The sequence below is a fragment of the Cavia porcellus genome, unplaced genomic scaffold (assembly GCF_034190915.1).
Source record: "Cavia porcellus strain 051 isolate PalLab524CR breed Dunkin Hartley unplaced genomic scaffold, mCavPor4.1 scaffold_12, whole genome shotgun sequence".
Taxonomy (NCBI): Eukaryota; Metazoa; Chordata; class Mammalia; order Rodentia; family Caviidae; genus Cavia; species Cavia porcellus.
The window spans coordinates 29773762-29845850 of record NW_026947495.1 but is presented as its reverse complement, the minus strand read 5'-3'; positions in this window follow the sequence as shown (position 1 = coordinate 29845850).

Sequence of the window (72089 nt, the reverse complement as noted above, 5' to 3'; positions counted from 1 at the left end):
GCTAAGAGAGTTTAAACATTTCAGGTTACATTGTAAGACCATCAGCTATACAAAGCATGAGTTATACAAAGGAAGAAATGTTATTACATTTTAAGTCAAACTTTAAGGTCATCTGTTAGACAAGCTTACACAAAGGAAGGAATGTTCTATTATCAGGTTTGTCTGGACATAGACATGTTCACATAGTCTTAGCCTTGGTAGGCTCTTTTGACAGGGTTTTATGTAAGATTTTAATATCCTTTTCATGATGACATAAATAAATGAAATAGGAGACAATTAACACTACATTTTCTATCTTCAGGTTAAAATCAGTAGGGGATCAAAATTTTTCAGACAAAAGTCTAAAAATTTTAGAAACTATTAAATGTCAAAGAGCAGATATAAAGGCTTCAGAATGTGCAACTTGATGATGAACAAATAATAGGCATTATCTAAATATATCAAAGAACACAAAACAACACAAAAATAAAAACATCATTCATAAATAAATGAAAATATAAGAAATTTTTATTAAAGCAAGAATTCAAGTACAAGAACTAAAATTAATTTAAATTGCATAGAGATGATACAATAGCGAATCAAAGATACCCAAAGCATTATAAAAACCTAATAAATATTTGTGTTTAACGAAGAGACAAAGCTGAAATTCTTACATTGCTGAAAAGACATTTATGTTAACAAGACAATAACTGAATATAACTGACATATAACAAGATACAATTTATGTTAATAAGACAATAACTGAAAAATAATTACTAATAATAATTACTAATAAATAATTACTAATTACTAATAAATAATTACTAAGGAAGTCAAAAAGACCAGTATAAGGACAATTTGTGTTTTTGTGATTTAAACTGAACAAATGGAAAGAAATCAGTTCAAAGATTTGTTAGAAGAAAATTCGTATGACATGAAGACAAAGCTAATCTTCAGAATTAAAGGTTTCCTGTTTTTAGGAAAATGCATTGATATAGATTCTTCAATAAGTAAATTAAATGAAGAAACTTCAGATTAGAAGGCAAACAAACCAACAAAAATCAGTCATCCAGGCACTAAAAGCAAATCATCATAAAGAAAGAAAAATCTCTTTCAAGACGGCTATCAAAACTTAATGGCATCACTATGTAAAAATTTTTAAAGATTATAAAGTTTGAATAACATATAAAAACTAAGAATGAAAATCAAAATAAAAAGATAAGGGATGAAACTCATGCATAAAATATGTGGGTAATAAACAGCTTTGATTGATCCAACAAAATAATAAATTCAAGAAATATTTTTCAGTTTCCTATAATATGTAAGGTAATGCTTCAGTTACAATATGATTATTGGAAGAATTACTGGGTGTAGAAATCCAACCACAGAAGAGTCAAATTAAAGATATTTAAGAGGAAAAATATGGGCACAAAAAAGCTGCTAGTATGAATTGGTTCTTCTGTACAGAGTAATCACTTGTTAGAACTGAAACAGATATGTATGTGTGTATAAGCACTTTTATTTATCCACCTCGATACATATATCATTTGGTAGAAATCTATAAATATATAAATGTAGGTAGTTGGCAAGCGATAGAAGAGAGATTTAATTCACAACTATTCTCTTTTCTTTTTAAAAAAATCTTAAAACAGAAAGAGAACAAAAGTGATAATACAGAATTTCAAAACAAAACAAAGAAAAGCCCAGACCCTGACCAATTCACCACTGAATTCTACAAGAAATTTAGAGAAAATTTAATGCCAGTGCTCCTTAAATTCTTTAATGAAATTGAAAGGGATGAAATTCTCCCTAACTCATGCCTGGAGGCAAGCTTTACTCTCATATCCAAACCAGAGAGATATCCAGCCAAAAAAGAGAACTACAGGTCAATCTCCCTGATGAACACAGACGCAAAAAATCCTCAATAAAATATTAGTAAACACAAAGTAGCAAATCATCAGGAAGATGATGTACAATGAACAAGTGGGATTCATTCCAGGAATGCAGGAATGCTTCAACATATACAAATAAATAAATGTTATATAGCATATCACCAGGGCCAAAAACAAAAATTGCCTGATCATTTCAATAGATGCAAAAAAGCTTTTGATAAAGTCCAATTCTCATTTATGATTAAAAACCCTACAGAAAAATGGAACAGTGGGTCTCTATCTCAATCTGATAAAAGCCACCTATGACAAGCCAGTAGCCAGCGCTGGACTAAACAGACAAAAACTGAAAACTTTCACTCCAAAATCAAGAACAAGACAAGGATGTCTATTATCTCACTCCTACTCAACATAGTTCTGGAAACATTATCCAGAACAATTAGAAAAGAGAGAAAAAAAGAATAAGGATAGGAATGGAAGAAGTTAAATTATCATTATTTGAAGTTGACATGATACTGCACATAGAAGACTCCAAATATTCCACCAAAAACACACTACAGTTAAGCAAATTCAGTAGCTTAGCTGGATACAAAGTAAGCATTCAAAAATCAATAACATTCCTGTACATAAAGAACAAACTCACTGAGAGAGAAATTAGGGAAATAATACCTTGTATAATACCTCCAAAAAAGAAATACTTAGGAATCCATTCAACAAAAGATATATATATATATATATATATATATATATATATATATATATATTGAAATTTAATGTACTCTGAAAAAAGAGACTGAAGATGATACCAGAAAATAGAAAGTTAGGCCTGGCTTTGCTCATGGATAGGAAGAACCAATGCATTGAAAAATGGCCATACTCCCCAAACTGTTTTACACATTTGCAATCACCATCATAATTATTCTGACTGCAGAGTCTCTGCTTTTACTTCTTTGCTAAAATGCCTGATTTAAAAGTAAACAAAGTTATGAACTCTGAGAATATAATGTAAACAGCATAAATTTTACACAGAATTATATAACAAAAGTTATGCAACCAACAATCAGGATATAGAAAGAGATTTAGTAGAAGTGCTTATAAAATGATTGCTTTTCTCAACTTTCACAGCAGGGATGAATGAATATTACTTCAAACTGAAACAAATAGCTAGGAAAATTTGACTCTGCCTTGTTAAAGTACTTTATAATTTGTTTTCTAAATTTTGAGTAATCTCTTAAATAATGATACTGCTTCAGATTTCCTTGACCAAAATCAGGAGAAGCTCTCTTAGCGTTAATGAACTATTTAAATTTTTTAAGCAGCAGCAAAACACATTTAAGAAATCAAGAAGGCAAAGATTAATCAGAAGTTGATTTTTCTTCATATGTTACTTTTATTTTATTTCCTAAACTCTAAAGGATTATAATCAAATGATACAATACTTTACTAGTAAAAATCTCCATATGTCTAAAATCTAAGAATTTATGAGTTCATTCAGCACAGAATGTAAGAAACTCTGCTCACAGTACATACAAGGATGGTCTCTTCTAAGTGAAGGGATTAGCAAAACACCCTCTTGGGTAACTCATGTGATTAATAGAAGGCTACTTTTTAAAGGAACATTGATCAAGAACTTGTCAGTCTAAGAAAAAGTATTTTACTAATGAATATGCACAATTCATTTACATTAAAAGTATGATTAGAAGGAACATCTACTATTTTTCAAGAAGGACAATAAATTATATGGTCCATAGTCACAGATAAGTCTCTGGTCTAGTAGGTCTCCTATGCCCTTATATAGTTTCTTTCCTATATTGATTTTTGGCGTAGTTGTGTGGTAGTTTTGATCTCTGCAACATTAGCAGACATAGATATAGAGAAGTAGATGTTCGATAAACATTTGGACCTTGGAAAGCAAACACGAAAGCTTAGAAATTGCTATCTGGACAAAAAACCTTGAGGAAGCATGATCACATTAAGAGAAAAGTCAGTAGGTTTTACAGCTCAATATTAACGCCAGTCAAGAGGAACTAGTAGAGGAGCCAGTGAGCTCAGTACTAGAATTGTGGAAAATAATACTTCGCTGATTTTTGTTGCAAGGTGTTCTTATTAACTTAAAAACAGCTGAATGGTAAAGTAAAATAGTTAAAAATTTGTGGTACTCAAGGAACACAGAAAGTTATCAAGCTCTTTCTTTTTGCAAGGAGAAAAAATAATTGTGGAATAATGTAGTTCCCAGATAGTTATGATCCTAAGTTTGTCAGAGATCTACTGGAAGTTTTGTTAATGTTGTTTGTCTAGAATGAAATTTTTATTATTGAAATGTTACCAATGTTTTTATATTTATACCAATTCTTTATTCTTGGTGATGCAGGGAAGATTTAAAATTAATGCATATTATTTTATAGCATAATCTGGTATTAAAACTATAACTACAAAACTCTTGTTCTTATTCTCTCAATTAATATATAATAGATCTGAGACAACTCTGACTATGAGGAACACTATTTTTTAAACTTTCCTCTCCTTTTGCGTCTTCTTTAATTATTTACAATAGTTTATTTATTTTTGCTTAAACAGTGAAATCTGCCCAATGTACAAACCTACTATAGAAAAAATTGTTCGCCTAAGATTTAATTGTCTAAATATTTTTAGCAAAATATCCCACACAAATAGCATTGAACATAAATATAGAAAACATAAAATATTCATAGTTAATCAAAGTCATCCTGACACAAAAACTACAGGTAAAGTTTCAGTTATATATCCAATTTGCAACTATGAGATTTATTTCTCATTATCACGTCTGTCTTAAAAGCAATTATTTAATTTATATTAACCATTTTATTATGAAAATTTCTGTGATAAATGTAGCATATTGTTTCCTAACACTAGACACCAAGAACCTGGGTTAAACTTGATCAGTAGTAGTAATTATATTATTTAGAACTGAATTCTATTAACTGGGATCTATTGAATATATTATGGTAACTATCTCAGTTTCAGTTCGTATACTTTAAGAAACACCATTATATGAACCATGCTACTCAGCCATTGCAATAACCTCCCAACCAGCCTGAGACCATTATTCCATTTTGTATTTCAAGATTCAGGGTTTATTCACATCACTTCACCATGCATCTTTCCTCAGACTGCTTCACTAAACTAAAATCAAGTGTGTCAACTCTTTTCTGGAGTTCTATATTGTTATCTAACAAGTTCCCATGAACATATTCTTTGTAAGCACTATGAGCACTTTGAATGACAAGATGTCCTCAAGTCTTTCTTAAATGACATCTCTAAGGATGACTACGTCATGGAGGATTAAATGCACATGTCATCCACCTGTAATTTATAAAAATCTAGTTATTGTCCTTAGCACAGTTACTAGATCAGTATCTTGAATAATATCCATAAAACATGTACATGTGAAATAAGCAAAGAAACTCTTATCAAAGATTATGATAATATTTTGTCCCAAATTTGAGATATTTAGAAAACTTCTTTAGAGGTTTTAAATATGATATTGAAGAGTTAGTATATTACTTGGACTAGAAAGAGTAAAATGACTATGAAAGTCAGTTGCTCTCTGTGTTTCAGATAATTTTAGCAATGATTAGACAATGTAAGAAAATGACAGCATAGTAAACAGACGTACTATATGATAATTGAATGTTTATAACTTTTTAACAAGACAGTAAGTAAAATTTAAAATATTATATCTGTGATGTAAAAAATTAATAGATACACTATTTAATCTTGTAAGGATGCTCAGGTCAGTATAAAGTCAAATTTAGCATTTTATGTACAGGTATCTAAATTTTATTTTAACATAAATATATGAATGAATTTACAAAGCTCTGGCTGTTAATTCTCTTCTTTAATAGGATTCACCTCACCTTACATTTATGGTGTCTTGATGCTCTTTGGGACACAAGTTGATCTGAAGGACTCAGCGACTGATACTTGATTCTATTTGTTATTGGACAGATTTTCTAGTACTGAGGTCTGTGTAATACTCCTCCCAACAAGCCACTCAACCCTTAGAATAGACATAGTGGGTCAAACTGACTTAGATGACACCCTGGCATGTGTTCAATAGTTTGAATTTTAAAACATTTCTACTTAGAGAATAAATTAACTCTCAAAAGCTTATCACTGCTGGCACTCCCAAAGATCTGAGAAAAGTGAAGCGCCAGGTCAGCTTTGAGAGGGCAATCTTCATGAAGGTGGTCTTCCTACAAATGTAAAATAGTTGAAAGCAACTGTAGTGCCCTCAAACCTGTCTGTTTATTTCTGGAGTGCCCTTCACATCTTTCATCTATTTCCCCTCTGTAAATCATCCTTTCCTGGAAAACAAACACTTGAGAATGGATCTTATAGTACTCATTGGTTTCACATTTATTGAAGTTAATATGTATGTTCTTTCAGAATGTTACCCACCAAATCTCATTATGAAAAATACACAATTTGATCCTATTAATGGTATTTCAAGGAGGTATTTCATACATAGGACCTGCAATGGTGGGGTCAACATTTCTATTCTAGTACAGTATTGCTTGGACTAATTTTATAGAATAAAATTTTTAGACATGATACACAGATAAGGAAAATAATGTGTTTCATTGAAAAATATTGCAAGTTTGCTTTTCATTTTAAAAATTTTTTTCTGGCCAACTCCAGGGATTTGGGCCTGCCTGCCTGCACCTTCAACTCTAGAGACTGCACAGCCTGGGGTGAGTGTCCCTGCACCATCCAGAGCCGCAGGAGGGAGTTTAAGATCCTTGCTCTCACTGGCAAGGGATCTTTACAGTTTCCTGCTGCACTGAACCAGCTCAGCAGGACTTGGGCCTACCTACACCAACTTTTGACTTCTTGCCGGGCTTGGCCAGCTCTGGAGATAGGGGCTTGCCTGCTGGACCCTCAACTCTGAAGACTGGGCAGCCTGGATGAGTGTCCTCATACCATTGCGAGCCCCAGGAGGGAGTTTAAAATCCTTGCTCCCACCAACCAGGGAACTTTGTGGCTTCCTGCTGCACTGGACCAGTTCAGCAGGGCTTGGGCCTGCCTACCTCACCCCCAGTTTCCCTCTCTCAATCTGGGGAACCAGGCAGTCAGAGTCCCAGAAGCTGACAGGATAAAAGAGGATTTTCAACAGGCCCAAAGGAAGCTTTGAAATAACACTTTTAACACAGAAATATAGGAAAACACACAATGAAAGACTAAAATACAATTGCAAGCCTCCAGCCCATCCCAAGAAACCTTAGGAACTATGAACATATGCCATACACCTGAAATACCTGAAATAATAGAAACTGAAATAAAGAAGCAACTCCAGGAAGCTTTATAGGAATTCAAACTAGAAATAATCTCCCAGGTAAAAGAAGAAATGATGAAAGAAATGAAAGAGATGCTGAACATACTTAAAGAAGACACAGTTGAAAAGATGGAGGAACTAAACAAAAAGATAGAATCCGTGAATGAACAATATAAGAAACAAACAGAATACATGAAGCAGATGCAAAGAGATATACAGGAAATCAAAAATTTCACTGAAAGTTGTAAAACCACCTCAATGAAAGTGAAGATAGAATTTCAGACCTCAAACATAGGATTGCAGCTAGTGAACAGAAAAGGAAAGATCTTTTAAAAATAACAAGGAATCAGGAAATAACAATTCAACAGCTGCAGGATGATGCAAAGAAAAACGTAACATTGATAGGGATAAATGAAAAGCAAGTAGACAACATAAAGAATGTCAAGAGGATATTAGAGAAGTAATAGCTGAAAATTTCCCAAACATGAGAATGGAAACTGACATCAGAATCAGTGTAGCATATAGAATGCCAAATAGCCATAACCAAAATAAAACTATACCTAGACATACAATGATCACCAGTCCAGAAATCCAACATAAGGATAGAATATTAAAACCTATCAGAGAGAAAAGACAGATCACCTATAAACTATCAGAATCACAACAGACTTCTCAGCACAAACAATAAAGTCAAGAAGAGCATAGAGTGAAGTATTTCAGATCCTAAAGGAAAATGATTTCTAACCTACAATGATGTACCCTGAAAAACTGTCCATCAAAAAGGATGGAGAAATAAGATACTTCCATGACAAAGACCAGCTGAATAACTTCATGATCACCATGCCCACCTTGCAAAGAATACTGAAAGACAGTTTAGATGCACTTAGGAAAAAAACACTAAGCAAAGCAGACAATTAAACAGATCAGAAAGACAAAGATGCAACAGCAAAATGAGAAAATGTCAACAATAAACCAATATATAACAGTTATAACCATTAACGTAAATGATCTCAATGCACCAATTAAAAGAAACAGACTGGCAGAAATGGATCAAGAAACAGCATCCAACCATATGCTGTTCACAAGAAACCAATGTAATCCAAAAGGGTACTCACAGACTGAAAGTCAAAGGATGGAAAACAATTCCTCATGCAACAAGAACCCCAAAAAAGTGGGAGTAGCTATTCTGTTTGCAGACAATGGGAACTTCAAACCAAGAATAATCAGAAGAGATAAAGAAGGTCATTACATATTAGTTAGGGGAAAACTTCAAGAGGAAGAGATAACAATCTTAAATATACATGCACCAAATTCCAGAGCACCCAATAATATAAAGCAAATATTAATAGAAATGAAAAACCAAATTAGCAATAACATAATTATAACAGGAGATCTTAACACACCATTGACACCAAGGGACAGATCAACCAGATAGAAAATCAGCAAAGAAATAACAGAACTGAATCACACCTGTGAACAAATAGACTTTATAGAAATATAGAGTGTTTCATCCAACAATATCAGAATGCATATACTTCTCAGCAGTACATGGGACATTCTCTAAAATAGACCATATACTAGCACCCAGAACATATTTAAATAAATGCAGAAGAGTTGAAATTACTCCAAGCACATTATCTGATCATAGCGGCATGAAACTAAAATTTAATGACAAAAGGTATTGCAAAAATCCCACAAACACATTGAAACTCAATAACACACTCTTGAGTAATCAGTAGGTCACAGGGGATACTAAAGAAGAAATTAAACAATACCTATAAGCAAATGAAAATACAAATGCAACTTACCAGAATCTGTGGGATGCAATGAAAGCAGTCCTCAGAGGAAAATTTATTGCACGGAGTTCCCACATCAGGAAAACAGAATGAATACAAATAAATAACCTGTTGCTACACCTCAACCATCTAGAAAAAGAAGAGCAAGTCAAGCCCTAAGCCAAAAGAAGGGAGGAAATTTTAAAAATCAGAGCAGAAATTAATGCAATAGAGACTAAGAAAACAATCCAAAGAATCAATGAATCAAAGAGTTTGTTCTTTGAAAGAATAAATGAAATTGATGAGCACCTAGCCAACCTTATTAAAAACAGGGAAGAAAAGCTCAAATTCATGGAATAAGGAATGAAAAAAGCAAAATCACTACAGACTCTATAGAAATACAGAAGATCATCAACACCTATTTTGAAAACCTCTATTCTCAAAGGTTTGATAGAACCTTGGTAGAAGAGATAAACAGATTCCTAGAAACATATGAAGTATGAATGCTAGGTCAAGAAGATGTAAAACTACTGAATAACCCAATCTCTATCAATGAAATTGAAAATGTAATTAAGTCCTTATCTACAAAGAAGGGCCCGGGTCCAGATGGATTCACTGCAGAATTCTACAAGAAATACAAAGAAGACTTAATGCCAACACTCCTCAAACTCTTCAGTGAAATTCAAATGGAAGCAATCCTTCCTAAGTCATTCCTGGAAGCAAATATTACTCTAGTACCAAAAACTGAGAAGGATCCAACTAAAAAAAATAGAACTACAGACCAATCTCCCTAATGAGCACAGATGCAAAAATCCTCAATAAAATGTTGGCAAATAAGATGCAGCAAATCAACAAAAAGATTATACACATGACCAAGTGGGATTCATCCCAGGCATGCAAGGATGGTTCAACATACATAAATCAATAAATGTAATCCACCATATCAATAAAGCCAAAAGTAAGAACCATATGATCATTTCTATAGATGCAGAAAATGCTTTTGATAAAGTCCAACACTCATTCATGATAAGAACCTTACAGAAAACTGGAATAGATGGTATTTACTTCAATGTGATAAAGGCCATCTGTGACAAACCAACAGCCAGTATCATACTAAATGGCCCAAAACTGAAAGTCTTCACCTTAAAATCAGGCACAAAACAAGGATGTCCCTTATCACCACTACTATATAATATAGTACTGGAAATACTAGCCAGGGCAATTAGACAAGAGAGAGAAATAAAAGGGGTAAAGAAAGGAAAAGAAGAAGTTAAATTATCATTATTTGTGGATGACATGATACTCTGCATACAAGACCCCCAAAACTTCATTGAAAGACTCCTAGATATAATAAATAAATTCAGCAATGTAGCTGGATACAAAATCAATACTCAAAAATCAATAGCATTTCTGTACACTAACAACAAAATCACAGAGAGAGAGAAATAAGAGAAGCCACACCCTTTGCACTAGCAACCAAAAATGAAATATTTAGGAATTAGCCTCACAAAAGAAGTGAAAGATCTATACAGGGAAAATTATAACACACTGACAAAAGAAATTGAAGAGGATCTCACAAAATGGAAAGGCATTCCTTGTTCAAGGATAGGAAGAATAAATATTGTGAAAGTGGCCATTCTCCCAAAACCGTTATACAGATTTAATGCAATCCCAATAAAAATACCATCAACATACCTCATAGATCTAAATAAATCACTCCTAAAATTCATCTGGAACCAGAAGAGACCTAGAATAGCAAAGACAGTTCTAAGCAGCAAAGGCAAGGCAGGAAGCATCACAATCCCTGACTTGAAATTGCACTACAAAGCAACTGTAGTAAAATCAGAATGCTACTGGGATCTAAAGAGAACCGAAGATCAATGGAGTAGATTAGAAGATACAACCACAGCTACAAACACACTCAACCACCTTATCTTTGATAAAGGAGCCAAGCAGGTTCACTGAAGGAACGACAGTCTCTTTAATAAATGGTGTTGGAAAAACTGGCTCTCCATATGCTGAAAATTAAAACTAGACCCATGCCTATCACCATGTACTAAATTAAAATCTAAATGGATCAAAGATCTGAAAATTAAAACAGAAACAGTAAATCTATTGGAAGACAAGTTGAGTAAAAACCTTGAAGGCATAGGAGTTGGTAGAGAATCCATGAACAGGAATCAAACTGCACAGGAAATACTCCCCACAATCAACAACTGGAACCATGTCGTATTAAATGTTTCTGGACATCAAAAGAAATCTCTAGCATAGTGAAAAGAAAACCTACATACTGGGAAACAGTCTTGGTGAACTGTCCCTCAGACAAAATACTTCTGTCTAAAATATATAAAGAATTAAAAAGAAAGTCAGACTCCCAAAATTCAAAGATTTTGTCCAAAAATGGGCATGTGAGATGAATACAAAATTCTCAGATGAAGAAATACAAATGGCAAATAAATACATGAAAAAATGTTCATCATCATTAGTAATTAGACAACTGCAATTTAAAACCACAGTGAGAATCCATCTCACTCCAGAAAGAATGGCCAGGATCAAGAAAAGTACATACAACAAATGCTAGAGAGGCTGTGGGGAAGAAGGAACTCTCCTTCATTGTTGGTGCGAGTATAGCCTGGTGCAACCGTTTTGGAGGTCAGTCTGGAGATTTGTCATAAAACTGGGATTGGAAGTACCATTTGTTCCAGCCATTCCACTTCTAGACATATTCTCAGAAGATCTGAAAACATCATACCACAGTGATATATGTGCACTCATTTTTATAGCAGCACAATTTGTAATAGCCAGATCTTGGAAACAGCCTAAGTGTCCATCAGCTGAGGAATGGATAAAAAAGTTGTGGTATTTTTATACAATGGAGTACTACTCAGCTATTAAGAATGATCACATTGAGATATTTATAAATAAATGAGTGCGGCTGGAGACCATACTCGTAAGTGAAATAAATCAAACTCACATGTGTAAATACAGAATAGTTTCCCTAGTGTAAGAAATGGTAAGAATACAAAAAAAGTATGTGGTAATCATGAATCCCCATTATATTGCTTTGAAGACTTATAATGTTTTCATTCATTAATTGGAATAGTTTTATTTTGGGTTGTTTGATTTTATTATGTGTGATGGTATGAACAGCTATTTTGAAGAAAACAAGACATTATAATAGCTAGTGATGATTTCATATTATCTTATTTTGAAGTCCCACCAAGCTTTTGTTCTTCTGTCTCCATCAGTTTTACTATGTTGTATCTTATTGGATTTTATTATCCGTAAGGGTGTATACAAAATTTTTTATAGACAAGGAGATAATATAGAAACCATTGTTAATTTTCTGTTAGTTGGTTCTGAATACCCTGTAATACTTTATTCCCTTGAATGGTTTTTACACTGTCTTTTTATGTTTGATACTATAGTATTTAAAGGTATACTCAAATATTTCAAGGAGACACTATGGTAGCTACTGTTATGTCAGATTGTCTTGTGATGAAACACTATGTTGCTTAAATTGTTCTGTTCTGAAAAAATAAAAATAAAAAATATTTTCTATTCCCTATCATTGAAATAAGTTAATAAAGCTCACTGTGAAGTTTTATTGTCACCAAGTTGAAGGGAAAACATGGAGTACTACACATCAAGTTATATAAATTCACAGGTTTTCAGTTCTCTGCTCTTTTGAAGGAGTGAAGCAGTGAGAAAATAGTGTTTACCTATTCTATGTCATTGTATTGAAATTATTTTTTGCTAACATTTCTTAAAAGCAACATAGAATTATAATCAAAATCAATTATTTGGTTTGTCACTAGCACACTATTAGAAAAAATAAAAAGCAACATTCAAATTTTTAAGAACTTTTAAAATCTCTAGTGGAGAAAGTGATTGATGAAAAAATCAACTCTGAGAGATTCAAAAGCTTTAAAAGCACTGGCTCAGAGCTGGGTGTGGTGTTGCACATCTGTAATCCCAGCAAGAGGATCCCTTGTGAGTTCTGGGCCACCCTGGATTACAAAATAAATTCAAAGCCAGGTTGAACTACATTGTAAGACACTGTTTCTGAACAAAAATAAACAAACAACCAAATCCAAACAACCAAGCAAACAAAAATTCCACTAGCTTTGTTGTATTAAATTGATATTAAACAAATACAACTAACATAATATTTGGAAATGGAAATATTTACAACTTCTATAAAAATAAACATCAAAAGGAGTTAAATATATAGATAACTTTTCCACAGTAGATAATTTAATTTTAAATACTCCAATCTAAACTCACCACGAAGTACCTGAATGCCTTCAAAATCTGTTCAGTTTTATAGGGCTATTTTGAAAAGGCTTGGCTTTGGGGTTACCTTTTACTGATGTGAGTTAAAGTCTTTTTTTTTTTTTTTTAAGAAAGACCCCATTCCTTCTCCTGTTTATATTATGCATTTTAGATCCCATGTAATATACTTTTCACCAGTGGGATAAGAAAAACAATTTTTAAAACTAGGCACTTAAATTCACTATTCAACACCAAAGCCTTCTAGTGATGTTTTTAGAAAGCTCTTGGCTTAACTTTGCTGTTGCCCTGCACAACATGAATTCAGCTGCTGGTTTGGTCATCAGGCTTGTTGCTTTTTTCTGTATACTGAGTTTGATAATAGACAAACAAGAAAGATGAAGTGGAAAGACAAAGCTAAAAAGATTTATCTGTGCTTTCTTTTCTACTTGCCCTTTTGATTTTCTTTATGGGTTCTCTTCAAAAAAAATCAGATGGGAAGCTTTGAAGCAAACCACAAGACTGTAGAGAATTTACAAAATATGATCTGGATGGGAAAGTTGTAAGAGCTGTATGTGCTCAGTTGGGAGGATATAGGAAGACAGAGTGGAAACATCAAAGCTGTCAACATGTATCTAAAAGGGTATCAGATCAATGCATTGCTTTCATTGACTAGAAACAGGAGAAATTTAGATAAATGACACCAAGAAAAATTCCAAACAAAGGCCAGCCTTGCTCCCACCCCTACCATGACCAGTATCAAAACCATGCTGCTGTATTCTCATGTAAAACATGAGGAAAATCTTATTCACATTGAATAAACTCTGAAATTGTTCCAATCCTACCATGATAAGCAAATGAAAATAGATTAGATAAATTCAAGACTATGTTCTAAGTGTCTGGCCTCTCGATGTGTGCTTAGCCTCTCAGTACTCAGGCATGTTTGAAGAATGATTTGGAGGTGTAGCTCTTAGGGACCAGGGCTTCCTTAAGTCTGTCATCACATATTCTGGTTTGGAAACACTGAGAACACAGCCTTCTGCACAGAGACTCCTGAAAAAGACAAAGGACCCAGTCAGGGGTGATAAGCTTGGTTCTGATGAGAAATTAAACCACAAACCCAATAAAAAAAAGTTACTTGACTTGCTCAGCATCCTTCCAACTGTTTTGTCCACTGGAGAAAGTAGTTATTTAACCAAAAGCCTCTATTCTCTGTTTTGTTTTCTTCTTAAGAAGTTGTGAAGTGCATTTAAATATCAAACATGTATTTTACAGCACTTTAATTTCTATGAATTGTTTTTTCCTTATATGTTATTTCAGCAAATCTTCACAACTTCCTATCAAAGACATTTTGTTTTTTCAAATGAAGAGAGATTCACATTAGCTTACTTTCAGTAAGAACAGATCTAAGTAGGATCATAGAGCAGAAGCCTTGAGCAGCCATGTTTAGCATGAGGTTATAGAAATTTAGAGAAAGTGAAGAAAGAAGCATTGGATTACAGAGAAACAAAGAAAAAAGTAGCCAAGCTGCGAAGGAATGTACTACATCAACTAACTAATATGGGCTTCATGCAATCATATCAGAAAACTGACAGTAGCAATGACATCTAATTACTGGAAATCTCAGCAAAATTATCTTTCAAAATTTATTTTACTCACATACCAAATCCAGTGTTCTCTCTAAGATTTCTGCTAATTGTTGCAGTTTGGAATCCCTGAGGGCACTTCACTAGGACTCATTTTTTCCTTCTTGATCTCCCATTCACATTCCCCAAACCAACTGCCATTCACAACTGGACCTAGAATTTGCAATTGGTTTTTACCCAAAAGAGATGAGGAAGTAATAGCAACAAGCATTGTAGCAGATTATCTAAAATAGAATATTTCTGCTACAAAAATAAAATTCCATCCCAAATTTTATCAGCTTATCACAGTTGAAGAGATTGCACTTTCCTCCCACACTGCAAATTCTCCTACGAAAGGTTCACCATCTCTACCCAAGTTAGAAATTAAAGGAAATCCTGGTGTCCATTAGGAAAGTAACTTTAATCTTATTTCGTGGGTGATACATTTCAAAATAAGGTTGGTTTCTCCAAGTATCTGAGTGCTTACAAATTATATCACCAAATGAACTCAGATCATTCCAAAGATTTGTTTTTCAAAGGAAAACAGATTTCACTCCATCCATAACTTTTCCTAAGTAAGTCTAACTCATATTGAAGGAATATATCCCAGAAAAGCCTGTTATATTTTTTTTCTATCAAATACACTAGGTATAAAATAAACTTCCAGTTTTTCTTCCATCTGTCCAGAATGCAGCCTAATAAGGCTGAATTCCAAAACTTGACCAAAGATTTATAGGCACCACAGTAATCTAACATCCTGCAAATATCTTCCACAATAAGGCAATGGTACCTGGGTTTCCAGTCCATTATGTCATCAAAGACTTGTCTAAGTTTTATTAGAGCCATCTTACTGTCATTCTAGTGTTATGTCAGTCTAACAATCTGTGCCTTCACGATGAAGCAAATGACTTTGCAACACTCACGCAACACCCTGAGTTCTGGCACAATTTCCTGAAACATCTTGTTTCTACACACTCACAAACTTTTTCTGGAACCATTTTTTCCTCTCCTCAGAGATGTTCATGGAATGCATGGGAGAGAAGAGACCTGAAGTCTTATATATCTGGGTCATTATCATCATGCTTTCAAATATTTTAGTGCCCCTTTAACTCTGAAGTTCTGGATCAGCAAGTAAATGGCCTTTAAGAATCTTGACCACATTTTATTTTCTCCTGACTTAACTAACAGCTGCAAGTAGGTTATCCAATCAGAAGGAGTATGTGTTAAACATCCTTTTAAAAATCAAGGACAGAAACAGGGCTCAGTGGAGAAGGGCTTATTATCAGAAATGAGGGCGAATTAAGTAGACTTTAAATTATTTCCCTTTTCTAATTTCTCTTTAAATTATAATGAAAATTATTCATTAGTTTTCCAATGGAAAATGCCTATTTTAAGACATTTTCTAGGTACCCTATCTATCGTTACACAGTGGAGAGAATCTTGATATATTCTATGCACAGTCACTAAAATCTTCTTGGAATATTTTAATAGCATTTCTCTAGAGTCTTTTCAGGATAATGACAGTCTGCAGAATGAGTATGAACTTGGATAACAATCCTAAAAACAATTCTGGTAGTAAAGTATCTTAAAGCCTGATTTCCTATTTAATATTTTCTTCCACTTAGTTAAGGTCAAATAGGACTCTATAAATGATACCAATAAAATTATTGCTTCTCTTGTGTTGCCCTTTCCATTTTGTAGAAATGACAGCCTGCATCCATTCCCTATGTGACATACCCTTGTCCACTGGGAAAAAGTGCTTAAAGAAGTCACAGCTTTCCACGGAGAAAAACTTTACCATGCCTATTTTTTTTTACATGAAAACACTGTAGTTGGGAAATGCTCTACAGGAAATACTACCTATGTCTTATTCTTAGAAAAAAATGTTTGTAACATACAGTAGTGAGATCAAAATGCCTACATTGATTTGTAGAATTGCGAGTTTAAATCAGAATCTTAAAACGTGGTATGCTCAAGAACATAGACTGCATTTGAATACATTCTTATATTGCTAGAGTTTTTCTACATAACAGCCTTTTGTAGCATGATTAGAAAGTAGAACCTTAGCTCTTACAGCCCATCAGTCTGATGACAGGGCCTACTTCAGATATTTCCTCTGTGGCACATTTCCTGAATTGAGATCAGTTAGATTCGGATTATGTTGTGTTTAGCACATTTGATACAATTATATTACTGTGGGAATGGGGAGATGAAATGGGTCAAAAGGGAAAGAACAGTATGATAAGGTTTTTCTCCCCAGACAATTTAAACCAAAAAGACTTAAATTACAACTGGGACATCCACAATGTCACAAATTATTTACATAAACAATTCCTAGGTCCTCTTCCTCCATTAATTTTTGTCTCCCTTCCCAGATATTCTAGAAATGTGAGAATGGCTCATTTACACTCATATTAAGTTATCACTAGCAAACCAAAACTTTGTAAGAATTTAATTAGCACATTTTCACCATCCCCAAACTATCAGTAATATAAAATTCCCATATTTTAAAACAGTATCTTTAGGAATTCTGGCATAGGTTACCACTTATATCAAAGAATATGCAAAGTCATTCATGGGTTATACAGCATTTAACTGAAGATAGAAGAGCTTTCACTTTTCCTAACTCAAATACTAGAAATAAAGATACTGCCAAGTAACCTGCTGGAAATTATCAATTATAAATTATGCTGCTGAGCTGACAGCCCTGGAGAGGAGGGATTAATGACTCTTTGGTGAACTTTGTATGATCATTTCCTTCCAAGATGGGGAAAGGCTCTAGGCTACCTCCAGCAATTGTAATCACACTTCAGTGACCTTACTATAATGACAAAAATTTTTTTTGTAGAAATGTTGTAGCTGTATACTGCCTGCAATTTATAAAAATTGCATACATGGATGATGTTATCCAACAAAAATATATTGGAAAAATTAAATATAATCATTCAAATATTGCAACAAGCAATAATCATTCAAAGTCTCATTGCAATCAGTTAACATATACTATTTCCATTTCACTCAGTTATCTAATGAAACATAAGAAAAAGATGATTACATTGACACTTTCATTAACTGTGCTTCCCAGTGGCTTGCTTTGTGATTCAGAGCATAGAATGACATGTGCACACCATACTGTAATACACGGCATCGCCTCTATTCTTGGTTTGTCCCACTAAGTACTGAGAAATTATGTGAGAAGTTCCAGGGTAGAAAACTCTGCATTATAGCACTTAACTGAAGTAATGCTTTAGAGCTAGTAAATAATTTGGTTTACATACTGAAAGGGCTACATATGGTAATTCCAGATTCTACTAATTGAGTGTTTGTAGCCCTATTTCTGGTGCTGGCACACAGCCCCCAAAATCCAGAAAATCTTGTGAATGTTGGGAGTGCCTTATCATTTGTAGCAAGCCCTTTGGGCCATACTTGAGCTTTGACTGATGAAGTGAATGGTTGTGATGTCCTGAAATAACTTCCATATAGAGGCTGATAACCAGCAAGAAAAAAAAAATGATTAGACCTGTGACAGCTTCTAACTCTTAACTTTAAGGCAGGATTGAGTCACTGAATTTAATCATTAATAACTAATGATTCAATCATTAGTGAGGGCTATATGATGAAACTTCCATTAAAAAGACTCTCAATATCTTCTACGTCCCTGGTGCACCTTACCCAGCTGAAAACTGAGCCTCACAGTTTTCAGCTGGGTAAGGTGCACCAGGGACGTAGAAGTTCTAGGCAGATTTGGATGCTCTACAACCCAGCTCCCCATCCTTGCCCTATGCATCTGTCATTTTGCCATTCCAGAGACAGAGCCTTTGCTTCAAAATAAAGTATCATCAAATGCAAAACATCTTACTGATTTGTGTGAGTCATTCTCAGAAATTGAGAAAAAAGTTGTGGGGATCCTTGCACCATGGCCAGCTGGGCTGAAATGCTGGTGGCGCAGGCACACTACTCCTATTTCACATGGAAGTGGGCAGTCATGTGGGCCTGAGCCCTCTATTTTTGAAGTCTGCACTACCTCTGAGTAGTTGGTGTCAGAAGTAAATTAAAATGTTTGACGGCTAACTGATGTTGCCAAATTGAAGGATTTCTTGATGTAGAAAACCACATTTCATGTCAGAAAACACTACTACAATAACAATTATTTTTATAAATAAACACTTTGTAAAATAAGTTAATATCTTTGTAGAAAAATATTCTGAATATAAACACTTGTATAATAAAACTTGCTGGAAGAAAACCTGTATTGCATCTTTAAATTTTCAGGGCTTCATAAATAGTAGATTCTCAATAAAATTCTATAGCACAAAGATAAAACAATTTCTGAAATATTCTCTATTATAGCAATATATCCAAAATAGACATATTTACAGTCATTTTTTTTTCCATTTGTGGGTACCGCTTCTTCAAGCTCTCTTTTAACCTGATTCTTGCTGACGCAACATCACCTCTTTTGTTTTTTTTTGCCTTATTTTCTAATTTCTTTTCTTCTCTATTTATCTTTAGCTTCAATTTCTTAATTTTTAATTTTAAGTAATTTTGTGATATATATATATATATATATATATATATAAATTATGGATAGATACATAGATGACATGTAGGTATCCTCCAGGAATTGTGAATGTTTTGTTAATCTGAGTTATAAAAATACCTGCTTACTTGATTTTGTGAGCAAGAAACAAAATCATACTCTACATTTTTAAATATTTGCTGTATACAAAGTGTCCTTATAAGGTTTTTAGTCACACCAAGAAATTAACTTGCAATATTATAAATATAGAATACATATAACATATATATAATATACAATATATATAACATATTTCATATATATATATATATATATATATATACACATATTAGGCAAATCAAGCTCAGAAAATTCATAAAATTTTCTTAAGGTTGTAATGTTACTAAGGCACACAGGATGTGAAAAAAAATCAGAACTGGCTCAGTGTAACAGCAAATGCCTGTATTTTAAGTTACTCAGGAAGCTGATGCAGGATGATTTCATGTTTAACGTTCACATGGGAGGTTTAGTAGGACTCTGTAATAAATAAAGGCCTGTAGATATGGCTCAGTTCTGTAGGAGTTCAAGCCCAATACCTCAAAAGAAAGTAGATGTGAAAACTGTGATTAATCAAGAAGTTTACTTTGTTGAACTCCTGAGTACTGAAATGCTTCTCCTCATTTTAAGGCTTTTTATGAGAAGATTTAAAAGATGACCCTGTAGTTCTGGATGACATTCACCAAGGAGTCTTCTCTATACCCTCAAGGTTTGCTGAAGCTTGTAAACACTGAGAAATGAGATGTCTCTGTGAGGAACAGCAGGCACAGGTTGTCCCTACGTTCTCGGCACCATGTGCCTGGGATTTCAAGGACACATTATTTATGTGCTAAATCTACACCTATTGACAAAACTTCATCCAAAGTATTTTCACAACTGTCAACCAACAGTTCTGAAAATGATGAGAATTTGTGGTCTGGTCTACCTTTAAAACATTTTTTCCATTACCACAATTTGATCTTTTAGATTAATTTATCATGTACTACATTTAGAGGATTTAAATCTATGAGTTGTATTTACTTATTTTTATTTTATTATATTTTTGGTACAGGGAATCAAGCTCAGAACCTTGTGCTTGACAGGCAGGTACTTAATGCCACTGAGCTACATCCCCAGCCCTGACTTATGAATTTTAAAAGGACTTTTTGGGTTTTCCAGTTGTACAACAGTCACAGGCACATGGACTTTATTTTGTACATCTACATAAAAAATCTGTACATCTATATAGAAAATTGGCTAAGGGCACAGTAACAATTAATATCTGTAATACTGTCTAAGGTAAGAAAAATGCTAGTAGTTAAATGAACCTGATCATTTTCACAGTTCAAAAATCAGATCAAATATTTATTTGGAGAGGTACCTTCCATTTTGATTCAAATCATTTTAGACTATCTTAATTACATAGCAAAAATCCTGTCTGTGCAAGATGTGAAGTATTAGAATTAGATTTGTAAACTAATGTACAATTCAAAGAATTAATCATTTTTCTTTCTACAGACATTCTTGACAGGCCTTTAACTGTGATGTAAATTTACTATTATGTCTCTAATTTTGGTTCTTTGCTGCCCTGATCAAGAAGCATTGCTTTGTGCAGCAATCTTTTTTCCAGGATCCATACTATTCTATTTAATGTGTTTCCTTCACTGTTTCAATGATCTTCTATAGTTACTGTTTTTGTATTGTCAGAGTTGTCTTCCCTATTTTAAATCTGATTTTCTGGCCCTTTTGCCTAAAATTCTTCAGTGACTCCTTCTTCTTGCACTGAATATAACCTGTTTCCCTCTGATCCTTGATTTACCCTTCATTACTGTGCCCCGTGCTCTGAGTCTAATCTTAATTACATCATCAGTGGTTTCTAGCCATCTGCCTTCTGGTTGAATTTATCAATGAAACCTAATGGCAGGAGAATGAAGGTGATAAAAGAGTGAATTTATAATGCATCTTAATTCTTCCACAGAGCAAGTTAGTTGTAGTTCTCTATTGAAAACAAGTCCTCTTTTGGTGCTATAATTATACTTAGCAGTTACTCTTCTTGTAATCACTTCTTCCCCTCCGACTTTCAGCTATAAAAGTGAAAACTCCCTAGTGTTATAGGTGAGAAGTGCTTCACCATATCTTGTTAGTTCCTATTAATCTAGCTTCCACCTTTGTGAAGAGGTCCTTCATTAATGTATCCTCCTGCTTCCCATGCATGTGTATCTTAGTTACTTTTATCATTGCTGAGACAAAATACTCACCATCCAAAGCTAAAGGAGGGAAGGTTTATTTTAGCTTACAATTTATAGAGGTTTCAGTCCATAATTCGTTGACTGTAAGGCAGGGTGGCATGAAAGAGGAGTGTCACAGAGGAAATGGTCATGGCAAGCAGCCAAGCAGCAGCTTGGCAAGCCTTAGCTACAAGCAATGAAACAAATGAAGTCACAAGTGGTGACCACCCTTTTTTCAGTATTTTATCTTCTATCCAGGCTACACTTCCTCAGGGCAGGTATCACTCACACCAGGGTTGGCCTTCCAATGTACATCCAAAACTATGCCAAATCAGTCACTGGACACTCTCATCCCAGCCTCCCATACTCTAGATCCAGCCACTTCCGAAAAGTCCTACCAGTGGGTGCCTGAGTCTTAGGGAGATATTTAAACACAAGTAATAAAACATATGAAACCCTCTGCACTCTGCAGAGACCTTAGATGATGCATATGAGTCACAAAAGGAATCACAAAATCTCAACCCCTTGTAGTGTTCCAGTTTCCTTCTTTAAATCTTGTACTTAGTTAAGATTAAATTTTTGCTTGCAATTCTTCAAATAAACCATAAGTCACTCTATAGAACTGCTTTTTTTCTGCTTTTTCCCAAAGATCTCTTTATTTTTGTTTTCACCAAGATAGGCAAGATTCATCTTTCATGCTTGAAGTCAAGCCTTACAAGGATTTTATATTTAAATCTCGGAAGCCCTTAACTGTTTTGACATACCTATGTTTTATTGCCCACACACTTTATTTATTCTAAGTTATTCATTTGTTTATCTTCATTCTGCACATATTAATAAGTGTTTTTTATGTGTAAACCACTCTCTGAGGATTGAGATTTGATACTAAGAATAGTGCATGAAAACCTGGGGTAATCATGGAAAGGGTAAGAGATAGACAAGAATCATAAGTAGATCTTTCACCATAGACTAGGCAATGCAAGTCCAAAAGCCAGAGTTTATCACAGTGGCTCTGTAAACTGTGAATAATGTGAGAGAGAGGAGGGATTGAGAGCAGAAAGGGGAGAAGAGACACAGAGACAGAGAGGTTACTGGAAGTATATCGACTTAAACTTCAGTGTGAATGAGCCGATGCGTCATAAGATCTAATGCGTTCTTAACAGTTCTAATGCGTTCTACCAGCTGTTCTGTTAAAAATGGGCCTGGAAATATTCGAAGGTACAATGGAAGAGACAGAATTTTGCTTAAAGAATATCATTGCTCTATAGCTTTGTTTAACATTCTTTTCCTAGTTGGTACCTTAGAATCTGTTTTAAAATTTTATTTATTTGCTTACTTATGTATTTATTTTGGTACAGCAAATCAAGGGCCTTTGCCTCCTAGTTAAGCAGCTCTACTGCTGAGTTAATTTACAAATTCCCAGTGAGATTTCTAAACCTATGGTGAAAGCAATCAATTTATATCTCTGGTAAAGTTTACATGTACAAAAATCATAAATTTCTTAATCACAGTTTCAGTTAAAATATCATATTTGATGCCTACTATGGTATGACTTTGACTATGTTTCTCATTTTTCTCATTGTTTGAAAAATGTTTGTAATTCCTACCTCATAGTATTGTTTTGAATAATTGAAAAAGTATATAAATAGTTTGACATAGAATAACTGCACAGTGGCTATAGCTTTTGATATAAAATCCTCCAGTCATACAATGAAACATATTACACAGAGAAATTGGTCAATAAATGTTTGGTAAATGTTTACTTAATATTTCAATGTTTACATCAAGTAATTTTTTAAGTCACATTTTGAACTACACAGAATAAGTAATATGGCTGGCGAGAAACTGGAAGCCAAGCCTACTTATATGTGTTATATTTTTAAGACTGCACTTATTTAACCTTATATTCTCCTTGTCTTTTCAGGACTTAGAATCACACACACACACACACACACACACACACACACACACACACACACAAGTGCACATGCACGCACACATGAGCACATATTTACACATACAAGTAGACCTTGGTCAGATACAGACCCCAAAATTCTAATGAATTACTTTTTCTATGTTAGGATGTCAGCTGATTTCCAATGTTTTTGCTCTGTTATTATTATTATTATTGTGCATCAGAATCTTCTTTTTGTGGTGCTGGAGACTAAACTGTGGCTCTTGCGTATGATATGCAAGAGCTGTACCACTGAGTTTACCTAGGCCATTAAATCAAATTTGTGTTTTACAAAGCATTCTCTTCACGTGGGTAATTTCCTATCCAATTTTTCTGCAGGTCCTTGGACAAAGATGCTTGATTCACTTAGCAGAGACTCTGGATGCAGTCTTGGCCTGCTCTATAGATGCCTCTGGATCTTGTTTGTTGCATCTCTTTTAGTAACTGAAACTCTGTAATAGGGATCAGAAAAAATAATGTATAATACTCACATAAAAATTTTACTAATAAATTACACTCTGATTTTTTCTTTTATTAAAGAGAGTTTGGTAAAATTTTGACATAATGCTTTTGTAAGATTAATACTGTTACAGAAACACCCATCGAATGAGGGGAAATACACTGTTCCATCTTATCCCAAAGATCAACATCAATGTCTTCCCTTTATAGAGCTGCAAAATCAGAATGATTTTTCTCCAATTATGGTTTTTCTATCTCTTTATCATCCCAAAGAATTTCCTTATTTTTCTGAGACCTCTCCTAACCAACCTTCTATTTTCAACTAGGTGCAGTCAGGCCAAACACTAGCTGACACACAATGACACACAGCTGACACATCATCAGAGGCCAGTTAAACCTGAAGTCTAGCTTATGCTTCCAACAATTTTTATTTGTGTTTCAAAACTCTTACTGAGAAAAAAGAAGCCATAAGTAAATATGTCATTGAAGCATTTCTTGTTAAAACTCAAAACAAAAACCACAAAATGTTCATCAGCAGTGAAATGTGAGATACATGATGCATATATACTACACTATCAGTAACAGTGTAAACTGGGTCTGTATATATCAACAGTAATGAATTATGAAAGTGTCATGTTAAGTGAGAAATGCAAATTACAAAATAGTACAAACAAGATGCTATTATTAAGGGAGAGTATTAAGCCAATTTTATAATCTATTAATACTGCAGTGAAGGAATTCAAATTACATGAATTCAAACCAACATGAACACAATATTTTCCTCAGAGAGGAAAGTAGTGTCATCATTCCATTACAATTTGTTTCTTATAAAATGTGCCAATTATATTACTCCCTGTGATATTCTTTATATTTGAAATAGTTGTAATACTCAGACTATAGTGAAAGAATTAGACTAATTTGAAAAGCTCACAATTGCATACCAACATGAGTGAACTAAAGAATATAAAACATGGGGTATTTCTTGCAAAATTCTTTAGTCAAATCGGGGTGTCCACAACATTGATTTTTTATTGAATGTAGACAATATTTGCAATTGGTATTTCCAAAGAGGTTTATAATAACTTTAAAGCTACAAAAATAGAGGGAAGAACCCAATTCAGTAGATTTATACTATTGTGACTTCTCAAATTAGTACATCAACTCAATCCAGAATGACTATAGGATCACATATAACTATCCCTACACACACACACACACACACATACACACACACACACACACACGCATACCCCTCCCTCAGAATGTGATTCTTCACAGGAGTAGAATTCCAGGGAAGCAGCAGGCACTTTCTTGTGACTTAAAGACAGGTAATTTTGCCTCATGAAAAACAGTGGCTAAATTACTCTCTGGAGCCATTTTTATGAACTTATGTGTCTTATTTTTTCCCCAGATTTGCATTGCTTTATTAAGCATTATTCCTCTTGCAACAGTTGGGCAAATGTAAAAACTCATAAATAAAATATTCATATCTAACATTGCTATTATATGCATCTTTTAATAAAATGTCCCTACTATTTATGATTCAATTTCTTAAAGTCTTTTGTTTCATTCATTACATGAAAGACTAAAAATAAACACATATTTATTTCAATAGATGTGCCACTATAGTATTTAATAAAATGTATCACCTATTCCTATTAAAAATCTTGATAAGATAGAAACTGAATTAATGTATAAGATTCACTAATTATGCTTCTGACTGGTAATTGCTGACTGAGTGAGCAATTGGCTGGATGAATAATCAAGAATTACTGCTTGTTCATTAGACCAGTAATTATTTTTGTTCATTAGACCAATGATTTTTCATTGAAAATGCAGCAAATAAACTAAGGCGTGCTCAGTATGAGAGTATTTACTTGAGTCCTGGATTCAATGTCCAGTACAGAAGAAAAAAAAAAAAAAAACTGACAACCTAGAGGACAAATAAACAAATGCAAGTGTCTCTATTAACATCAAAAAGAGAGAAATAAATAAATGATGTCTCAGCTAAGCGAGTGAAGTTGTATTTATATAAAAATAAACACATGAATGTATGAAAATATATATGTATAATATGAATATTACTTCAAAATGCTAGAGATACTTTATGACTACGTAAGATGCCTGATTTGCTACTTCCTAGTATTGAGTCTGATTGAGACACTCTTGGGCTCTTTTTTAACATGCCAAATGAAATATACAGCATTAGCAATCACACAGATTAAATACAAAGGTTAAGTGAGAGAGAAAATGTATGTTACTTAAACTTGTGTGACACAACAGGTGTTCAACAAATGGAGCTCAATTCTGTAAATTTCATGTACTTGCAGATAAACACACATAATAGAGCAAATGGATTCAGTTCATTCAAAGTCCATATTGTCTCTTCTCTAGAATTTATAATTAATGAAGTTCTACAATACCATTTTACTGCTCACCAAATCTGTATACAATTTACATATATTTTCCCAAATAGCTCTTAGATATGAAAGTCTAAATGGCTAAATGTGATGGCTTAATTAACCCTTCTATTTCTGCAAATGTAAAATACCTCTATCTTAACTCTCCCAAAAAGATTTATTTTAGCTGAAATTTCTGTTCAACAAAAATCCTGAACTTTTAGAGCAATGGATGGAAATCCCTAGGCAATATGGAAACTATTTATAATAATACATTATACTCCTTAACATTAATATCTTCTGCATTACTTGAAGAATACACATGGAAGAGATGATGAAATTTATTGAAAAAGTTGTAAATATGAAAATAACACAATGATTTTGTTATGTCTATAACATACTTTTTGATGTTATGTCTGTGCATTTCTTACTAGATTTCAAAGACTGGAAATATAGTGAGTTTCATTTACTTGAAAAAATTCTTATTTTTAATATTTTCTTGAGAAACACAGCTCAGGTAAATAGAGGAATAGAATAATAGAAAATTTTAATTTATGCTTCTCCTTTTAATCTCTACAGATTCCTTGGAAAATTGTTTAATAAGTCTGAGTGTCAGGGCTCATGGCAAAATACATCAGAAATAGATTAGAGAAATATCTACCAACTATCAAAGTAAATGGAATAAAGGAAATTGAAGAAGTTTGTTTAGAAACCAAAGTGTTCTAATGTATCTGTCCTGGCACTTTCCATTGCTCTTTAAAAAAGATTAACTAGCAAAAATTTGAAACTAATAATGGAGTTTTGAGAAAGGTGAAAATATATTCATATCCAAATATAATCATAAGGAACCTTGGTTTGGCTGTGTAACTTCTTAGAAACTCAATTGTTTCATTTATGAAATTTTGACAAAAATGTTTCCTTGAGAATAATTCTTGAAATAATTAAACGCATTAATTTATAGACCTAAAATAGGATATGAATCTCTGGACCAATGTTTTTATTTTAGCATTAATAACAATTAAGAAACATATCTCTGTGACCTAAGAAACAATTTTGCCAGAATTTATCAGTCAAATTGTCTTCTAGAAGAAAATAACCTGGATGACAAAATCTTGTATTCTTTTAGAATTAGCCACTTACGTTCGATTACTAATATGTATATAAGTGTGTGTGTATATATGTGTATATATAGTATAATATATTAGTATCTATAGGTAATATAAATATAGACTTATAAGTATAGTGTATACTCTGTTTTCCTGTAATGGATGTTGGTTACAAACCTTCTTCTGGTCTTGGCAAAGATAGCTAGGCCTTAAGTGTCCTACAGTGACTATTTTGCTATTTTGTTTACTATGTAGACTGGGAGTTAACCATGAATTTCGCTTGCATACTTCTTCCCTCAATTCAACTTTGTTTTAGATCTCTGAAATATTATATTACTTGTGCCTAAGTTAAACAAGCCAGTGGTGAAAGGACAAATACTGCAGGCCTCAGGAGAAAGGGAAGACTGGGAGCTACTAATGAAGAGGCATAAAGTTTCAGTTAAGCAAGATGAATAACTGCGGTACAACATTGCACCTTTAGTCAAAAGTGATGTGTTGTACACATTCACTCTCCAGAAAGTGTTAAGACTGCAGATCTCAGGTTAAGTGCTCTTACTATAATAAAATAAAATTGAAAAATACATTAGAATTATCTTTCTGAAGATCTAGAGTAGAACTTTCCTACTGCTTTTCTTGACTAAGTACAAATTCATACTAGGAGGGATTTTAGATGTTATTTGAAAAGTCAAAGAGTAATTATTTTTAGAAAATTGAACAAAACAATGCATACCAGAGAGTAGTAAAAAATGACTATATGCATGCCACAGTAAAAATACTATAATCTTTCATCATGTATAGGTAATTGTATTAGTTGTGATTGTCTAGTGAAACAATCAATAAGAAGTACATGCAGTGTGTATATATGTGTATATGTGTGTGAAAGATTTCAAGAACTGACTCATATGATTGTGGAGGAAGTAGGAAAACGTTCTGCAGGGTAGATCGACAGGCTGGGGACTCAGGGAAGAGCTAGAGCTAAAGTCCAAAAGTCTTCTGAGGGCCGGAAATGTAGTTCAGAAATCCTCTAGAAGAATTCTTTTTTCCTTGAGGTTGTTTAATCTATTCTCTGGGCCTTCAACTACAGTAACTGAATGAGACACACTACTTTATACAGGGTGATTTGCTTTATTCAGTTATATGTTTACAATGTTAATTTCATCTGAAAAGATGCCTTCACCTAAACATCTAGAATAGGGTTTGATCAAATATTTGGAGAGTACCTACTCAAATTTACACATAAAATTAACCACAATTCATTTCATTAATGTATGCAAATTAAAACACTAAAACTCAATCTCAGTCATGTTCTGAAATATATCAGAAAACTATCTGTGCTCTTTGTCTGCTGCCTGATTCAAAGATGACATCTGGACAGGCTAAATACAGTAACAGCTCATTTATTTTGCTAGGTAACAAATCCTGGAGGAAATAGACAGCAATTGGATTTCAAAACCAAGAATGCACTCTTTTATGGAAAGAGACCACTTAGCCTGTTCGTGACTCTAAAACTTTTCTTGGTACAAGTATAGAGAATTGCGTAGTCAACTTCATCAAACTATTTGAAAATCAGTTAGGGCAAGAGAATTAATTAGTATATTGTGATTAAGAGAAACTTCTTAAAGTTATATCCTACTTGATCAATTAGTTATTATTTATATAAAACAAAACCCCTATAATATATGCAATATATAGTGATGGATATGCATAGTGTACTAATGTGTAGCAACCTCTAGCATTGATGTAAGTGTACTGGGAGGGCAAGTTCTTACATAAATAGCTAAAGTTAACCAGAAATTCCTAACAGTTTCTACCTAACACAGGACTTCAAAGTGGAGGTTTAGAACAGGTGTAGGAGTAAGGCAGTTCAGACTAAGTTAGCACTTAGGCTCAGGTCTGAATTGTTCCAAATGTTTTCTTGCAGATTGTAAATTTGGAATGTTTTCCTTGCTTTATATTGAAAATTCTATTTCTATTAAAGTAAAAAGAAATCAAATTCTTTATTTCCATTTCCATAGTTCAAGAAGTAAAAATGACTAAGCAGTAAATAATGAACTGATCAGTTAATAACGATCAAGTGGACCAATAACTGAGGCTATATATTTGTATCCTTAAAGTTTAAAAACATGCAAAGAAGCCAGTAGCTGTGGTAGCAAGTCCTCCCACAAGAGCTTGCTGACGAAGGAAGCAGGAAAAAGTACACCATTAAAAAAAAAAAAAAAAAAAAAAAAAAAAAAAGTGGCAGTGTTTCTCCACAAACCCCAGTACTAAAGTGTATGAGGTGAATTTGTAGTCATGAGATATACAACGCATCAGTGCCTGTGGGGAGAGAACAGAGAGGAGCATCAAGGAAAGTGATGCAATTAAGAACCAAGAAATATTAAACCAGCCAAGAAACAAGTTACCAAAAATCACACTGAACTGATCTCAAAACAGCAATAAAAAGTAGGGAAACGGCATTTGGGCGACACAGAAACCAATTTGGTAAGGCTGTAAAGAGAGGGAAAATTTTGCGTCCTGTGACTTCTAGGCTGACCAGGCAGAGTGCTCTGCCAGCACAAAGATCTATGATGAGAAGGAGCTGGTAGTGCCCAATTAAAAGAGGTGGAGAAGGGGCAATTAGAGATAAGAAAAGAGTGTACTGCGGAGCCAGTGGTGGGATAGGGAAAGGGAATCAGACCTGAGCGAGCAAGACATTGTAATTTGAAACCCTACACAAAATAACCACAGAATTCTGGCACCAAGGAAAAGTCACACTGAAACATATGCTGCTCCAAAATTTCAGGCAAACAAATATCACATAAAAGTGAGTCATAAATAAATCAACATTGGATTTGAATGGTATAACCACAAAAAACAGAGAAAGAGATATGAGAAGGGTGAAACCCTTGCAGACAATAAATATGAGGAAACATAGCTATACTATAAAACAGAATGGAGCTAAAATCTTTACAGTATTCTACTTCAAAATGAGCTAAAAGATACTGATAAAATACTACAGAACTTTGCAAAGCAACATAAATCAAAACTCAAACTGAGACATAAGTTAGTAGAAATAAAAGGAAAGTGTTATATATAAATGAGAAAATAATTTTTATAAAAAGAAATTTTGAGGAAACCCAACAAGAAAAAACAGAGTATAATTTTTTAAGAGAAACACAAAATGGAAGAGTTTTTAAATAAAAAGACAGTAACATAAAACATTTAAGGATCTAGAGATAGTAACAAGAATTGAAAATAGCAATGATCTAAAGGAGCCTCTAAAGAAAATTTAAGCAAGAAAAATAGGTAAAATATTTCTGAAATTAAAACTTTTAAAATAAAAATGCATTATGCATCTGAAACTAATACAAAGATATTCTAAAGAATGTACTGAGGATTTTTCTTTTTTTGAAAAAAGAATACTTCAAAAAAGAATACTGTTATCTAGCAATAGAAATAATTTATAAAGAAATTAAATTAAACATTTCAATAGTAATAATTATGAGAATGAAAAATTTATAAAACTGAAATATTCAATAAACAAAAATGCATGCCAATGATTTAATACCCAGAAAAACTGCTAACTGTTAGAGGACTCAAATATATATCAATATACAAGGACACCCAGATTATTCTTCCTGTAAATTTTTATGAATATTTTGTAAATTAAATAGCATACAACCAAAATGACTAATGATGTGTGCTGACAGTCAGGTATAGAGATAAGGCTAATTAAAGAGTAAGAAAGAAAGAGTGCATTGTGTTAAAAACTATATACTCGGATAATGTGATTCTGAGAAAGACAGAAAACATTGGGAAAAGAATGAGGGAAAGAGGGTGAAAAAAGAAATAAACTGTATTATGTATATGCACCGACCCCCTACTAAAAATATAGGCATTATGTACTTCAAATATATACTAGGAAAAAAGAAAAAATTAATTGAGATTGCTTGGTTAAAGACATGTTGTAGTGATAGAGAATATACACTCCTTATGAGTATATGAGTATGTATGTAATGCCAGTGAGTAGGTAATAACAGGGTCGTCTAATTCTGCATCCCTTGTGTCCTTAAAAACCATGTTTCTTAGTGAAGAATATGTGCTAATTTTTTTCATTTATAACAAGAATTTTGTTGAAAATAATATTGATTTCTTTTTTGTAAGAACTTTTTTCATTTATGTTTTGTATCGAGTAACTACTTTGAATACAATGATACAGTATAATAATTATTGTTATTCTCTTAATATTTGGTTATGAAAATATTTTATTTTTTATAAAAATAAAAAGAAAAAAATTAATAAAAAAGAAGTTAAACAGAAGTTGGTCAGTTTTCGTTCTATAGCTAAAAATTCTATTTGGAATTATCAGTATGAACATATAAAAGAGCTTAGCCTGTACAAGAGCTCATCAAAGCATATGGTATATGTTTAAATAATATTATAGTAAAACTAATCTTCAAAGTATCTCCTCACACTTCAAACACACTTATCCCACTGTTCCTGACACTTTCTGAAACAGTTCTGGAAGGCTTCTTTCTTGACTGGATGAGATGTGACTTAAAAAGTGATGCTGATAAGTACCATTTAGTGGGAATCCTGGCTGGTTAAAGAAATTATGGTGTGCCCTAAGCTTCTTTATTCTTTGGCTCTGACTCCTTGGAACTTCTGCCTCTTCCAGAAAGGAAAAATGAGCATTAAAAATAGATATTTTGAATTGATTTAGGATATCCAGGCAGCCATGGCAGCACAGCTAAAAATACTCCTAAAAAGGAATACCCACACTGCTTCAGAAAGTGTCAAAACAATGAAATACATTTGTTCAAAGTGAGAGAGGGATAGTAATGGTCATACGTCATTTATCATAATTTCAAAAATTTAAACATATCTTAATCATACTTTACACACAAATGTGTATATAAATCTATCTGTTTTATTCGTCATATATTTACCAGTCAGTCAGATAGATAGCGGACAGATAGAAAAATATGAACGGATGTAGTTTCTTGCGTTGTACTACATAAAGACCTAGAAGCAATACCCAATGCAGTATCAATATGAATCTCTACTATTCAGCTTTCTTGCATTATTAAACGCTATTTCTCAAAATATTTCACAATGTTATTTCTTTCATGAGGAAAAGCAAGAAGATGTACACGATGAGAATTTTTATCGTAACTGCTCAACTGGAAAGTATCAAAGATTACAAGTACCAGGTCAAAAAAAACATAAGAGAAGAAGTGGTGATTGGATGATTTTAGTTCCAAAAATAGGGAACTGTAATTGATTGAAATTCATGAACTATGTCAAATCAATCATCAACAATTATTGAGAACACACTAAACTGACTGGTCCCATGAAGAGAAGACAGACACCTAATAAAGTTAAAGAAACAAGTATTCATTTTGTCTTTTCTGTTAGAATTTTGCCACAGAGCCATGAAAGTATAAATGGAGGGAACATCCTTTTACAGCATTAATCCAACTAACACATGAAAAATTTAAAGATCAGAATAAAAGATAGATAAGAGGAAATAGAGATAGATTTTTTTTTTTTTTTTTTTTTTTTTTTTTGCAAATGGCAAGGGCATGTAGAGATGGAGGAAGGAGCAGGGGAAGGGAAAGTGAAGAAAATTTAACAAGTGTTATATTCATGTGCCAAACCCCCAGGATGGATATAATTATTATGTACTCAAATATGTACTAGCATTTGCAAAATAAATAAATAAATACAATCACAAACAAATGAAAAAGAAATTACAAACTTGGAGTATCATCAATTCATGGCTCTTAGCAAACAAATGGATCATTGAGCATCTACAGTTACTTCCTATAGAATAAGAACAACATTTAGCTATTTAAAGACCTCTGAGAAGAAAACCCACTACCCAAACCAAGTGTGATGAGATTCCTAGACTTAGCTGTCAAATCTCAGGATGTAAATGCAGTTGAAAAAATGGCAAACAGCGTTTTGGAATCAACGGTTTCTGGACTAAAAACAAGATGTGGACGCCTAGACAAGAGTGCCTACCAATGTGCACTTGGGAGACTGCTGAAATTTAGGATACTAATTGCTTGTGGGAGGACAGAAATTGTGACCAGAGAAGGGTCCAACGAAGAAATTATGGACTGACAGACAAAGTGCTAACGTTAAACTGTTTATGGACAGTGGAGCACTTGTCTCATAATAAGCCATACTATATGGCTTATGTCTTAGGCTACTTTTCTGTATCTGTGTATTATTTTACAATAAAAAGTTAAAATTTTAAAAATAAATTCTGTCCTCTGTTTTACTATATAAAAGTTTTAAGGTATCAATGAAATCTAATGTTTCACTGAATGTTTCAATAGTTTCAATTCATTTTGAAGAGATTTTAAAATTATGCTTGCTAAATAAAAGTAAAGAAAATTAAAATCGTTCTAGGACATCTTATGACAATCTTTTCCTAATCATACATGATTTATGTCAATTTTTTCATATGTGAGAACAAACAGCATATATTGTGTTGTTTTCAAAGCTTTTCTTTACTGTAATATTACAAACACATTGAAATTTGTTATATATAGTTTTGCAGTATTTTAAGTGATTTATTTCTATTGATTATATCTAAACCAAGTCATATATTTGACAAATTTCCTATAGTTAAACATTCATAGTTTTCCCTAATTTTTAATATTGCATATAGCCCTAAAAAAACATGTTTACAACATATCTATAATTATTTTCTGAGCCAAATTTATAGAAGCAAAATTGTATGTCAAAGTATATTTTTTGTAAATTGTCTAGTTGCTTTAGCAAAACTGAGCTATTTTATACTAGTACACATGACATCAGGCAATGATGTTGATGTATCAGCGCACTAGGTAAAAATCAAGTACAGCTCTCTGGAAAATTATTAAAGTATGCATGACTCTATGCAAATAAATTAGAAATAACATACAAGTGAATGTAATGTTACTAAAGAACATAATCAAGGATGTATTCTCATGGCAAATCCTATGTAATTAATAACAACATTCAAAATCCAATCTTCCATATTGCTTTTTCCAATTTTCCTGTGGAAGAAAGTAATTCTAGACTCTACTTAAATTCTACTCTGCATAATATTATTTATCGTATTTGTCACATTTTTGTTGTGATCATTTAAAAGTTTTTGATGTTTTGTAGTCAAGAAATACTTGAAGTCCAAAAATGTTCAATCAGTTGATAAAAATTTCAAGATCTAGTCAGATGGGTTGGGGCACACTTGTAATCCCAGCATCTGGAGGTGAAGACAAGAGGGATCACCAGGAGTCAGAGGTCAGCCTGCCTGCATAATGAGTCCCTACCTCCAAAACAAATAAAATCAAATAAAATAAACAAAATATTTCAGATTGATCATGACGAAAACTGGAAAAATTTGTTTACTAAACAAATGTTGATTGAAAGAATGATCATTAACATAGAAATATTACAGTAAATACTTGGAACACTTATTTTGTGTCTGAACCCATGTGAAATTTCTCTTTGCATTATATCATTCATTGTAGAATTGTTATATTCATTTTACAGAAAAAATATGTCCTTGCAAAATAACAAAACTGGCTTATAAATAGGTTGTTTGCCTTCAGATTAAATTCAGAACCAACACCTCCATTATAGAGAACTTTAAAGTCATTTCCATTTTTTTAAAAAGAATAATACTGGGTCAGCTTGTCGCTTATTTTCAAATCTCAGTGAAATTTTATTCTATCTTTTCATTATTTACTGAACCTGCTTTTGTCTTTCTAAGACAGAATCTAGCTATGCAGTTCAGGCTGGTCTTAAACTCATCATCTGGCACTCTGGCTTTGAACTTTCTGAAATCCTCCTGTCTCAGCCTCCAAAGTGCTGGGATTGCAGATGTCTGTCACCACACCCTCTATTTGCTGATGTTTTTAAAAGTTGCCTTAAAACAGAGAAACCTGGTTAAACTCAGGAAAGCTATTTCATTTTAGGATACAAGACACTAATTTGGCTCAGTTTTTTCTTGCATATTTTTAGATTAAAATTGATTGTGATTGAAGTAGCCTTAAATGTTTTCCTCTTGTTTTGTGCTATCAGCTCTGATATAGGAAGAACAAATTCAAATAAAAGACAGCAAAAAGTAAGGGCGTGTCAAAAGTGAGGTTACTATTATCTAAAATATTCTCCAGGGCTTTCATTACAGTGGATATTTCAGAAACCTTATAGCATTCTTAAAGACCTCGATAACTAACATTTATTATTGTATGATAAATTTAGCTTAACATATATTTTGTGAAATATTCCTGATCCTTGTACATTTATGCCCCATAAGGTCAAATCCTAGATGAAATTCAGTCATAAAGTCAGTATAGCAAGAAAAAAAAATTAAAAAGAAAAAAAAATCACAGTCAAAATGAAATGTAAAAAGGTTAAATAGCAACATTCATGCTACAAAAATGTAATCTTAATTTTCAATACCTGTAAATTTGGTCTTTGTCAGAAACAAAGCCCTTGCAGATGTAATCACATAAAAACGAAGCCATTCGGTTGGATCCTTACTGGAAACATCTACACCGTGTTCTTAGGAGCAACGCAGAGGCACCAACTGAAGCAGACATAATAATGGTCTCCTTGGGACCATCAGACCTGCAGTGGGAGCCATGCGTCCACAAGGAAGCACCGCAGTGACCCCAGACTTGTCTCTGGGAGGTGGACTTTAAACAGACACCCCAGCAGCGCTTTCAGCCTTCTGGGAGAGGAGGCTCCTGCGAGCACGTGTGTTTGGGACTTCCAGCATCCTGCACTGAGGGTTGAAAAATCGCTGCTGCTTACAAACTCCTGCTTTGTGCAGTTTTGTTACAGGAACCCTGAAAGCTAACATAGACCCTCACAGAAGCACTGCCCTGAAAGTAAAGCACGAGCCCCTAATATTGAACAACCAACATGGGCATTTATTTTCCCCTCAAATTGAGAGTAGACCCCCATTTCTTCACTGAGCATCATACTTAGGAGTCACTTGTGGTTAGGAGCCAAGTTGGAGGAGAACAGTACTGAATGTACTCAGTGCATTGAGCTGCTCACACCCGTGGAGGAATCAGGGTGTTAGCTTCGTCTCTTCTGGTGTGCTGGTGACCACAGTCTGCATCCCCTATTCTATAAACGCCTCCTTCCCTCCTTTCCTTTAATCCTCATCTGAACTGCACAGCAGAAATGATCTAGTCTGAATATACTATTTTGAAATTTGCATAGTATTTTGTACTTCATTCTTCATTTATTTTAGTTTTCTCACTAGAACATGCTTTACCATAATTGTTTCAGTTTTCTGAGAGCTTTAAATATGTACGTTCCTTTGCCCTTTAAACTGCCTAAAATTAAAATTTAAATTTAGGAATATATTTTATATAACATACAACTTCTTGATCATAAAACTATTATGTTTGGTTTATTAAATGTAGATATACGGCTCATGTGGGCAAATAGTGCATACTATTCCAATTTACTCTTAAAATCTTCTTAAATTTACTTGTAGATAGAGCTATGAGCTGCTAACCTTTAAGGAACTCCTATCATGTTTTCATTTCATTTCAGAAGAGCCAAAACTGGGGGCTAAAACTACCCTCAACACAAAATGAAAATTCTAACCAGTGCTTGTTGGACTAAGTAGCTCCATTACGTCAAATATTTACAGAAATTTTTCGTTTCATAAAAGAAAGTGAAGGTCTGTGAAGTTGTTTTTTTTTTTTTTTTTTTTTTTTAAGAATTCAGTTATTGGCTTTCATTCCAACTCTTTCCAGATTGTAGGAGACAAATACCTCCACCAAACCGGAGGGTGAAAGCCAATGTATAGGAGCTGTTTGAAAGTGAACTGGTTTCTCATTACCTCATGAAGCAGTCTGAACTCCACAAAAAAACAAAATGTCTGTCCTTTAATTTATGGACTATAGTGGATGGCTTGTCCTCATTTTACGAGACTATAAAGTTTCAACATAGTTTTAAAACAAAAACCTCATACCCATACTCTTACGAGCCACTTCTATTTGAAATGGAAACGATAAAGCAAATTCTTGTTTATGTTATTCAGCTTTCTAAACATATGATTAAAATACAAATCCTTCCAGCTTTCAAGCCAAAAATGAAATTGTTATTTTCTATTTCATTTCTTAGTTTTAAAACACTATTATATATTAAATTTTCCCTGCCAACGGCTTAAATCTTTACCTAACTGATTATTTTACAAGACTTTTTTGTGTGCTTTCCTCCCCCTCTTTTCTTGACAAGGTTTATAGAAAAACTAAATAAAAATGTGTGATTTTACTAATAACCTTCCACAGTTTCACGTGCAACTAAGTCAGCAAAATTCAACTTCCCAACAGGTAAAATTTAATTTACCACTCTATTTTGTTCTAACAACTGTTCTGGTACAGCTAATAATTAACAGATTAATTTCAGTTGTTCTCACTTTTCAAGTCTCTGAATCACATTTAATTTAATTGTTCAATAATCTGCCCATCCATGCATGGACTTTAATACTCAGCTGCATTAGAAGAATCTGTATGGGTAAATAAACCACTCTATAATGTAGCTTATTTACAGAGGAGAGCTGTTCAAAATTTATAAACATTAAGTACTTGGGTTTCATCATCAGACTATATTTTCTACCACGTAGTTTATGTATGTTTTATTCTATTTTACTGTATGACTCCCAGGTACACATATCCAAAAGTGTTTATGAGGGAGTGCAATGTAAGGCACATATGGGACCAATTTCATCCTATCAAGCTTTTATGAATTTGGCAGAAATTAACTTTTTAATGGACTATTTCTTGGTATTCTTTTCTTTCCCTGTCACTACTGAATACCCTTAAAATATAAGACAAACGCTCTCCTGCTCCATTATACTAAGAAGTTTAACTAACAGAAAATACTACATAACGTATATAACCAGTATTAAGTACCCAAATCCTTATTACATCTCTTCTGAAAGATTATAAAAGCCCCCTAGTGTTCCCTTCACCGCTGGTTGATTCTTTTCTCCATGACCTTATTTCACGATCAGTTCATCTTTTTATAGTAAGACCTTCACTGTCACCCCATTGTTCAGGAGATTAAATAAAATTCTAAATTTTGTGGTGCTGGGCAACCCTGTAAAATTTGTTTCACAAAACTCATTCCTCTAACCACCTTGAGGTTATTTTTTAACTTGCTTCATTGATTGATTGACTAAATGATTGCTTTATTTATCTTCACATTTCACCTCCTACTGTACAGTTTTACTAAAGGAGCCAACTTTCTCTCCAAAACTCAAACTGGGTATATATTCATCACAAACAGCTTTTTCCCCTTTATTTTACACATCAAGGTCACTGAGTTCTGAGGGAAGCAGAAAAAACCCAGTCTACCTCCTGCCATTTGCCCCAAGGATCCAGGTTGTTATCAGTTACTGCAGCTGCTGACTTGAGCAGCTTGGGTCAGGCCATCATGCTGACTCTCACACATGCCTTCCCTACCCTTCGCTATGTGCCTACGAGCTTAAGTCAGCTGTCTGAAAACTCCAGCGTAGAATTTTTCCTGAAGGTGTCCACATGCCTCCACTCTTTCAGTTGTGTTCTTGTATTATTTCGGGACAGATTTCTACTCCCCCATTGATTTTTACTTGCAGATACCTTTTTGTTCATATAGTATGTCAGCTCTGATTTTCTGTGTACTTGCATGAGTCTCAAGGATAGAAAGAGCTACAAAGAGCACTTGGTATATATAATAAATATGATATATGTCACATATAATATATATCATATAAATATACATGTATAACTACAAACAAAATGACTAGATGTCAAATTTAATTCATTATTAGTTTGATTAGATTGATACATAAAGCAGTTATAGTTTTTTCTATCTCTGATTTTCTCATTTCTCTTTATATCAGGGAACTTTGTTAGAACCACTACTTCCTTCTAAGACTCACGATGAAATATCTCGTGTAAGCCTGTTTATCCTCTTTTCTTCCTCCCCACCTCCTTCTCTCCTCCTCCTCCTTTTCGTCTTTGGCCTTACTGGGGACTGAAACTAGGGCTTCTGCATGAAATTACATCCCAAGGGCTTTTGATTTTGAGATAGCAACTTGGCTAAAATGCTAAATTGCCTGGGATGGGATTGAAATGTGATCCTCCTACCTCAGGCTCCCTGAACTACCACACCTAGCAAGAATAATTCTTAATAGCATTTCATGAGTTACTTGATCTCAATTGAATTAAGTAAACTTTTAAAGAGATTTCATCTTGAAAGAAAAAGTAAGGCTGAAGATGGATAATACCAATAATAACAAGCACAATAGGCTTGGTAAGTACTTTTTTCTTACAGAAGAAAAATTAGACAATGATACATTCAATAAAAGTTTCTTTGCAGTAACCTGCTTGGGACCCTTTCTGTCTCTCTTCAGACAGAAGCTTTCTTTCTCTCAATAACGATATTCTACTCTTCAAAAAAAAAAGTTTCATTGGTAAACAGTTCCATTGCAACACAAATGTACCAAGAGCACAACACATACAAATAATTAGAGAGCAAAACAAGTAGTCTTTTTTTATTTAAAGGAAAAAGAATGGAAGGGATGACATAATTCTGTGGCCGTCCAGAGCCCCAAATATAGATAAAACATATATTACCCAAATATTGTAGTAAACTAAAGTAAACATTATTAAAGTGGTTTGATGCTAGGATGTGGATCCTGACAGTGTTACTTTAGGTTGCGTGATTTAAGTTACTAAACTTACTGAGACTTAATAGCCTAAATTTCAAAACAAATATAACTCATTTATATAATTTGATTAAACTAGATTATAAAGATGGTTAGGGCATTGGTTCTTAGAATAGAATTTAAGTAATTCTTCAGTTCATCTAGGATTCTTTATGAATTGTACAAAAATTATATTTGCATTTTGTTTTGTGGCATACTCTAAACTGTAATAACAATGATTATAATAATTATAAGTTGCATACTTGTGACCTGCTGTCACAACCAGAGCCACATGAAAAATAAGAGTCTACTTTCTCAATTAATATAGCATATAACTACAGAAACCAAGCAGAAAAAAATATAGAGATAGTGTCAGCATAAGCCATTCTTTGATTTCTCTCAATGTTCCTGTATACTTGAGTTTGAACTTACACTTGGTTTGAGGGAGGAAACAACAAAATGTTTAGAAGTCCCTCATTTGTTCACCATACCTCAATGGATCATCCATCACTGAAACAATGTATTACACATTTCTAAGAGTTTCTCCTCCATTTATTGTAAAATAATACATTTCTGTCACGAGTAGAGTCATATATGATCATTAATAAATTTTCCATCACTTCAGGTTTATGTTGCTTTGTTTTCTTAACCCTTCATTCTTCAATTTTCCTTTAACTCTGCTACACATAGGCCAGCTTTTGTAATTTGAATCTCATCCAATTTTGCCATGATCCACTGCTAAAATTTATAATTTTGAAATGATAATCTGTGACCATTACTTTTATTTTTTATATTGAAACCTCAATGGGTCCTATGTTTCTTCAGTATATTAATATTGTCACAGTATCACATACATTTATTATCATTCACTGTCATTCTTACAAGAGTTGCATTTCTGCCCACCACTTTTTCTATCCTTAGCAAATTGATAGTGTTTTGGGTTACTTTTTGAATTTATTCTCATGACATGGTTTTGATTTATGTTTATTCTGAATGTCAATATTTCTGAGATTTTACCATTCTCTTTCACGGTTTCTCTTATTCTTAATCAGTCAATACCCAAAGAAAATGATAAAAGTAGTTGAAATATTTTCTATTAAAAAGTATTTCTATCCTAACATGACCACTTGTTAGCCTTTTAATCCTGTCTTCAATATTTGGCTGAGGTAATGTTAGAATTTCTGATACACTGGACTATAACATTCAAGGTTTAGTAATCTGGCTTATTTATACTAGTATCAGTTTGGGATGTGGTTATTAGGATTTTAAGGCTAGCCTTATGGAAGAATGCTATTAATAAAATAATCTTATCCAGTAGTGTATTTTACTCAGTTTAACATATCACTACTTACAGACATGTTTATCTGCAGATACCTGTTAGCTAGAAAGTACAAATTCTTCCAGAAGTATACTATTTTTTGTCATGGAAGAAGTGACATTTTCTCAAATGAACTACATTGATAACTGAATCACTGAAGGTAAGTCAGAAGGATCTACTAAATCCTCTCAACTTCAGACAAGGCAAAATGCAAAGGAAGCTGATGTCATCTAGTGGGAGGTGGAGGGATCTGTGTCTTTTTGCCTAAAAAGTTTATTGGTATCTGGAAATTTGCAGTTTCCCAGATCAGCACCTCCAATCCTTACCATAGGATACCTCTTCCATTTTAGTAGAATCTGGACTTTAATACAAAGCACCTGTCAAGAATCAGACTTTAGTCTCTTTCACATGTTCTGCCATCCATGTAATTCAATAAAAGGCTTTTTTCCAGAAAAACCTCCAATCCTTCTGTAGGAGATACAGACAAGCTTTAAGTGCTTGCATTAAGACAGAGGAAGTAACTCAGTGGTAGAGCATTTACCTAGCATGCCATCTGGATTTAACTGGATTTAACAGACCGTTAAAAAAAATAAAGCAAAATAAAACAAAAGCATTGAATTTTGTGAATAATCCTTGAGAAGATATTTGATTGGAATGAATTTATCATTGTCTTTTTTAAGAATCAAAAAAACTAAGCAGTTATGCAATTATTGTAATTGTCATTGTACATAGATAATCAAATGATAAAGATATGACATAAGGCATTTTTCTTCTTTAAACTCTAATTCCAATTCATCCCTCTGTTAGTGAGTCTATACCAAGAATTATCAATGCCCCATATTCCACTGGCAATGACACCCTTCTTGCTAACCAGCAATTAAACTATTTCTGTAATTCTACCATAAGGATCTGCTTTTGAAAGCTCCTTCCAGTATCAAAGTCATCATATAAATTTGTCTGAGAATAGATGGTAAGAAATGGTCTTGGGTGAGTATTACAGAAAACAGAAATAATGACCTGTGGGAGAGACACAAGGGAAAATGTTTATGCGAGTAAGTTAATTAAAGATGTGAATTACTGAGGCAAATTCCTGCTATATATTCCTTGTAGAATAGGTCACAGCCTTTTCTCCAGTAACATTTTGGAAGGAGTTGAGTAGAGAGATGCTTTGGCTTGGGTTTTTATACTAGCCACTGTTAATGATGCAGGGAACTGTCTAGCTCAATAGTGCTGAAACCAAAAGGGCTGAAAGAATGTGACATCACAAAATACTCGGTATAATTTAACAAAATTTTTGAGGTCATAATATACAAGCTTACTATAACTTATAACACTTGGTATAAAAGGAGCAACCATGTTTAATTTTCATAAAATTGTTTTCATAGCTGCCCTCCTATTTCTCCTATAATTTTACTGTTTCTTCCAACTTGATAGAAGTGTGTTGCTGTAGTCAGGGGTTGTACACAGGGAACAATTAGATCAAGACATGGAGTTTATAATATTATTTTTATAATGGTCACCGGCAGTTAACACAGGAAAATGCAGGAAATCCGCAACACCAAAGATATAGATCATTTAGTCAAGAGCCTAAATCCCACAGCAATGTCCCACATGAGTCCAGATAAAAACCCGAGCTCAGGACAGTGCCTCCCACGAGTCCAACTGGAGGTCCAGAGCCCACAAGAAGGACTCACGCCAGTCTCTTTTAGGGGTAGTGCTGGGAAGGCCCAAGGGTCAGCAGTGTCCTGGAGACAAAGCGGCACACGTCTTCCCTTCCAGAGCCAGGAAACAATAATCCATGTGATGACCAGAGCTTCTGCAGGAGAACCAATGGCTCACACAGCAACTCATAGGAGAACCCACAATGCCTCCACTCAACAACGCATTAACGGCTAAACCCTCAACACCTCCCTTCTTCTCCACCTATATATCCTGGCAACTTTCCTCAGGTGGAGCATCTTCGCTCAATGCCATGCTGATGTAATCCAGCTGGCATTAAGTTGACCACCGATTCTTAATGCATAACGTGTTTTTCATGTTTAACTTTCTTCTGTCTTGTTTTTATGTTTCTAACCTCTCTTGCTTATTATTCTTCAATTTTAATCGTCACCTATTTGTCCATATTTCTGCAGCCTGGCTTTCATCCCTTTATTTTTCCTTGCTGTAAGTTTCTAGGTAGAAGTGTTAAAAGCAACATCAGTTCAATGTGCCCTATATATATCCAAACAGATCTGTTCACCCCAAATTTCTTATTCTGTCTAGATAGTACCTTTTTATAATCTGAATGTAAATATCAACAATAAAATGTACTATTCACATATCCCTTTGTTTATATCTAGTAAATTTCCAAGTAGTCTCCATGCCAAAGTTTACTTAATTTGGAAATTTTCCTTCAACACTCATTTCTTACAGTTTCTATTCCAGTTCATGCCTTTACTCCATATAAGTAAGACAATGGTAGAAGATTTCTAACACCTTTCATGGTTTGTAGCTTTTATAGTGTAGGGGATTAACCCCAAGCCTTGTGGAAGCTTCACAAGTATATTATTGATATACAATATCACAATCCGTTCTGATAAGCTTCTCTTTCAAGTTTATCTTTCCTAGTGCTAGTAATTCAGACATGTTCTTCTAAAATGTTCTTGATGGACAACTAGTGCATTTTGGGTATTGTTTTTAGATGCTAGGTACCATTCTATTGCACTTTAATGTATTAACTTATTTGAATCTCTTACTAAGTGTTATCTGTATTTAACTAATGAAAGAAATGGGTCACAGAGAATGTAAAATGCTTAAAATTTCTAAAAAAAAAAAAATGTGAGAGATCAGACCAGTAGTTAGTTTTACTAATCTTCACTGCCAACATAGACAACAGGACTCACAAAAACAATGACTAGAGAATAAAACACAAACGCTTAAACCCGTATGTAATTTTGACCTGAACAGTTTTTTCAGAACTAATTCTCATTTTTAATTATTTAGGAAATTCTCTCTTAAAATTTTAATACTTATTATTTTAATTCCTCATACTATGACACCTTGAAATTATTATCCTTTCCCTTATTTTTCATAGAGACAGATGCACCCGTGTTTATGGCAGCACAATTTATTAATAGTTAGATCTTGAAAATGCCAAATATGTCCATCAACAGATGAATGAATAAAGAAAATGTGATACATAGTGGAATACTCTCTGCCAAGGCGAAAGACCAACTTGAGGCCTTCACAGGCAAATTGATGCAACTCTAGAAAATAATGTTAAATGAAACATGTCAGACACACAGATTGATTTATTTTTATGGCATTAATCATCAAGAGGAGAAAAGTATTTTATTGCCTTTTAAATAAAACATAACTACATGCAGAAATAAAATATTTGTAAAAAAAAGAGCTGTAACAATTTAATTCATTATAGACCACAGAACAATCAATTTGTACCATCTGATAAAATTTAATTCATTACAATAATTTAATTCTTATTTAAGGAAATTTACTACTTAAAAGCTATCATGGTGCAAGAAATCTAAGACATGACAGGTACTTTATTTGAAACCTTTTAAGCACAGATGCTCTACTATTTTGGCGAATATTTCCTGAGTTTCCGCTACATTGCAGGCATAGTGTGAGACTCGATAGGTACAACAGTGAAAACATGAAGACCTCACCTCTGCCTTTAGGAGAAATCTAGTAGAATAGAAAAATACTGATAGAAAGACCACATAGGTATGTGAAACAGTAAGTTCTACAAGGAACCTTTAAGTAGGGAAATTTGATTTTTAAAAAAAGTAAAGTAAGAGGCAGTTCAGATGAGTTCTGAGCATTAATGCAGTCAGCTGGAAGTAAAGGAGAAGGCACCATATTCTTATGCAGAGAATATGAAAAGCATCAATGGAGTGACTAATGTAAAATGTACTGAGAGGTTGCTATGTCAAGGAAACCAGTTAGACTCCTAGGTGATGCAACCAACAGGAGTCAAAGGTGAGGGCTGTTCACTTGCAGATAAGAATGGAGATGAGGTGGAATGAAATTTTGAGTCACAGCAAATTAAACCATGAATAGTCATTAGATTACATAACTTCCTGATTAGTATTCATATTCATTGTTATGAAGTAATATTTTATGTTTACTATTTTATCATTTGAAAATACTAAGGTGAACTCCTAATAAAATTAAATTGTATCCATTCATTGGTCTTTTCAATCTGATAACTGTCAATGAATCCAAAAACATTTTCAACATCCAATTCATTTATTAGTGAGCTGCTCACTATAATGTACTGCTTCCTTTCAATGTATTTTTGGTGTTCAGTACCCAATTATTATTTTAATAATAATTTTATTTTTAAAGTAAATCTTTTTAATAAAATCTGTAAACAATTTGTAATTATTGTATTTAGATTTTTATGGCATCATCATGTAGCAGAAGTAAAATCAAGATATGAACACTGAGGTTGATTTCATCTTTACAAGAGAGTAAGAAAGCACATTTTTCAGAACAATGCACTCATCATTATGAAACTATGAATCTACAAACATATAGCTACTGTAAAGTTCATGAAAATTTCTATATTAGAGGAGAAATGTCAAGACTTTATTTTTTGCTTGTGCTTTCTATTAGAAATGTGCCAGCCACAAATGTAAATGGCATGTGATATCTCAGAGCTATTTTTAAAAAAATGAAAAGAAACAGATGCAGTTAATTGTAACACATATCAGGTTTCATACAATATAAAAGTCATTGATGAGAGCTTTCAGTGTGTTACCAACTCTTCAGAGTTCCAGGTGTGTTTTACCATCACGGCGTTTCTCGGTTCTGACTGGTCTGATTTCGTCTGCTTAGTTAGCCACATGGGGACAGTGAGATGGTGCTGAACACTGTCACTCTTAGGCAAAAGTAGACCTTGGAACAGTATCTTCTTGTCGTGTCTTAGTAGGGGATAACCTGAATTACCTACTTCTTGTGAGACAGCCATACTTGGCTGCTTATCCCCTTCTAGGGACTTACCTCTTTGTCTTAACTCTTCTCAGGACTTCATTTCATTATCTCAAAGTCATATTCAGTGTCCTTACCTTTATTTATTCATTCATTTTTTAATTTTTGCTACTGAAAACCAAACTTTTCTGTGGTGTAATAGATGTAGACACATGTAGGAGTATTCATAGATATGTGATACATAGTAGTATGAAGCATACAATTTTGATACATGATATATAAGAATACAATAATAAATATTTATGTATTTGTGTGCCTGTGCCTCCTTTTATCATTAAACATATATTTACTGAACTCTCTATATACTGACTTCAGAGTTAAAAAAAATACTGAGAACTACCTACAGGGCTGCTCCTCCTAAGAATTAACAATCTCTCTCTGGCTCTTGGTGCTTGTGACAGACAGTATGTGTACTTCATGCACATCAGTAACTCGGATCAGGACAAAAGGATTCCCATTCACGCCTGCATTTGCTGTTTACACAGGCGCATTCCGTCACTTCAGCAGTGTAGGTACTTTGCTGATTGCCTAGGTTCAGCTTCTAGCATTCAGTTTTCATTCCTTTATTTTCTCTCCTCATTCACAAAAGTTTTACATTTCATAACTTCAAGTTTAAAATGTCACCAGTATTTCTTATTCATTAAAGTACCCTGTCTGCAATTTATGGTTTTCTTGCCTTCTTATAAGTACCAGTGTATAATATTTCTGTCTTGTGTGCCTCTCCTCCAAAATGAAAATATATATTAGTGTAAATTATAAAGCTATGCATGCTTCTTGTAAAAATAACAACTGAAGAGTAAATATAAAGCAGGATAATTAAAACTCATATATTTGAAATTTAGTGTGATAGGAAAAACCACTAAAATTCTGAATATTCACTATTGATAAATTTCTTTGGTATTTCTTTTATAGAACAAAAACATGTTGACACTACTTTATAATAAAAAAGCTGACATGCTTGCTAAGATAATCTCATGAATGTTACAGTTTAATGGTTATTAAATTAATTGTTGTAGAAATATGACCTTTCTTAAATGAATAAATACTAATGTAAGAGAAGCCTAACACTGAAGCTGCTCTTAGCAACAAACTCATATACTTTTGTGTTTCACTTACAAAAGAACAGATTCTAAAACTAATTAAATTAAGCACTAATCCATCCATGTTGTGTTAAAAATACAAAAAATACTTAATACCTTTGAAAATATATCAGTACTAGTGTATCAGTGATAGGGAAATGTAGCTATTAAAATAAATGTTCAAAAGCCCTCAATGCACACAATAATATATACTGATTATATTACTATACTTTTCCACTCACAAAATAACAAGAAAAATTGAAAAACTGCCAGAAATCAGTAAAATTTATAAAATATGAAAAAAATAGTTTTGGTATGCTATTTGTCACAATGAGTATCATTTGAACTGGACAATGCAACTACTTTTTATGTAAGTGGGAAAGAAACACAGTAACAAATATAATAAAAATAAAATAAAATCCTACAAATATATGCACTGAATTAAAAATAAGAAATATTTTCTGAGTAATAATGTGATTATCTATGCATTCTACCAAACCATAATGGTGGAAAATGGAATCAAAGAAGTAAATACTGTTTCCTGAATGATTATTTCAAATGCCTCAGATTATCTTTTTTATCATCAGTTGAAATAATCTTAGTCTAGTATGATTTATATTTAATAGCAAACACTGATTTCATTTTGAGTATACAAAAATCATCTTTTTAATAATAATTGCTGGATCTTTCCCAAAGCTAATATTGAGAGTTGCAGACTCAAATGTCTAGAGACCAAAATGATGACAGAAACAAAAGAGCAAGGGACTATGTGACTAAGTAGTGACTGTGACCCAGCTACAGCCAATCATGAAGATTGAATCTAGTTTCAAATGTTAGCAGCTTGTACTTGTTATTATTTATGTATTTCTTTGCACTATTTTAGACACTGGCAAAACCTAACTGTTTTTGTAAGCCAGCCTCACCTATTGTGCAGTCTCTAACATATGATTTAAATCAAGATTTTGTCTTCCTTTTCAATTTAGAAACCCCCTGACAACCATACCTTGTGCCCTATACTCTGTAAACCTGTCAACAGGCAGGATTGTATGAGAAAAGTCAATGAAAATTGCAAATAGATGGGCTCTGAAGTTAAGCTGTACTGAGACAATCTGCATTTGGAATTCTTTTGCAGACACAAGTTTCTGAGGAGTACTTATTTCATTGTACAATGAAAACTTCGTTGAATGTAGATAAGAGGATTTATTTTTCTAAAATTTTTGGTTTTGGGCTCTAATGTCACAAATTAAAATCAGTACTTAGTGGATGATTGATTCTTTTTCAATATGTATGCAATTATTTTGTATTTATTTTAAGTTCATTATGTTATTTATTATGTTAGTGTTATGTTAGTGTTTCTCAGTGGAAAAAAGAATCAAATAAGGATTGTGGATGAATTCATGGGATAGTGTTTTCAATTCTTTAGTGAATCACAACTTTAATCCAAATACTATATTACAAATAAGCAATTTTTATTAATTCATTGCTATGAGCATATTTCTTTGGAGCTATTTTACATTTTTGCTAACTCTATTTAGGAATTTATTTCACACTGTGAAGTCCAAATCTTCTCACTTTACCCTTGAGCGACCTCTACTACATCATGTGCTTATCATCTTGACACAAGCAAGTTAGCTTATCAGAGATTATTTTTGCTCCTGACCTCATAGACGCTAAAGGTGAAGCAGGAACATGGAGTGGAACTTGTGCAAGATGGTGCTGTTATGTGATCATAAGATGTAAACCAATTTAGACATTCTAGGCAAGATGAAAGCATCTTTATCTTTCCATTCTGTCCGTAGTCACCTTAACATCAACCTTCAACAGTGACTGTCTTTTCCTTTCAAAGGTCAGATGTCTGAGTCACTTGTGGTAACTGCACCCCATGATCTGGATAAGGGTGTTCTGACTCTTGGAAAGGATCCGTTACCACACAACCTCAGGACTTTGGGTCCTAATTCCACCAGCACACAATGCTTAGTGATACAGATTTATTTATATATTTATTTTTACTATTTTTAAGATTCTGATGCTACACATTTAACTTCAGTTCTTTTATCTATGACTATCTTGCAGACATTTCTATGCTTGTAATGCAACCTTTTAAAATGCAAACTCCTCAGTTTTCTCCCCAATTATCAGTTACATTTTCTCACAGTTATTTTGATGTTGGAATTCTCATAATGCTCTATATCTAGACATAGAACTGTGTACTCTAATGTTGTTTTCTCTACAGATCACAGAATTTCACTAGGCCACTCATAATACCTTACTTTGATTTCTTTTTGTTTAACATTTATGTTTGAGAGGATGAAAAAAGAAAGAATGAAATCAATGTTAGCTGATACACAAAGACAGTAGAACAACAGTGCTGAAATTGTAGGGTAAATTGTCTAAAATCTTTGATAACCTATTTCCCGTGGTAGCTAAAACAACTGATCAAAGAGAATGTTCATCCTAGAAATCAAAGATAGGCCATTGATTTAGTTGTAAAAAAATTCTCAGGGTGTTTTCAAAAAACTGATAAATTCCAATGATCTTCATTATCTGTCAATGAATGTTTTTAATTTACACTAAAGAATAAAAACAAAAGCAAAATCAAATGCATATTTTTTCTTGAGATCACGATTTACTAAATATTGTGATTAAAGAGAATTAGGAAATCAAAGCTCAACATTTGTAGGATTATAAACTGACTATTTCTCAAGGTGTTTTCCTTGTAACTGCATGTTCATATTATGCAAAAATATGCACATTCTATATCAACATTTGGTATGTAAAAGCACTCATGATAGAAAATTGTTATCTATAATAGTGTAGGAGAGAATCAAAACTATATGTTTGAGTGAAATGACATCAATGTGAAGAATGTAGATATAGCCCTCTGCAAGGCATTAATATTTATGTCTGGGTACAATGCGATCTAATACCTATAGCATCAGAAAAATATAGACTTCTCGCTCTTAATATTGATTTTCAAAACTTGATTATAATTTTATTCCTGAAATGCTTTCTTCTAATTTAAATGTCTTCTTGATTATACTCTAGAGAAAATATCTATTTAGATATGAATATAAAAAGGTTGTATGTTCTACACATTTTTAAAAAAATAATTTCAAATACTTGATAGGTTGGAGCTCTTTTTTAAAAACTTTAAACCCAAATCAGATATGGTGGCCCATACTTACAATCCTAGAATTGTGGAGGTTGACATAGGAAGATTATTATACGTTTGAGGCCAGTCTAGGCTACATAGTGAGTTCAAGGCCAGCCTGTACAACATAGCAAGACCTTGACTCAAAAAACAAAAACAAGTTTAAAAAAGGAGGGAATGAACAAAAGAAAGAAAGTAAGAGAGGGAAGGGAAGGGAAGGGAAGGGAGGGGAGGGGAGGGGAGGGGAGGGGAGGGGAGGAGAGGAGAGGAGAGGAGAGGGGAGGGGAGGAAAGGAAAGGAAAGGAAAGGAAAGGAAAGGAAAGGAAAGGAAAGGAAAGGAAAGGAAAGGAAAGGAAAGGAAAGGAAAGGAAAAGAAATTTGTCTCAAGCCCAGCCTGGGAAATCTAACTTAGTGAAACTCTGCCTCAAAATAAAGTAAAATAAAATACAATAAAATAAGACTGAGGATATCATTTGCTTCAAAGGCCCTGAGTTCAATCCTCAATACCCCCACCAAAAAAAGAAAATACTTTTATTATCTTATTCACATTCAGTGTAGGAATTTCCAAGCTAATGATGTTTTTACCTCCTTAATTAGAGTAGTCATTTCAAACTAGCTCCAGATTCATTTCTCTAACAAACACAAGATATACCGCTAGGCAAGCTTGAAGACTTCAATTAATTAAAATTAAATATATTCTTACCATACTGACTATGAGTTGTCATTGTGAACAGGGTAGATTGTACAATGCTTGCTTCATCACAGGAAGTTTCCTTGTGCATTGCCAATCTAGAGTATTAGTAAAACAATGTCTAGGAAGGCTTAAGGATTACCCCTTCAGTCAGTTATGCTGACAGAGAACCAAGCATAAACTCTAAGTCTTATGAATTCTTAAATAAGTTTTTTCTGTGAACAGATCCAAACCATATTCAAAGTAGATTCTGTCAAATACACCCCACACAGACACACACACACACACACACACACACACACACACACACACACACACACCTCGCTAAAATTATCAGGTCCTCCTTTTTGCATACAGTATGAATTTCACTTACAGTAGGCAAACTACAATTTGCTTCCACAGGGACATATTTTCTGTCCATATTTGTGACATAAACTGAGAATACTAAGAAAGTGAGAAAAATGTAGCTTTTACTTCTAGAACACTCTGGTGGAATGAGATATTGCTAAGTAACTTTACCCACAAAAAGCAGAGAAACCAAAAATAGTTATGATTGGTATTATTCACAAAAGCCAACATTAAGTGCTGTAGTTTTGCTGAGAAAATTATTTTATAATAAATTTATAAAATAATCTATATGGATTAATGTTTTTGAAATTTTAAATTAAATTCATACAAAAAAGTCCAAAAAATTCTATGCTTTACTCATCATTGATTGGTCATTTTCTCTTCTTTCTATCTCTAATTTCTTTATTTTTCTTCCATATATCTTTTTAATGTGAAAATAATTTCCATAAGCCATGCCTTTTAAACTCTGAATATTCTAGCATTTATTGTCTTATAAAACTATAGTGTGCATTGTCTACTAAAACTATCAAAATCTTGAAAACTAAACCTTGCAATGAACTACATTTAGCACATATTTTTACATAATAAGAATCTATAAATTCCTCATATAAGTGAAAGATTCACTTTAAATTCTTCACCTAAACCTACTTTTTCCCACATAGACATTCTTCATGGAAAGTCTTTGCTAAAGATTTCTAGTAAGACCTTGTCATTTTTGTTTCTTTATTTAAGGAGTAAACATTAGGCTAAGCAAATATTTAATCATTAGCATATTCAATAATCCTCTCCAAGGTCAACATCATGTATTTCTATTGTCTAATTCTATCAATACAAGACCATGGACTTTTAAAACTAAAATCAACTGCTTCCACCCTTTACTTAATAATAGCAAAATTTAAACTTCTTAGTTCCTTAATCCTTTCTTTCCTGTTTGTGTTGTGAGGTCTTGTCAAATAGATACAAAGAAGTCAAAACTAAAAGTTAAAGCAATTTATGTAAAAACAAAAATGACCTCTCAGTTGACAATTATTATGTAACGTGTCTCCAGTGTCCATTATATTAACCTGATGAAGCACAACCTTCCCTGACTTCAAATCCCGCTTTTCATCCATGCAGTGGAAGCACTGTACTCTGTGCAGTCTCCCTAGAGCTACCATAAAGCCTCTCTGGTTCAAACTGACGAGGGGAATGAAGCAAAACAACGCTAGGTGCTCAGTTCTGAGTTTTGGGGGAAAGTTGCTACTAACTCCACAGTTATATTTAAAGTGAAAAATTATGCCAAAAATATTCATAATGAAACCCGCATTTAAGCAGTGCTTGTCTAAGTTATCTTGTTATTGTGCCAAATAGAATCCCTTCTCTCCATGTATTCCAATTCCATGGCAAAGTATATTTTCAACATTTTGATATAATTCTGACAATAATTAGGAACAGTCTGAAAACAGGTTTATTGTACATGGTCTTAAGTGTTCTAATATTTGACCATTGGAATATTAAAAATATCATAAATGAATAATTTTATTATATAAGTGGTATCTACTAATAAGACAGTTTATATATTAAACATACTTATAAATTGGCAAGATATTTTCTAGGATCTGTGGTCAGAAAAAGAATGCTAGGCTTACAAATATGAAAATATACTTGCTAAAATCTCAGATTGCACACTAATATACGGGTATATATTGGCTCACAAATTATGTTGAATAAAAATAACTAACACTAAGTGGGAACCACTCCAAGATTTCCTTTTTTTGCTTGTACTCCTCCACAGTATGCCCTACGGGGTCTCATTCACCATGCTTCATTCCCTCCCTGGGCCTCCTCCCCATGAGTAAGGAGAACTGCGCATGCAGCATTTGGAGAGAAAAAGCTCTTGGTGTGAAACAAATTAACAGCACTGGGACCGTTTAACAAATTACCTCTCCCAGTGCCTGTCCTAGCATCATGGAATCCCCTAAAGCCCAGTGTTCATGTCAATTAGATGAGAAACTCAGTCCCATGAGTGGTTTTCTTCATATTGACTCAGGCAGCAAACTTCTCTTTAGGGACATAAAATGAACAGGCCTAAGATAGGCAGATGCATTTTTGAGACATTTTCTTTTGGGAGAGAAAAAAATTCATATGTTTTCAAAAAAACTATCTGTTTCAGTTTGACTATCCCAATTTCAAGGGCTATATTTTATCCACATATACATAGACAGCAAGGTACAAAGTATTTAACTTCTATAAATTTTCCAGTATGAATAATAAAAATTACACAATAAAATTGATTTTCACAATTCATCTTTTTTTTCTTTATTCTACTTTAGGAGAACCCTAATATCTTTTTCTACACCGAGAGTGTTTAATTGAGGAGGATATTAAATGGCCATTCTTCCAAAATTGTTATACAGATTTAGTGTGATTCCAATCAAAATACCATCAACATACCTCGCAGATCTAGAGAAATCATTCCTAAAATTCGTCTGGAACCAGAAAAGATCTAGAATAGCAAAGGCAGTTCTGGGAAACAAAGACAAGGCAGGAAACATCATAATCCCTGACTTGAAAATATACTACCAATCTATTGTGACAAAATCAGCACGTTACTGAAATAAAAACAGACCTGAAGATCAATAGATTAGAAGATATGAAGGAACCAAACATGTTAAACATAGCCTCTTTAATAAATGGTGCTGAAAAAACTGGTTTTCCATATGCCAAAAACTGAAATTAGACCCACGCTTATCACCATGCACAAAACTAAAGTCAAAAAAGGTCAAAAATCTAAATATTAATTAGGAACACTAAGTCTGTTGGAAGACAAAGTAGATAGAAATCTTGAAGACGTAGGGGTCTTCATGAACAAAAGAATTCATGAACAAAAAATAAAACTGCATGGAAATTCTTCCCAGAATCAGCAACTGGGATCTCATCTTATTAAAAAGTTTTTGCATGTCAAAAGAAATCTTCAACAGAGTAAAAAGAAAATCTATGAATTGGGAAAGTATCTTAGCCAACTGTCTCTCAGACAAAGGACTTCTGTCTAGAACATATAAAAAAAATTTAAAAATTAAATTCCCAAAATTCAAAGACTGAATCAAAAAATGGTCATCTGAGATAAATATGCAGTTCTCAGATGAAAAAAATACAAATGGTAAGTAAATACATGAAAACATGTTCAGCATCATTGGTAATTAGAGAAATACAAATTAAAACAACACTGAGATTTCATCTCATTGTAGAAAAAAATGGCTATTATCAATAAATCAACCAATAACAAATGCTGGACAGGTTGGGGGGATAAAAGAACTCTTCTCCACTGTTGGTGGGAGCGTAAGCTGTACAATGATTATAGAAATCAGTGTTGACATTCCTTGAAAAGCTAGGATTAGAGATTCTATTTGACCCAGCTATCCCACTTCTGGGCATTTCCCCAGAAGTACTGCAAATATCACACCACAGTGATATGTATGCACCCGTGTTTATAGCAGCACAATTTGTAATAGCCAAATCTTGGAAACAACCTAAATTCCCATCAACTGAGGAATGGATTTTTTAAAATGTGATATTTGTATACAATGGAGTACTACTCTGGTTTAAAGAAAGATTACATGGAAACTTTTATAGTTAAACAGATATGACTTAAGACCACACTCATAAGTGAAGTAAATCATACTCATATGTGTAAATACTGTATTGCCTCCATAGTGTAAAAAACTGAAAGATCAAATAATATCCAAAATCTACAATGAATGTTGCATAAGGGTAAGAAACTCCTCAAAGAGGAAAAGCAATGAGATGGAGAAAGGAGAAAAGAAGGAAGGGAAAAGGAAAAAGACATAAATTTGTATATGTATGCACAAAGTAACTAAGATGATTATACTATAATTTTATTAGTTCTTGGAAAAGAAAAGTTAATATTCAAATGATTAGATCAATTTTGCATGTCTATATCTGCTAATCTAAGCAATCCTTTTTAAGATAATAATATGCATTATAACAGCTTTTTAAAATTTCTATCATCTTGTTTTGAGAGCCTATATTGTTATTGTTTTGTGTTTGTTATTGTGTTTTGGTCTCTTTTGCTTTTTGTTTTTCTTTCTTTTCTTTTACATATTTTTTTTAAATGAAAAACTGGGAAAAAATTTATTGTAATGAGATTTCTAGATGAGATACCTAAAATAGTCAAACTAGAAGGAAAAGAGAGGGAAAAAAGGAAGGCCTGGAGCAGTGTACAGTGATAACAATTTTAATAAAGCCTTGGAGTGTTTTACAGCAGTTCAGCAGGTTTTGTAGACAAAAAATCATGACATGGTACCATCTATAAATATAGCACTTTTCTTCAGGAACTCAAAAAGTAATGTTTCATTCATTTTTAGTTGATCCTTTTACAGTCTTTACAGTGAGACTGTGTAGTGACTAAAGATTTCCTCTAATTTTTCCTTCATCCTTTTGTCAGAGAATAGGAGAATGAGTATAGATGAGGGAAATAGGAAAAGCAACTGGTCAACCTATTTTACCCTGTAACTTCCCCCAGGTGAGGGGAGTGTGCCTTGTAATTACAGACATGTCAGCATTTTAAACATGTAGACCCATGAGAGAACATGAAAAAGGTTGCAATAGAGTGTGTCCTGAATTTCTTTCTTAGGTTTTATGACCAGTTCTTCCTGTGTATACAGTATTCTGGTAGCACTGCCTTTATAATGGCTATTTCTTGTTTTCTTCTTTTTCCTTCACTTCCAGCAATTCCTATGAATACACACACACACACACACACACACACACACACACACACACACGATTAAGTGAATCAAATAAGTACAAAAGAAAAAATCCCCAAATTTCTCCTGGCAAAGAAAAAAACTACTTCAGTGTTTTTTTATACTCCCAAATTGGTAAACTGAATGAATGATAAAGGGTACATTTCTAGAAATATAGTGTTTATAGGTGTAATCTATGAGGAAAAAATGGACAGGTAAGGAAAAAAAGAGGATGGAATCCTGTTATTACTCCTCTGTTAGACTACTTGGTTAGACTACCAAGAAAAGCCTCTGGTCTTACCGATTTTATCACAGTAAATATTATGAAACACAATACATTTATGGTAATGCATTACAGGGTAATGCTCCATTTGTGACTGAAATGACAATGGGCTCAATTACCAGTCCTATACTCAGATATGGAGTCTCTCCCAACACCCAGTGGGTAGATGTCTGCTCAGGTTGACACAGAGGCTGATTTTGAGGAGTGAAACATCTTTAAGACAGGACGTTTTGCCAACTCGTGCAGAAATGGACCTCACAAGGAAAAGAAGGAAGTTCCCCAGCAGACATTCAGGTAAAAGGTAATTATTCAGCCAAACTGTCGCCATGGCTACTACCTAAAACAAACATCCGCACTCAGCCAACATCTATGCCTTTTTTGTTCCTCAATAAATCTGGAGTTTTGAGTCAGTCTGAGACTTCATTCTGGGGGAAGACCCCTAACTCTTGACAAAGATATTCTCTGTGTGTTGCAGTTTCATTTGTCTCTTTAACAAGGTTTGCTGGCCTGAAATCAGCACTCAGGATCCCAATTTATTTTTCTAGTTTTAAACTGGAAAATTTACACTCTAAATAGGTAGAGTATTTTCTGACCATTTTACACTTAAGATCTTTCAATGTACTGCTATTTCAAGATCATATTCTTGAACAAAAGTTCATAAAAGGACAGAGGGAAGCAGAAATAATGTGCCTTACTATATTTCATTTGTGTTTCTTTGTAGTCTTTTCTGATCCTAAATCTGAGACAATAATTTCTTTCAGACAATTGGATGTGGGATGCAGGAAGTCTCCTGAACTCTAAGGGGCCATTTTAATTACTCTTGTGATTTATTACTTACTGGGATAATTCCTAAAAGTCAGCAGAGTTGCTTACTAGCGCTATGAGAAATTACTAGTTGTAAGTCACAAGTGAGCCACATTAATCATTTCTGGAGTTTTGTCAGTGTGGGTCTTCACCCCATGAAGCTCCCAACCACACCGTGAGCAAAACGATGCTAAGCTTACATTGCATGTCCTTCAGATCAGAAACTGAGGTAGTATTTGTATCACTTTCACATTACTTACATTTTAGAAATAAAAACTATTGTCTTAAGAAAATTCTGTATTTAAAATGTAAGATGAATAGGATAATATTCTTAAAAGTATATGTTTATTCATTGATTCAAAAGAGAAGTTGCGTGTTGTTTTGTTTTTAATGCCTGATCCATGTTGTTTCTTTCAATTTTGATATTAGAAATTAACCTTAGGGCCTTCACACTGAGCTACATCTGTCTCTAGCCATTATTTTTATTTTGAGACAGAGTTTCCCTAAATCACTAGGTAGCCAAGGCTAGATTTGAATTCTCAATCTTCCTGCCTCAGCTTCTCAGAGTGCTCGGTTTATAAAAGTGCCAACACATCTGGCTAATACCTATTCCTTTTTCCTGCCTTCCTTCCTTCCTGCCTGCCTCCCTGCCTTCCTTCCCTCCCTTCCTCCCTCATTCTCTTTCCTTTCCTTTCCTTCCCTTTTGTTTCCCTCCCACTCCCCTCCCTTCCCTTCCTCTCCCTTCCCTTCCCTTACCCCTTCCCTTCCCTTCCCTTTCCTTTCTTTTCCATTTTGCTCCCTCTTCCAGGTTCTTGAGCCACACTCCTATATAAAAATCTAAGTTTTCATTCTCACAGATCTTGCATTCTAGTGGACAGGGACAGATACAAAGAAACTCATAATCATCAGAAAGTAAACCTGAGTAATGTTATATGGAGTCATCAGTAAAGATTTCTTAAGGGGATATTTGTGGACAGATCCTTAGAAATAGAGAAAAAGATAATAAGCAAACAAGGTTAACTGTGGTTATGTAGTATTCAGAATATGATTAAAGGAAAACAAGGAAATTATGTGTCTAAATTAGAGTGATGGGTAATGAGGGAGATAATCAGAAAGTTAGCTGGACCAGGACCAAAGTGATTGAAGATACAAGAAAAAAATTATATAATGTTATATGGGTTGCATTAGGATAATTCTGGCATCAACAGAAATTCCTGGGGACATTAATAAATCTAGGGAAATTATTTGAAGAGTTACTGCAAATATTGAGGTAAAGGAAGGCCATTGAAATTGCTAAGAAGTGGTAAAACTTTTGTAATACTCAAAGATCAAATGTGGTAACATCCGTGAGCAAGACAGTAGCCACTGATGAGATCAAAGTTTATAGAGTGATCCAGTGGCAGAATACAGATCTATCTAATTAGCTAGTCAAAATGTTAAGTATGTTTTAAGTTAAAATTTTAAATTTAAATTTAAATTCAGGAACTTTTAAGGCATCCAAATAGAGATTAATTAAATTTAAATTTAGATTTCATGACAGTGGTCTGGATTAGAAAAATATTCCAGATTATTAATTACACAACGGAAAAGTAAGTAAATGATTTAATAACATAGGGCTGGATGAAGTCAATCAGAGTGTGAGCAGAAAAGAAAAACATAGAAGAATCAAGGTCCTTGTTACTCGTGTATTTGGAGTTCAGGATACAGCCAACACCATAACACTCAAGTAAGACTGCTAAAAGAACAAAAAATAATAAAACAACATATTTTTTCTCTTCTGCAAATTAAATTAAGTTGTATTTTAAAAAGAAAACCCAAATTGTTTTCGTTCTTCTGTGAGGAAAAGTTAATAACTAAAATTATTTTCTGTTTAGTTGGTTGCATTCATACCAAATCTAAGCAATTTGCAGCGGCATTTAAGAAATTAATTTTACAGTCAGACTCTCATATTAAATCACATGTGTGAGGTCCTCGGTTCAATCCGCAGAACTGAAAAAAATATTGAGTGGTTGACTAATAAAAGCAGTGTTTTGGCCATATGAATTCAGAGTCAGTCATCAGAGGGATGTATTTTATCTTCTTGCAATGATGATATCTGCTTAAATTTGAATATTTTCTTTTCTTTTTTATTCAATTATATCTCCTAATTGGTGGCACTAATCTCATCAATAAAAATAATAGTTAAAATTTTATTAGTTGGAACATAGAATTTGTTTTAGTTATTAGGGTTATTTTGATGCATGTCATTTAATATTGATTATCAATATTACTACATTGAAAGACTCTTGGAAAGGTGACTAGATTGTGATGGCACTTCTCTCTTCAATGCATTAATTTATTGGGTACCCAGTGAAATGACCAAAGCTGAATGGGCTATGAGAAGGTGAGTCCGATTGGAGGAGGTAGATCTCAGGAGTGTAACCCAGGGACTCCACCTGTCACTGGCCCTTTCTTTCCAGTTCTCTTTCCTTGCTCGTAGGTTTCCTGGGTCATGAGCTGTGAAATTTTTATCCATCATGCCCTTCAACATCGGAGCCAGATGAAGATGAACTACAACCTCTGAGGCAATAAGCCAATATACATTTCTCCTCTAAATCACAAATGGCAGGTAACTTTTTTTCCCAGCAGAATAAAGCTGACCAAATTAGCACCTCCTACCTAATTTATATTTTCACTTCATGCATTTTACTTTATTTTTGCCAGCTTGGAACCAGCACAACACAGTGATGTTTTTAAAATATCTGTGGAATAAATAAGTGAATGATTAAGCAGATGTTCCATAATCTGTTCACTAACTTCTGGTTAGACATGTGACAAAATTATCTGCCTACTCATTTTGATGTAAGAAAAAAAACATCAGTGTAAAAATATATATTTTAACTCCATTTTAATTATACAATAAGAGATTAAACACTATGACACTAAGCTTTTATTTTAAAAATTAGTAATGGATATCAGAATATTGTCTAAAATATATGAAATTCTATGTTCTACCAAATTTTATAATTGCTATTTTTGAACTTTTCCTACAAATACTTTAAAATTAATGATCCTCTTCAGAAATGTCTTCCTAATCTACCCTAGATCCCAATTCATCATCAATCCTTTCCCTCTTCCCTAGCATCATTTTAACATATATAACACATCTTTGCATCAAAATCACTTTCAGCTATGAATCACTTTTTTGCATTGCTCTTTTTCTATTGCATCCTAAAGTTTGACAAAGGAATCATGGTATATTAATTACCAAAATTATCAAATAAAATCAGAAAAGTGTTAGTTGACCTTTCAACTGGGAAGAAACAAAAGTGATAACACACATTTAGTTTCCTTCAGGAACTTTTCTAAGAGAAACCAGAGAAACTTCAGGTCTGAATCTAAGACAATGAACAAGACAGTTCTCACTGCGCCCATTCCTGTTCACACAGCGCTGGGTCTTCTAGCCAGGGAAGGCAGAAAGCAAACAAATGAAACATTTCCAAATCAGGAAGGAATAACGTTTTCATGTTAAAACCACGTTTTCTATAATGTGTATAATGCATTTATAAACCGAAAACACCAAACACTCCACCAAAAACTTAGAAGTAATAAATTCAATAAAATCAGTGATACTAAATCAATATAAAAAAGCAGTGTTTCTATATACAAACGATGAACCATCCAGAAAATAAAGAAAATAGTTCCAATCAATACTTATAATTTTTTCTAAGAAGATGGAATATCTATACAGTGAAAACTATATTAAATTAATGAAAGAAATTGAAAAGGACGTAAATGGGGCGTATATCTTGTCATGGAGTAGAAAAATTATTATTGTTAATACAATTTTCATTAAAATAGGAAAAATGATTCTGCACTTGATAAAAATCATTAAACACTTGAAAAAGTCAAATTCATCTCAAGTAAAAGGAACAAAACCAGTAGCATCACACTGCCTAATTTCAATTTTAAATTATAATGTTACAAGAAATAAATCAGATACAGATGCTTAAATATCAGATGGTTTTTCTTATATGAAAAACTCAAAATACGAATAAAAAGCAAACTAATGGATAGAATATAGAGAGTTGAATATTTTACAAAACGAATGGGGGCCAAGAGATGGAGGTGGGTGGAGAGAAAAATGGACTAAGATGTGTTATGTGGATGGATCAACTCCCCATGAGAAATGTAATCAGTATGAACTAATACAAGTTAACAAAGTCCTTCAAAACTATGTTAAACCAAATAGCATGCTACTAATATAAAAACAGACACACGGACCAAAGGAACAAAATAGAGAGCTTAATAAGAAATCTAAGCATTTAAATCAGCTGCTTTAAAACAAGGATACCAAGAAGACACAACAGGTAAAATACACATTTTGCAATGAATATGTTGGGGAAATTGGATATCTATATGTAGAATAAAGAAGCAGACCCTAATTTCATAACATGCAACAAAAATTCACTCATAATTGGTTAAAAATTGAAGCATATGGTACAAAACTATAAAACATCAGAGAAAAGAACAAAAATAACATTGCATGATATTAGTCTAGTAATTATTTTTTAATATGATCCCCAAAGCACAGATAACAAAAGCAAAATAGATAAATGGGATTTCATCAAATTAATATGCCCCTTAAAAGAGACTGAAAAATCAACAAAATGAAGAGACAAGCTATGATATGCATAATACGTTTTCAAACTATATATCTGATAAAAAAGTAATATCTAAAATATGAAGAACTCGAACAATTCAATAGGAAGAACACACATCAATTTAAATTGAGTAAAAGAGCGGAATACATACTTTACTCCAAAGAAAGCTTTTTATAAATGGCAAACATATATTTACAAATGCTCAATAATAACCATCAAGAAAATGCCACAAATTAAAACACCAGAGAAATATTATCTCACAACCATTAAAATGGTTATCATGAAAAACCTTTAAGGTAACAAGTTTTGGTGAAGATGTGGAGAAAGAAAACCCACAAGTAAATTTGGAGGACGTTATATTAAAATATCAAGCATAGGAAAATAAATACCATATGATTTCATTTATATGTGGCATCTAAAAGAAAGTAGAATTCTCAGAATTCGAGAGTAGATGTTGTTTACCAGAGAGCAGAATATGGGAGAATTGGAAAAATTCAAAAGAGACAAACTTTCAATTAGACATAAAGTAAGTCCAAAGAGATTCATTTTATACTGTTAAACTGTAGTTAACAGTAATATTCATTTTATACTATTACAATGTAGCTAATTGTAATATATTACATATTCAAAATTCTTTACAAAAATATACTTTAAGTCTTCTAACCACAAAAAAGTGTAAAGTAAGACATATGCTTTATTTAGCCATTCCACAAAGTATACATATTGAGACATATTTTGCACAATAATACTCCATGCAATTTTTGTAATTTAAAAAAGAAAAAAAAGGGTGATGTTATTTATTTTCCAATAGTGTGCATGCATATGCACATACAAAAACAAATCAAATACATCAAATTGAAAAAGTGAGCTAATATTTCTCTGACAACAACACAGTGAACATTTCTCACAAACTACAGCCCAGTAGATTGAGCAGGTTACAGTATGTCTATTACATGTTTTTATTATGTTTCTCCTTTGAAACAACATGGGGCATTGCTGGTCTTAACAGCTCAAGGCAAGATCTACTTGTGAATGTGAACGTGTGTATTTGAGGCAAATATCCAATAAGAGTAATTATATTCGCAGCACTTTCCTTTTCTAGATTTTGGTTTTGCAAGGGTTTCTCATTTTCTAAGTGTTCACTCATTGCCTAGTGGGCTCCAGGTGCACGAACAGTAACAAACAAGCAGTGAATAGCAATATTAAAAGAGAAAACTACTTGATGTAGCATTGCAACAAACATAATGCGTGAAAAGTGACTTGAAAGCTTTGCAGTACTGATTCTTTGGGAGAAAACTATTTAAAAATAATGATTTTAAACTATATAACAGGAACACCCACTAAAGTGGTTTGTTGGATACATAAACAAGTTTTCCAGATTTCCAAACCAAACATTTGTTCTTTCATTTCACAGTGGCTAAACCTACAAGTCAAGATCAGAAGTGTGAAAACTAATATTAATTGCAAATTATGCCACAGAGAATGGCAACATCACAAATCTGGCCAGCAAGCAAACTTTAAAAGACTTGCAAGAGAAAAGTTAATACTAGATCCTGGATTCAGACAAAAAGAGCTTCTGAGCAAGGGCAAATTTCTTTAGCATTTTGAAATGTTTAGTTTATAAAGGCAACCTAGACATCCTGTCAACATTGTTTACTGAAAGCCTACTGAATTTTGGAATTATAAAGCCTATCAGAGAATGGAATAGAAGCAATTGTGATGTTTGCTAACAGTTTCCAAAATTCTGACACTAAATAAATGTGAGGTGTGTTCTCCAACATCTAGTATTTGGAGTGAAAGGCAAAAGAAGGTCATTTCAAATCACAACAAAGATATCATCTAGAAGTAAAAAAAAAAAAACAAAAACAAAAAACAAAAACCTTTTCCTGACAATATCCATATCATAAAAGACAAAATCCTTATGAGTCAATGCAAGAATATAGTTTGTCCATATTAGGAATGATGCATACTTTTTGGCTGTGTAGTACAATTTTCAAATTACCAAGACCCCAAAAGGGCACTTATGTCTAGACTCAGTGTCCTATTTCAGCGTTTTTTCATAAAATTTCCAATGTGTCTATTATTTGGATTCTCAATAATTCTGCACATGTGTCTATTATTTGGATCCTCAATAATTCTGCAAAAAAACCTTTATTATGTTACTGGGAAACAAACCTAGAATCTCGCAGATACCAGGAAACCCCTCCACCACTGAATTACACCACTAGTCTTTTTTAAAATTACATTTTTGAAGTGCTCTTGCTATATTTCCCAGACTGACTTCCAATTTGTGACCCTCATGCCCAACTTTTCAAACAGCTGCAAGTACAGGTTTATCACTATACCCAATTTAAATGTGTTTGTGTATGTGTTTTCCTGGAAATATGTTATGCAAGAATGTTCTCATTGCATATAGAAATGGAAATAAATCTTAAATCACAGCTCATTTAAAATGACCTTAGCTTCTGGGAAATTTCTTGGATTTTGAATTATTACAAATAGCATTCAGCCAAATAATATTGCTTTCTAATCTAGCCCCACTATACACATTTTCCTAAAATTTCCAAATACAATGGTAGAAACAAAAGGAGATAGACTGGTGAGTGAGGGGAAATCTAGCATGTCTCTCACTGTACCTAAGTATACTGCTAGTATTCCAAAAAGACAGGAAAAAAGGGTATAATTCAAAATGAGATGACAACAATACTAACAACAGCAACACTTCATTTTTGCCTTCATTCATGTAGATATTTACCCATTAAACCCATGAGATAAATTCTTACAAAAAAGGAAAGAAAAACATCAAATAGTTAATACTCCAAAAGCATACAGAAAACTGAGGGTCACGTATATATAAAGTCCAAGTTAAAGCCCACAGTTAATTTATAGTTATATAAATATACCTCAAATATCAATGATACTAGAGAAGGTATGATACAATCAAAATTCAATGATAAAAAGCATGTACATTGAAGACACCTCAACATATTTTTCTGTGATTACCTCACCTTGATTGATTAAGAACAGTAAGCATCTAATTGCTTTGAAAGTTGCAAATTCTATGACAAGAAAGCAATTTTAACAAACTTGGAATCATGTCTGCCAATGAGAAAATGTATTAGTTGCGTTGATTGCTAAATTTCACTATACCATAAAAGATAGAAAAATCAGATAATATGAAATAAAACTTTGTTTCAACGAAGTGTTTTCTGGGGAGATTAAACAATGAGGAGCAGGGGAAGGATTCCTTCCCCTTATCTCTGGGGAAGGATCAGAGGAAATAATTGGCAGTGCTTAAATTTAGTCAAGGACTGGGCTGATATTACACATACATCTTTGTTATTTTAAGTGATATCTTAAGACTCAGTTTAACTTTTCAGAACTTCTTGGTAAAATCATCTTGATAAGGGTCTTAGTACTGTTGTGAGATCTAAAACTAATTTTTCCAACATACACTTTGCCAGATCAGATCATAGTTTTGAGGGTATATTGTCCTACACTCTGATAATTACAAAAATAAATTTGTACCAGTATATAGCTGTCATTTTTCTACCCAATTCACTTTTAGCTTTGAAGAACTACCCATGCCCTTTCTTGTTTTTTCTTGCAAAATGGTCAAAAAGTCAGACACATATGTCCACCAGCTAATCTTGGTATGTGTTATCTGTCTGCAAATTGATTGTCCTGCAAGTTCATGATATGAACACAAGGAATGGAAATTCAGAGTCTTTTATGTGATTTGATAGATACCTGCAAGAAAATGTTTTTCATCTTTTAGAATTACTATTCTAAGGTTGTGAATTTGGCGGATGGTTCTTACTTTTGTTATATAGAATGTGTATAACAGAGTATGTATAACAGGATAGAATTAAGTAAAAGCAATGAAACAGAGATAAGAAGATTTTAAAATAAGAGAATAATAGAAATTAAAGAAAAATGGTAGAAAGAAAAAGTTCAACCATTATTATATTTTAGCCCTTGAATCTAGCAAGGAACAAACATAATAATCTCTTAGATTTCCTACAGTTTGGCAAATAAATAATCTCCCTTTCAAAAAAATTTTTGAACCCAATTTGAGTTAAGTTTCTGGGACTTACAGAAAAGGAATAGTGCCACTACTTTCTCCCTATTAACTTTACACACCCAAAATCTGTGAAGAACATACTAAGAATTGTCTGATCTGATTGTGTATATTAAACTGATACTTAAAATTATAAATCACAAAATCACAAACAAGTAGTTTAACAATAAAAAAATACACAAACATCAGTGATTTTGATGCTAGGTGAAATCTGAATATTCAGAAATCACTCTTAAGTGGATAAATTGTTTAGTTTTAGAGACTGAAAAATGCTATGCTTAGAGACAGAGAATCTGCTCTTCAGGAAACTGATAAAGCCCTACTATATTTCTGTTACCTATTTTTCAAGCATGTTTAGCTTTATCAGCTCTCCAGCACTGATACATATGCCTAAGATAAACAATTTACAAGGAAAAGAACTGATGTTGATTCAGTTTCAGAGATTTCAGTCGATGGTCAGTTGATGTCATTGCTTTTGAGCATGTAACATGTCATGGTGAGAGCACAGGGCACAGAATGGGCTCAACAACTCGTGGAAGCTGGTAAGAAGACAGAACAGGGACAGAGGTATCAATAGTGCCTTAAAGGCAATGTCCTGGTGGCCTCACTTCCTACCTGTAAACCTTACGTCTTGAATATTTCATTCCCTCTGAACTGTACTAAGAGCTGGAGGGCATGCTTTCAATACATGTGACTTCAGAAAACTTTAGAGATATAAACTCTCACAACATGTGTGTTGAATAAAGTTAAAAATTGTACAATTATCTTGATCAGCATTGTTGGTTAATCTTAGGTTTTGCAAAAATATGATTCTTAGTATATATGTATCTTTAATATTTGCTGAACAATCTGTTGTGTAACACATCATCTGATTTCATGATTTTTTCTTCCATTTTTATTGTCTGTGTTTTACTTTTGGAGTCACATTTTCATGACATCTGACCCATTTAATGTATTTAGGTTTTATGCATTTGATTCTCTGTTACCTTCAACCAAAATTTTTTCAGAGAGCTATTTGAAATACATAGTTTTATTTTTAATAAAAGGGAACATTTCTGATATAATTCCGAAATCTATGGATTTCAAGAAAGTATACCTTTAAGCATTCCTTTGAATCAACATACATACACATGAATGTACACAGACACATACACATCAAAACGAATGCAAGGATTTATTGCTTTTGGTGATAATTGCTTGTAATTATTACCTTCTGTAAAGAAGTAATGTTTGTCCTGAATATAAGCCTGTTCATTGAGCTCATAAGCAAAGTATTGGCATATTCAACATACATCTCATGATTAAATCCAACACATTAATGGTAGTAATCATCTTCTCTACATTAATCTTTAATTGGATATCATATAATCCTCATGCTCCATTGCTATCCATAAACCAGATGATTGAATGAAATTTAAATTTTCCCTCGATATTAGAAGTTATCAAAATCACCCTCAGTTAAATTATACCTATACTGCAGATTAAATTGCACTGAGATTCTTCTTACAAATTATTTGTTCACCATTATCAACAGTTTGATAAGGGTTGATAATGTCCCTTTAAAGTTACTGAACTGCTCCTTCATTATCTCCACCATGGTTATTAGCATAACTTTGTCCGGTCACTATAATCACTGTGGATTTTATGTACAAACTGTATCCCATTAACCCTTCACTTGGTTGTACACTCTTTAAGGACAAGGGCTACATTTATCATAGTGTCTGACTTTATAAGCATGTCATTTGTCTTTGCTAGTAAAAGAAATACATACAAAGAATGTAGCCAAATGCATGGTGTGAAGTTGGATATTATTTTTTTAAAAAGGTTTATCATTAAGCATGTTGTGAAAAGGTTAGATTTATTACAAATCTTATGGCTCTTATATATTGCTAGAACTTTCAGTACTTTAATAGATAAGTGTACTACATTAATCACAAAGAGGTGAGAAGTATAGGTTGTAAGCTTAGTATTCTCTAATTCATTTCACAATGTATCTGCAAATATTTGGCTGAAGTGAGTTCTGAAGACACATTGGATAAAAGTATGGTTTTCAGAATATGAGTTAGGTTCAATATTTATTCCTACCATATCCCAGTTTTGGAATATTTTATAAATATTAAACTAAATTCTAAAATGTTTCTAATATGTAAAACATGGACAATAGTTTCTACACATTGTTAAGCTGTAAGAACCAAGCATAACAACATATGAGATGTTTACTATGACAACAAATATTTAAAATATTTACTTCTTGAAATGATCAAATCAAATGGGTCCTCTTATTATAGACAACTGAGTTAGGTAGAAATATAATAGGCAGTCAGACAGGGCTAGGACCTGAAGACAGTCAATACAAATTATAGAAACAAATTACAGCTGTGGTCTGAGGTGTATCTATTAGAAGTGAGACTTAGAGATAAAGATGAAATTATCAGGCCTACATGCCTCCCAAGGGATAGATAAACAGCAACACCTAGTCTAATGAAGTCTGGATTGACATCAGTCACTTTAGTGGCTGACCAGAACACCCAGACCCATCCCTTCTTGAAAAAGTTTTCTTTCTTTCCATGTATACTTGTTAGGTGACCTGCTTCCCCAAGGGAGCAACACTGCCTAAGCAGCTATACTTGCAGTCTTGCTGGTTGATCAGTTTTGTCCCACAATGTACTCATCTGGATTTTGTATCCATCTTATGATTATGCTCTATAAAACTTTTTTTAGAAAAACTTTCTCAGAACCCTGCCTGTCTCTCTCACAAGATATCTCTCTCAATAAAAGTTTCTATACTTAACCTCCATTGCCCTTAGAATTAACTTAACTGAGTTTGAGAAACATGAACTCTGTGTATCAGACGTCTATCAGTTTGCATTTATTTCCTGTATAAAATCTGAAGGTCCTGTATCAATCTTAGTATTATTCCTGGCTTTGAACTCTCCTCTCCTCTCAGGCAGATTTCAATTCATACATTTCAGGCAATCCTTTTATTTCCCCATAAATTTACACTTACTTTAAAGGACTTTCACATTAATGTATGATCTCCAAGACTGTGAGTATCAAGCCCAAGCTAGAAGGGAAAGGAAATTTAAAAATATCTATTGGGGAAAATGGCTGTGTAGAGTTTCCTTTGCTTCTTCAGTTCTGTTGGTCAGATGAAGCTCCTTCTCCTTGCAGAAAAGTGTTTTGCTTTCATGTGGGACATTATTTCTATTGTTTAATCAAAATTTACCTCATTAATTTATCCTTTGGCAAAGAGCACATTTATTCGCAAACATACATTCCAAAGACTGTGCAGGTTCTTTTGAGAGCTGTTCTCTCCCTCACAAAAGGTTTTGGGGAAAACGTGCTTTTTCTCTAGCTATTTTCAGGAACCTTCCCTTTGTCTGAGAGACAGTTCGGTTTAATTTTGGCCTTTTGTGCATGTGCAACTGCAGGTTTAATTCAATCAAGGGACAGCTTTCCTTTACCAGGTTATCAACTACAGCCAGAGTGAAGGGCTATTGTCTGGCCATGAGCCTGACTTATATGATTTGCATGCTGCCTAATTCCAATTCTCTCCTATTGTACTGTTTTACCTACTTCTCAACTGAAGGAAAAGCTATCCAAATGCGGCAGTGTCTCAATCAATGCAGAACCACAAAACATGTCTAAACAAAAGGTCATAATGTGAGTCTAAAGGCTTTACAAGTAATCAGCAGAGGAAAAGGAAAACATACAAAAACATTCCTTCTTTCTAGTACATTCTCTTTGTTATCTCCTCCTTGTGAAGTAACCCTGCTGTTAAGCAAAGTCACTCCTACGGATCAGCACAATGACTTCCCCATTTGTGGCAAGCCCAAAACAAGCAACTACAATGAAGAGAATAGTCACAGAAGAATATACCTGAGTGGGTGAATAAAAGTCTCTTGAGAAATGAACAAAAGATGTCAGAGAAATGGATAGATACTGTATAAATAAAAGAAATACTATGCTACAAATTCTGTTTCCAATTCCCAGGATTACTTGACACTGAGATTTTTCTATTATAATCAACATATAGGACAGACAAAATTACATGAACAGCAATATCCTAAGAAAACAAAGGAATAGATTTTTAACCCTAGTTGCAGAAGCTGAGGAACCATTTAATAAAGAAAAATAAAGCATCCAGTTAATACTTACATTAGGAAATGAGAACTATTTATCCTTTTCTCTAGCACTGTATCAATCATTTACAGATGTTCATAGGCAGAGGGCCTTTTGCATGTCATTATCACATTCTGAGAAAGAAAAATAGCAGACATGTTCTGTGGTGTCCAGAATTTGATAAAATAAAAGAGAGTAGAAATTTTTAACTAGGGTACTAGCCACAGTTCACATTCTAAAATTCTATACGTTATTTCTGCATTTTGAATATAGCTAGTGTTCATAGATTAAATACTGGTGGTCAAATTAACACCGGCTGAATTAAATCAGCATGATGCAGAGTGCAGATGGTCCACTTGAGGAAAGTTGCTAGCATAAAGAGAAACATGGAGAGGGAGAGCGAGGCATTGTGGGTTCTAAGTGTTGCTGTTTAGAGTCATTGTTTCTCCAGGAGGAACTCACTGTGACTAGTCTCCCCAATATGATTATGGACATTACCATTGGAAGAGCTCAGGACCTTGTCAATGAGAGTGGCTGTGGTTCATTTTGGGGAATTCTGTTCCTTACATTGATCATTGCTCCCTGGCTTCAGAGGGGAAGATGTGTGCTTCTTTAGGAGAAGCTTGTCACATTGGCTTCCTGGCATGTACTCGTCTGTTCTCATTGTTAGGGGAGCTCTGGGCCTTGTTTTCATTCAGGATGGCTGTGGAACTTTTCAGGCAGCCCTGGTCCTTATTTTTAGCATGATTTCTCAGCTCCAGTGTAGAACCCTCAACCTACTGGCTCAGCTCCTTCTGAGCTGAGCTCCACTGGCATAGATTTTCTGGCTTCCACCACTGAACTCTGGGCCTTCACAGAAGATGTAAAACAGACTGGCTTGAGTCCTTGTTGTGGACTCTAGACCTCCAGTTGGACTCTTGGGAAACATTGTCACGGGTTCTAGGTCTTCAGCTGGATTCATGTTGACACTGCTGTGGAATCCAGGCCCTTGGCTGAATTTCTAGGTCTTCAGTGTTGTGAACAGATTTCCTGTACTTTCTTGTGTTTAACTCTGGGTGACCATCATAAAACAGTGTTATGTCCTGTTTGTAAAATTTTATGTCCTGATTGTAATTATTCTCCTCACAACCCCTGACTACAATACCTAGGTGATAACAAGACTTTTCTGCAACTGACAAATTCACCTTAAGCAAAGGAATAAAAATAATTGGTCTGACATGTATAATTGTAGACTAAAGTAAAATATTGATTGATTGATTCTGAGGATATATATTGGATGCCTATAGTCATCTAAGAATGGAAAGTCAATGTATGGCCCGCCAGGTTCAAATAAGTTCTTGGAGAGTTCAGACGATTTCTTTATCCATACCACTTAGTTAGAATTCTACTTAATTCTAATGGATGATATAGATTACAGAGTGCATAAGAATACCTGAATAAAAACAAAAGTAAAATCTTATTAATACTACAGTGTAGCAGTATTAGTCTCCAAAAATAGATACAATATTACTATATCTTCATTTCATAGAAAGGCAGAAAGAGATTGAGTTATCATTATTTATTCTGCAACAAACTCAACTTTT